General features: G+C 34.1%; 7 protein-coding genes, 1 long non-coding RNA gene and 1 other non-coding gene across 15 annotated transcripts in view; 4 read left to right on the top strand and 5 right to left on the bottom strand.

Annotated features, from left to right (window-relative positions):
* LOC105804546 (uncharacterized) overlaps window positions 1-869 on the top strand; it is a 2,305-nt gene extending 1,436 nt beyond the window's left edge. Inside the window, exon 3 of one of the 2 annotated variants that reach the window (XR_008190862.1) lies at window positions 1-869. This exon is cut by the window's left edge and continues 386 nt beyond it. This is a non-coding gene — a long non-coding RNA (uncharacterized LOC105804546). The other variant, XR_001137020.2, reaches the window with a different exon arrangement.
* Window positions 870-8,242: 7,373 nt separating this feature from the next.
* Window positions 8,243-9,288, top strand: LOC105804545 (uncharacterized). Its single transcript, XR_008190776.1, has 2 exons — window positions 8,243-8,606; window positions 8,694-9,288. It is a non-coding gene; the product is annotated as an uncharacterized LOC105804545 (transcript).
* Window positions 9,289-20,282: 10,994 nt separating this feature from the next.
* Window positions 20,283-24,724, bottom strand: LOC105804542 (apyrase 2). Of its 2 annotated transcripts, XM_012637212.1 has the most exons (10): window positions 23,954-24,724; window positions 22,953-23,081; window positions 22,807-22,863; window positions 22,628-22,720; window positions 21,878-22,083; window positions 21,574-21,665; window positions 21,100-21,314; window positions 20,825-21,014; window positions 20,614-20,736; window positions 20,283-20,512 (listed from the first exon to the last, which is right to left on the bottom strand). In XM_012637212.1, exons 1-9 carry the CDS (start codon window positions 24,269-24,271, stop codon window positions 20,627-20,629), a joined length of 1,410 nt encoding a protein of 469 aa, XP_012492666.1. In that variant the 5' UTR covers window positions 24,272-24,724; the 3' UTR covers window positions 20,283-20,512; window positions 20,614-20,626. The 2 variants fall into 2 exon arrangements, with proteins under 2 accessions (XP_012492666.1, XP_012492663.1); XM_012637209.2 differs by having other exon boundaries at window positions 20,283-20,736.
* A 1,345-nt stretch (window positions 24,725-26,069) lies between these two features.
* On the bottom strand, window positions 26,070-31,337 carry LOC105804544 (aquaporin SIP1-2). The gene is made up of 3 exons (XM_012637214.2): window positions 30,860-31,337; window positions 29,852-30,124; window positions 26,070-26,418 (listed from the first exon to the last, which is right to left on the bottom strand). The coding sequence occupies exons 1-3, from the start codon at window positions 31,154-31,156 to the stop codon at window positions 26,245-26,247; spliced, it is 744 nt and encodes a 247-aa protein (XP_012492668.1). The 5' UTR covers window positions 31,157-31,337; the 3' UTR covers window positions 26,070-26,244.
* Window positions 31,338-41,617: 10,280 nt separating this feature from the next.
* Window positions 41,618-45,066, top strand: LOC105801210 (uncharacterized). Its single transcript, XM_012632543.2, has 4 exons — window positions 41,618-41,913; window positions 42,023-43,159; window positions 44,382-44,854; window positions 45,031-45,066. The coding sequence occupies exons 1-4, from the start codon at window positions 41,706-41,708 to the stop codon at window positions 45,064-45,066; spliced, it is 1,854 nt and encodes a 617-aa protein (XP_012487997.2). The 5' UTR covers window positions 41,618-41,705.
* A 2,068-nt stretch (window positions 45,067-47,134) lies between these two features.
* LOC105804540 (violaxanthin de-epoxidase, chloroplastic) lies at window positions 47,135-50,472 on the bottom strand. 3 transcript variants are annotated; one of them, XM_052624262.1, is made up of 6 exons: window positions 50,280-50,472; window positions 49,393-49,716; window positions 49,092-49,240; window positions 48,489-48,585; window positions 47,998-48,389; window positions 47,135-47,765 (listed from the first exon to the last, which is right to left on the bottom strand). In XM_052624262.1, the coding sequence occupies exons 2-6, from the start codon at window positions 49,678-49,680 to the stop codon at window positions 47,252-47,254; spliced, it is 1,440 nt and encodes a 479-aa protein (XP_052480222.1). In that variant the 5' UTR covers window positions 49,681-49,716; window positions 50,280-50,472; the 3' UTR covers window positions 47,135-47,251. The 3 variants fall into 3 exon arrangements, with proteins under 3 accessions (XP_052480222.1, XP_012492662.1, XP_012492661.1); XM_012637208.2 differs by having other exon boundaries at window positions 49,092-49,264; window positions 49,393-49,708; XM_012637207.2 differs by having other exon boundaries at window positions 49,092-49,264; window positions 50,280-50,471.
* Window positions 50,473-52,555: 2,083 nt separating this feature from the next.
* LOC105804543 (uncharacterized) lies at window positions 52,556-55,244 on the bottom strand. Its single transcript, XM_012637213.2, has 5 exons — window positions 54,767-55,244; window positions 54,238-54,288; window positions 53,707-53,840; window positions 53,164-53,264; window positions 52,556-53,080 (listed from the first exon to the last, which is right to left on the bottom strand). The coding sequence occupies exons 1-5, from the start codon at window positions 55,133-55,135 to the stop codon at window positions 52,899-52,901; spliced, it is 837 nt and encodes a 278-aa protein (XP_012492667.1). The 5' UTR covers window positions 55,136-55,244; the 3' UTR covers window positions 52,556-52,898.
* Window positions 55,245-56,263: 1,019 nt separating this feature from the next.
* On the bottom strand, window positions 56,264-59,563 carry LOC105804551 (hypothetical protein). Of its 3 annotated transcripts, none has more exons than XM_052624365.1 (8): window positions 59,315-59,563; window positions 58,466-58,748; window positions 58,155-58,317; window positions 57,758-57,938; window positions 57,574-57,658; window positions 57,305-57,408; window positions 56,895-57,164; window positions 56,264-56,634 (listed from the first exon to the last, which is right to left on the bottom strand). In XM_052624365.1, the coding sequence occupies exons 2-8, from the start codon at window positions 58,722-58,724 to the stop codon at window positions 56,536-56,538; spliced, it is 1,161 nt and encodes a 386-aa protein (XP_052480325.1). In that variant the 5' UTR covers window positions 58,725-58,748; window positions 59,315-59,563; the 3' UTR covers window positions 56,264-56,535. The 3 variants fall into 3 exon arrangements, with proteins under 3 accessions (XP_052480325.1, XP_052480324.1, XP_052480323.1); XM_052624364.1 differs by having other exon boundaries at window positions 58,424-58,751; window positions 59,315-59,562; XM_052624363.1 differs by having other exon boundaries at window positions 58,424-58,748; window positions 59,315-59,561.
* Window positions 59,564-61,447: 1,884 nt separating this feature from the next.
* On the top strand, window positions 61,448-61,870 carry LOC105801211 (protein MAIN-LIKE 1-like). Its single transcript, XM_012632544.1, has one exon. It carries the CDS (start codon window positions 61,448-61,450, stop codon window positions 61,868-61,870), a length of 423 nt encoding a protein of 140 aa, XP_012487998.1.
* The last annotated feature ends 8,675 nt before the right edge of the window (window positions 61,871-70,545 follow it).

The raw sequence follows: 70,545 nt of genomic DNA, 5'->3' as shown, positions 1-70,545 counted from the left end.
CTTCTATCTGCATCAATCAAGTCCGATACTAATGAAATATTTCCATCTCTCTGTTGATTTTGCAATCTGTCTTCTTCACTGCCCAAAATCCAGAGGTCCTTCCAAACAGAAATACGATCCCCCTTACCAACCCTCTAGCAAAGTCCTCCTTCCAAAATACCTTTTGCCGACCAGATACTCTTCCAGGTAAGCGAAGGTAAATTCCCTAATTGAGCAGTTAGAAAACACGCATTCAGATAATATTTAGCTTTCAATACTCGAGCTAGCAAAGAATCTGGAAAATTAATAAGATACCAGCCCTGTTTAGCTAATAATGCAATATTAAATTTATCGAGTTTTCTAAAGCCAAGACCACCTGCTTTTTTCAAGACACACACATCCTTCCACGCACACCAATGAATCCCCTTTTTCCCCAATTTTTCCCCCACCATAATTTAGCTATTATACCTTCCAACTCGTTACATAAAGACTTAGGAAGTAAGAAACACGCCATAGAATAAGTTGGAATAGACTGTAGTACTGCTTTAATGAAAACCTCTTTTCCACCTTGAGAAAGATACTTGACACTCCAATTATCAATTCTTTGTTTTAATCTGTCCTTCAAACTTTGAAAAGCTGCCTTCTTGCCTCTATCCACTAAATTTGGAAGTCCTAAATACCTTTCTGGATTATTTGAACTGCGAACAAGCATCCGAGCAATTACCCTTTTTCCTTCCTCCTGCGTATTTGTACTAAAAAAGATTGTGGATTTATTGTAATTAACACATTGGCCCAAACTTAGCTCGTATTCCTTTAAAATACTCTTCAAGACAGTAGCACCTCTCTCTGTGGCTTCTCCAAACAGAATGCAATCATCCGTAAATAACAAATGTGAAATCTGCAAACCATTTCTACTAGCCTTTACTCCTCAAATTAAATTTCCTTCCGTTGCTTACCTTAGAAGACTAGAAAGTCCCTCTCCACAAAAAAAAATAAAAATGGGCTTAACGGATCTCCTTGTCTAAGGCCTCTAGACGGGAAAAATCTTTTTCCAATGACACCATTAAGAACCACTGAATATGATACTGTTGAAACACATTTCATCAACATTTCAACCCACTCGGAATCAAACCCTAATTTCTTCATTATTTTTCAATAAATCCCTATTCAACTATATCATATGCTTTACTCATGTCTAGTTTTACTGCCATAAGCCCTTTTTCCCTAATCTTTTATTCTTCAAAGTGTAAAGAATTTCATAAGCTAATAAAATATTATCATTAATTAGTCTCCCAGGAACAAAAGCACTTTTAGCTAAGTCAATACATCTATTAATCACAAGACGGAGACGATTTGCAATAACTTTAGCCAACAATTTATAAAGCACATTACATAAATTGATTGGCCTAAAATTGGTAATGTTCAAAGGATTAGGGATTTTAGGAATTAACACTATAGTCGTTTTGTTTATTGAACTGACATCCATACCTCCATTCAGTAGATTAAGACAAAACGATGTGACTTCATTGCCAATAATTGACCAGCATTTTTGATAGAATAATACCGGAAATCCATCCTCTCCTGGTGCTTTTGTTGGGCCTAATTCTGCAAGTGCCTCAGAGATTTATTCTTTTGTGTACCTTGCCTTCAGTTTCGAATTGTCCTCATCAAAAAGGCATTACTTAATTCCTGCCAAAATTCTGTCATAATTTCCCCTCCTCCCAGCCGAAAATAGCTTTTGGAAATACAACCTGGTGATATCCTCCATTTCTAAAATATCTTCTGTTTCCTTACCATCATCTGATTGCATTCTATTAATAAAATTTTTCTGGCGTTTCTGAGTTGCCTGTTTATGAAAAAATGTTGTATTTTTATCCCCTAATTTCAGCCAATTAACCCGCGCCCTTTGTTCCCAATAACGCTCATCTTTTTCAATCTCAAAATTAAGTTGAATTTTAGTGTCAATGAGCTCTATCAAGTTTTCATCATTTTTTTCATTCTCCTCTAAGCTGTCCAATTTTGAAATTAACGCCTACTTTTTTGTAGCTTATCAGCCCATTTCTTAAGTCCCATCTTCAAACTTTCCATCTTACTCATCAAATCACCTATGGCAGTCTCCCAAATACCTTTAACTTCTGAAATAAAACTCTCCTCCAAAGCCCACCATGCCTTAAATTTAAAACTTCTAATAATTCTTCTCTTCTCCTCCTGTTTGGTAGTAATGAGCAACGGACAATGATCTGAAAAAGAATGAGACATATGTCTAACTTGAAATTTCAGGAATAAAGTTATCCAATCTTCCGTAGCCACTCCCCTATCCAACCGCTCTTGGATATTCGTTTCTGGTAGATTTCCTCTTTCCCAAGTGAACCATCTTCCAGAGAAACCCAAATCCCTTAGATCACAATTCTCTAAAACTGTTCTAAATGCTTCCATTCTCCCCTCCTCTCGAAGTAAACCTCCCATTTTTTCAAAGCTATACAAAATTTCGTTAAAATCACCACACCATCCAAGGCAATTCCCCTCCATTACGCAAATGTCTCAACAAATTCCATGATTCTTCTTTATTTGAATAAGGAGAGCCATAAAAACCAGTCAATATCCAACTTTTTTCCTCATATGCATCCTCAATTTGCATATCAATATGACTTTTTGAATAGCTTTGAAGCCTAATATTGATATCTCTACGCCAAGCCAAACTTAATCCACTTCGAGATCCTGTCGCGTCCACATCAATTCCCTTAAGAAAACCACATCTTCTTCGAATTCGTTCCATTCTCCTTCTATCAATTTTTGTCTCTATAAAGAAGACTATATGTGGATTATATAACCTCAGCCAGTGCCGAAGTCTTTGAACCGTCCGTGGGCTCCCCAAACCCCGGACGTTCCAGCTTAAAATTTTTATTGTGACCGGTCGGCTTGCCTCTTGGCAGCCACCGATAAAACAATATTAACATTTCCCACTTTTCGGTTCCTTTACGCCAAATTACTATTCTCTTCCTTTGCAAGACCGTCTTCACTCACCCCCTTGCTCTCTTCTTCCCTTCCTCCACGGTTAACACCCTATCTTGTATATCATGATCCATCAAAGTATAAGAAAAATCATCCTTTTTGAAGATTGATGATTGTCCTTCCAGATTAAATCCTAATATTGGATCTATATTTCTGTTTTGTCCCAAACTCCTCCTTAAATCCCTCGTTTTAGGACCTAATACTTGAATCGCCTCTTTATTCCCGCCCCAATCTTCTTCCTCCTCTCGCAACCAAACGTTATTCATCGCTAGAGTTTTTCGAGATTGAGCTCTTAAAGATAAATCCCATCCCATCTCCGTCACTTCCACTCCTAACGACATCTTCGCTTCACAAAAAGAATCATTATGTCCTAATCGCCCACAATAAAAGCAAAAGAGAGATAATCATTCGTACCTAAATCTGACATATGAGCAATTGCCAAAAAATAATTTATGTTTCTTCCTTTTCAGAGGATATCTTACATCAACTTGAACTCTGATTCTCATAAAATTTTGATTTTCTTTCCCCAGATTTGACTCATCTTACTCTAGATAAGTACCTATAAAATTTCCCAATTGAATTGCCAGCCTTTCTGAATAAAACCCTACAGGGATATTATGAATCTGTACCCAAAAGGATGTATAGATCAAAGGAACAATTAATGGATCCTCCGTCAATTGCAACTTATGTAAAAGTAGTAGATGATTATTAAAAGTCCACGAGGACCCCTTTAACACCCTCTCCATATCCATTATATGAAAAAAAATGAAATAAATACCTTTTCCCTCCTAAATCTCGAATTTGTACCCCCCGAACCGGATGTCATAGATTTGCCATTGTACTTTTCATTACTGGAAAGTGAATAATGCTAGCAGTTAAAAAGCATCCCACTAATTTAAAATTCCCTACCTCTGTTTTTGTTTCTGTTTTTGGCTCGAATTGAAACTGTAAAATTTCTTCTTCCTCTTTATTGATCGTCAACCCAGCAAATTCTGTCTCCATAGTTGTAGACATATGCGATCCAGAAACCAAATCTCAAAACGAAAGAATTTACTGTCGCCGCTTAACCCAATAGACTCAAACAATAAAACCTAAAACCTAAAACCTACCAGAGAAGGCAGACGGAAACGTGTCAGAGAGGGCAGACTTTTTGATTGATGGAACTAGGCATCTTTTATGTTGACTTATAAAGTATAATCTTCTTTAATCCAAATATAATAATATGGACAAAACTAAACTTACAAAAAAACAAAATACAGCATATCATTACAAATGGCATCTAATATCTTTAAATTCCTTATTTTCAAAGTCGAAGAGAATTCAACCATGGATCTCCCCCCAGCCATTGTTACACTTTAAAGATCTCAATATCCTAAAGATGCTAAAATAGCTCCGAAGAACGTTGAGATTTGGAGAATGATCCTAATCAGACGCGATGGGGTGAGATCCAGAGGCTCCAGCAACCAAACCAAATAGGACAAGAAAAGAAACGGACAAAAAAGAAATAGAAATAGGGAAGGAAAAACCAATGGCTATCAAAATAGTGTTGCCTCTATGCACCACCCTAGACCGCTACAAAGTCCATTCGTTGCAGAAACTTTCAGTGCCTCTACTCAACATTGACCCTTCTCAAAAACATGTCCAACAATGAAGGGTGGAAGAGGCGAGCCACAAGGCTCAGTCAAGCTCCTTATGAGTGGGAACGTCGCATGATCTCACTAGGCGTCCAAACACTCTCACCATCGAAGTCACCTTAAGAGATCACTTCCATATTGTTCCTTAAAGAAGGAAGGTTATTATGCTGGTGAGAAAGGAAGGAAAATACTGAAGAGACAAGAAGGGTAAAAAGGAAGAGGGAGGGGTAGCCAATCACCGACAGTGAAAAGGTCGCTACCACAAGAGCCTGATTTGGAATATTTGAAGAGAAAAAAAAACAGAAAAATATTGGATTTATGTCCTCAGTGTAGTATTTTTTTCTATGTATACTTATATTTTTTGAACAAATTAGTTTAATGAAATATCCATTAATTATATTAATATCTTTTTTATATTGTCCTCAATGATTTTTGTACGCAAAGCAAAATAAAAGCAACTATTGGCTCACGATTATCTAACGTTTAATTATTACTAAGCAGTATTATGTGGTTGAATTATAATACACAGGAAGACAACTTGTATTAGTAGATAATCTAAATATTTCCTTAGTCTAATCGGAAACGAGCAAACCAATTGAAAGATTAATATGTCATCTATCGAGTCCGATTGGTGAGATATATTTTCTTGGGTATCAGAGCATATACTTTCAAAAGATAATATATAAATATGATTGACTAGACTGATAGTACATCGGATAAGACCCAAGTAAAATAAATCCTAGATTCATTTATGGATTCATTCCCTTGTGTCATTCATAATGTGACATACCTTAGTCATGAGTGGATGATGGACTATGTATGTGTTACTCGTATACTTTGATTTAAATGAACGTCTAAGTTTAATTAAATTAGGAATCAAAAGCTAGTACATTAGGTATATGACTTCTGCAGCATGTAGCATCATTCCAAAACAGTAGAATTCATAACCTAGCTAAAGCGTAAATGATATTCTCTCATTAGCATTACATGATAGATGAAAATTATATGTAATCATGGGTCATTTGCCTTTGTGATAAATGATTTGATTACTATTTGATAATAGTTGACTTTTCATGAAGGAATATGTAATTGTTACCATGAGAGAATATAGGATCATATTGGGAGAATGAATTTATCCAAAAAAGATTAAGGATATCCTATTAAGGTAAAACACTTATGACAATATCATTGGATGAGCGTTTATTAAGTACCTTTCGTAATAGTATATAATAAGAGAGAGCTCAGTCATGATACTTTAGTGGAATGACTTTGTGACTAAATAAGTTTATAATTAATAGGCAAAAAGTCAAAACTTAATTATAATTTATTTGAGCTTTAATTTATATATGTCTAGTCGATCCCTCCGCTAGCTCGAAATAACCAAAAGCGAATTGCATGTAGAGCCAATGAATGAAAATGAATAAAAATGATAAAGTAACAAAAATATATCACACAAATCAAATGGAAATAAATAAAAACAATAAAGTAACAAAAAATAGATCACACAAATCACTATCCACAGTGGACGCGTTTTCTCACTAATTACAAAAATAATTAAAGAATTAATTAAGGTTCTTCAATTATTATTTAATTAATTTTAATTAAATAATTGAAGTTCAAGATGAAATTAAATTAATTAGTCGTTATGAGATTTTTGAATAAGGAAATTAAAAATATTTTCTCATAAATTTTATTACAGTAAAGTTGTAATGACTTTAATGGAATTAGAATTTGGTTGAGAAAATTATTTAATTGAGAAATTAATTTAGTTAATTAAATTAATTGATTGCATAATATTTATTTTGCGAAATAGAAAATAAGTATTGGGTTGGATTAAATTATAAAATGTCGAGTTAAAAGCCTAGGAAGCACATATAATTGGACCCCCATAAGAGGCCTAAGTTAACCCACATGAAGTGTAACACCCCTAGCCTATATCCATCGCCGGAACAAGATTACGGAGGATTATCAGATTTTACAGATCAATAAAAAGATATTTCATATAATACCACATTCATGTCAGAAACCAATCGAAATCAAACATATTGCCCGTTATACGAGCCCTTGGGGCCCAAAATACGTGTTAGAAACAAGTCGGGACTAAATCGGGTACTTAAAGAATATTTCAAAAAATATTGAACTTTTTCAAAGCTGCAAGGGATACACGGCCGTGTGGCCAGGCTGTGTAACTCACACAGTCGAGAGACACGTCCATGTCTCAGGCTGTGTGGGCATTCGAAATAGGGACACATGGTCGTGTCTATCCCGTGTCTATACCAGTGTAACTCTCTGACTTGGGTTATACGGCCAAGTCACACGCCCGTGTGGTAGGTCGTGTGAGCATACTACTTGCATTTTTAAAAGATACAGGGGACACACGGCCATGTCACCTTGCCGTGTGTCACACACGGCTGAGACACACGCTCGTGTCTCTACCCGTGTGGACGAAAATAGACCATTTTCTACGCCACATTTCTCACCCAAATTGATACCAACCTAGACTCAACAATTTACACATCAACAAGACATTCAACACAAGCTAAAATCAAGTCTTAAACATGTATTTTTATCACATACAACCAATATACCCATAGGTACCTCTAATGACAATTTGAAAATATGTCCACTAATATCCAAACTTACCTATTTAATTTACCTAACCAGTTACCAAAGTTCTCTATATTTCAAATACATACATACATATATCACTTATATTAACACCACAATTATACCTTAATCTCATACTAATATGTAAGTTGATTATATAAACAAAATATTTTTCATAATATTTTCATAAGTAGGGGTGTTCATTCGGTTAACCGACCCAAAATTGCTAAAACCGAATTAACCGACCTTCCAAAATTTTTAACCGTTAACCGAACCGAATTTTTAAAAAAAAATTAACCGAACCGAAATTTTTTCGGTTAATAAGGCCGGTTAACCGAATTAACCAAAATTTATGTGTTTTTTATTTTTGGTTAAAAATTACCCGAATTAACCGAATTACCCGAAAATTACCCGAATTACCCGAATTGAATCACATAAAAATTACCAATTAAATTTTATATATGAAATATTATTATATGAATAATTATAATTTACTACTTAATAACAAAACTAATACAAATTTTTTTACTTTTTTAGTGGAAACACGTTAAAATTTTGAAAAGAAAAAATTTAAGTTCGTAATTATATATATATATATATATATATATATATTATAGGAAAACTATGAATAGATAAAATGCTTCGTCCCTGCTCCCTAATTAGTAGAAATGGGGCATTTGATGATAGCTTCAAGGAAAGATAATTACTAAAATACTTAATAAATCATTTACTAGTTGAACTCCACAGTTTTTAAATTGCTATTTATATTTAATAAAATTATGTATTTTGATATTTAAAGATAAAATTACTAATTTTTATTGTCTTATTTAAATTTTAAGATTAATTTCATAAAAGATAATTGTTAATGCTTTAGGTTTGATTTTTATGATTTTATGAATAAAATAATTTAGTGTTAGTATTTTTCGCCAAAATTTACTAACTAGGTCTAGGTATATTAATTAGATTGCCCTCATGACATTACATATTATTGAAAAAAAAAACCCTTTTGATATTGTGATTGAATTAGAATTTTTAACTTTAAAGTACAAGACTAAATCTCGAATTATGGATAATTACAGGGACTAAAAGCACATATAAACCTTTTTTTATTGGGTTCGAAATTGTATTAGAAACCTTTGTCTCTCTCAATGATAAAAGAAAAAAAAAAGAGAAAGGGTTCAAGCTTTTCCAGTTTAGCTTGAATTAACCAAAACTCCCAAATCTTGGAAATTGGGAAAAGATGGCAGCACCAACGCTGGAGATGGAGCCAGTTGAGCCACAATCATTGAAGAAGCTAAGCCTTAAATCCCTAAAGCGCACTCTCGATCTCTTTAGCCCTATCCATGGCCAATTTGCTGCTCCTAACCCCGAAAGGTATTTGCAAATCTTCATTTATTTACTCAAATTCCGTTAAACCCTGCTTGAAAACTAAAGTTTTTTCCTTTTTTTGGTTGAGTGTAGCAAAAAAATTCGCATGAGCCACAAGGTTAGTTCGATTTGGTTTGGTTTCCTAATCCTATCTATGGTAAGTTATAAGCTTTACAATTAATGCTCTATTAGTTTACTGAGGAAGATTAGGCAAGTTTATCAGTGAGAAGTCTTAAGATTTGACATAGCCATTCAAGAACTAGTCAACCAGAGATTCAATAAAGACCCATTCTGCCATTCAAGAAATTGGAAAAAAAACGAAAGAGAAATTAGAAGAAAGCAAAACTGGCCCTGGGTCTGGGTATTGGTGTGGTGGTCCGACTCCGGCGGAAGAGAAATGGACAGCAAAAGCCAAAAAGGTGTGAAAATGGTGGGTTTTCCAGTTTCCCGATTGGCCGATTCGACTGAGATTGAGAATATTAGGGATTTAGGGCTAGGGGTGTTAAGTGAAAATGTGAAAGTCGGCACTTTCAGCCAATAACCAATTAACCATAAACATAAATTGGGCTTGGGTATTTAGGGCTAGAGGTTATTTGCTGCTGCTGAGAATAGAGAAAAATTCGGTGCTGAGCCTGAGAATAAATTCGGCCGGTTTAATTTGACCTGGTTGAGGCCCTACCCTGCAAAATTTAGTTTACCTGAATTTTTTCGGTTAACCGATCGGTTTCGAACTGAATTAACCGTTAACCGAAAAAAGCAAAAAAAATTAACCGACCCCCGACCGAAAAAATTTGGTTCACCGACCGATTAACCGAACTCGGTCAGTTAACCAAAAAAATTCGATTTTAACCGAATTATGCACAGCCCTATTCATAAGCTAAATTTTGACCAAAATCGAACAAAAGCCTCTACATGCCATATAAACCGTATTTAATGTTTCAAAAACTATCGAAATAAGCTGGATAGTGTGACTTGAGTGCTGATCCGATCGTCCAATCTTCCAAAAATCTACAAAGACATTAAACAACACATACGGGTTAAACAAAAAGCTTAGTAAGTTCGACAGGTTAAACGAAATCTTACCGAACCTATTATAACAATTTTCTGTCATTCATAACTTCTATTAATAAATACATCTGTATTTAAATCAATATAAAAATCAATATTATGTCTTTCAAATTCATTTAATAAATCACCTTATCGAAAATTTTTCATACGAAGAATAACTTACGGATAAGATTGCATCGTCAACAGAAGCTTAGAAGAGCTAGTCCTCCCGAATACGTCAACAGAAGCTCAAAAGCTGAACAGAAGCTCGTAAGAGCTGATCCACCCAGTCACGCCAAACAGAAAGTAAAAAACGAGAGTTTGCAAAAAATGCTGAACATCGGTTTACTTGGGTAAAATACTGATATCTCCCTCCAATACCATCATACACCAAAACACGAATGTACTCAAATTTCACGTTCAATTCAGATCGAATATCCAATTCAATATTATAATTTAAACAATAAATTATTTCCAATAATAGAATATATATACACATAATACCAACCATCAATTTATACAAGAGTTAAATTTTTAACCGTACGAACTTACCAGGATTGAATTGTAGTAATTGTAGAAGTTTAGGGACTATTCCGCCATTTTTCCTTTTTCACGAGTATCTACGAGATCTTGATCTAAAATATAAAATTATTCATTTATTAGCATATATTTCATTTCCAATTCATTTTACAATTAATACCCTTTTATTTTTGAATTTACACAATTACCTAAACTTTTATAATTTTTAATTTAATCCCTTAATTAATTAATCTATCAAATTAACTAATTTTCTCATTCAATAATCTATCAAAATATTATACGCCATCATACAGCCCCTAATAAACCAAAAATTCACTATTAAATCCTAATATTTTTACATTTTCACAATTTAATCCTAAAATCAATATTTAACAAAATCACTTTATAAAATCATCATACAACACAATCAAAGCTCTAAATCCATGTTATTCATCAGAAACATCTAATATTTATCAATAGAAACTTCCAAAATTTTTAATAAAATGAAAAACAAAGGTATGGTTTAGTTGGACCTAATTGTAACAATCTCAAAAACATAAAAATTACAAGAAACGGGTAAAAATTGAACAAAAATATGAAAAACCAGCTTAAAGCTCTCTCCCTATGTCGATTTTGGCTGAAAATTGAAGAAGAGATGTCTAGAAAACTTTCAATTTCCAATTTGTTTCATTTTAATTTCAAGCAAATTACCATCTTGCCATCGAATGACTTTATTTTATTATTTTTCTCTTCATATGCCTCCTCATCTTTTAACTTAGGTTATTTATTTCTTAAATACTTTCTCATTTATTAATTAAGCCATTTAATCACTTAGTTATTATATTTAACAAGTTTTACACCTTTTAAATTTAGTCCTTTTAATTAATTAACTATCGAAATGTTAAAATTTTTCAAAGGAACTTTAATAACACCTTAATGACACTCCGTAAATATTTATAAAAATATTTACGGCTCAGTTTATAGAAACAGGGTTCACATACCTCACTTTCTAAAACTACTTGACCTAATAAATCATTATAAAACACAAATTATCGATTCAAAAACCTTTTTAAAACCACATTAGACTTGTAAATATTCAAATATAATATTTACAAATTTGCTCGCTGAATTTGGTGGCCTTGAACCATTGTTTCCGACATCACTGAAAAATCAGACTATTACATGAAGTATGAGGGGTGACAACTCTAGTAGAAAATATAAAGGTGTGCCGCCCCTACTCTAGTTGAAGTAGGATTGTATTTTCTATTAAAATAATATTATCTGTCAATGACTTATTCAACCAGAACTCTTGTACTTCCCTCTATAAATAGAGAGCATCGGTTGACCTAAAAATACACTATATATTGTTATTATGCCAAAAAGTAGTGGTAATTTATTTACTAAAAATAAATTCTATTTTCTAGGAATTACAAGTTTAATTGGTTTACAAAGAGAACTTACTTTCCTATTGAAAGTAAGGGTGCATTTGTTTGCTGTAAAATGGTTTTCGGAAAATATTTTACACCATTTCCAGTGTTTGTTTGGGGGAAAATGAAATCCTTTAGTAAAACATTTTCCAAAACACGGTAAAATCAAACCCATTCCTCCGGAAAATGTCTTACGGCTTCAAAATTGGTAAGACATTTTCCATTCTTCTCTAAGCAGACATTTTCCATTCTCTTCTAAGCAGCAGACATTTTTCATTCCTCAAAGTTTCCGCCTCTCCTCCTCATCTCTGCCTTGCCATCTCTGTCTCTCAGCTTCATCTTTCTTCTCCATCTCTCTGCTTCATAGACCTGCCGGTGAGTCACCCAAAAGCTTCAAGTTTTTATGAAATTGGTGGTTTTTTTGGATTTTCCAAAATTGGAAAAGGATGAAAACTCATCCTCTTCTTCCCTACACCACTCAACCCCACTTCTTCACTAAAGGGAAGCTTTCCTTTTAATTTTCTTGCTATTTTCACTATAAAATCTCAACATTTCTACCTTTAAAGCTTCAGTTAGTAGATGCGATTGACCCGATTCATTTATTAAGTACATGATTATAAATCTTGCTTATTTTTTTGAATTACAATGATATCGGTATTTCGCAATGTGCTTCTTTTGTTTTTTCCTTTTGATTTCGAGTTTTGATCCACCGCCTCGAGAGAGTGAATCTTTTTCCGAAGGGATGCTTTGGGTTCATTTAAAATGCATGAAAAAGGCACCATGAAATACCAAGAAATTCTTGGTGACAGCTTTATATTACTAGGATTTGGATTTTGTGTTTCTAGTGTTTGCCCTTTTTTGAGTGGAATTGTTATAGCTTTGATTCCAATTTTAGAGACCAGATAAGAAGAGAAAATGGAGAGAAAAATAAGAATATTTGGTATTTTTTCTTTCATGAGAAGTTGTGAATACACTTGATAAACAGTGCATGTTTTAGCTCTTCTCTCAATTATAATAGCTTTTACCTTCAACTGCTTCCTTATACCATCTTGCTTCGTTGTTTCCTTCTTGCCTACTAGTTTCACGACACTCTTCTTGATTTCCACTAAAGCAAAAAGATGGTCAAGCAACCAATATGTTTACATACGAGAAAAGAAAATCAGAATTTCTCCATTTCAATTACCTCCCTTCTACAAACTCGAATCACAACCGATTAGGGACCCGCCTCGACAGAGTATCCGACTCTCGGTGGTTCTGGACCGCCTGAGCTTCCTTCACCACCCATGTCTTTCACCTTCTTTCGCCTACTTTTCTTTGAGTCTTTTGTGGTTGTCTCAGTTGTTTGGCTTGCATATAGGATAGTAATCGTGTACTTAATAAGCATGTAGCAGATTAGTAGCGTCCCATGTGGAGATTTTAGCTTCACCAGTGGTGCACTAAATAATGCTTTTTTTTTTCATGGAGACAGTAGATTCTTTTATGTTAAGCATACTAGCAAATAGTGCATTCCATTGCAATTCCTCCTAGGCTCCTGCTAATGAATGATATGGATGTTTGAGTTATGCTAATTGAATTTCAAATGCAATTTATCCTGAGGTGCTTAATGTTTGAGAATGGATGTTAAGCAATATTATTTGTTTAGTTATTTTAAGGATATCATACTTTTTTGCAGGGCTATTGAGCACCCAACTTTTTCAAAGACTTACAAGACCATTGTGTGATCTCAGATTCACTTATTCCTCCTCTTCTAGTTGTAACGCATAAGAAACTCGTGGTATGTAGATGTTTTTGTAGTTTATGATATTCGAATGCAGAGAGTATTATTTATTGGAATAAATTGTTAATGCTTTTAGTCCTTTGCATTATAATTGATTCCATGGTTTAGTTTTAGCATTGAGTTAATGGATTAAAAGGAAGTATTGAGGTGATTCTCCTTTGCAGTTTAACATGGGGAATGATGTGTTGTCTTTTGGTGATTTGAATGTTTATGGAAGTTGGGTTCTTCTAGTAATGAGTTTGAGAGCTTTGATGGAGGTAATAAAGGGAAAGCTGCTGGTTTTTATGGTGTTGAAGATTGGGGTGAAACTGGTGGCATTGATCCCTTGCCTTCTGATTATGGGTTAGGCTCAAGAGTTGCAATGGGCAAGCACTAGGTTTAAAGGCAATTAGGATTTTATTGATGTGCATGTATAAGTTTTTTAGCTAATGTCTGGTTCATCATTTTTTGCTGCAGTGAAATTTATGCTAATGTATAAGAGACTTTATGCTTGAGATTTTGGACTCGTTTTCATATGCCAATTGTTTGTGAAATGAGTTGGTAACATGCTGAACATGTTTAAGAGCATGTAGGAGACCATTAGCATATCTTGAAATTCTATTTGTTTGAGTTACTCCATCAACAAATTTTGTGTCTTTCATCCAAATCCTCAAATTTGCACCTCATAATATATTGATTTTTACATGAATTCCATTCAAATTTCCCATTCAAATTCTTGATTAAATATATAATGAGGGATTAATTAATTAATTAATTAATTATACGGGAAAGATAACCTAATAATATATAACAAAATCTTGCACCAATCAAACTCATGATTCAACACATTAGTTACAATTCTTTCACAATTTCCTACAAGAAAACTCATTTTCATGCTTTCATTTTAAGTGGTACTTTCAAAAATTTATATATGTAAAACAATTTATTAATATATATTAATATATATTAATAAATATATATTAATATATGTGAAAACAACTTTTTCGAAAATATTTTCGGAAATCCAAACAAATAGAAAATATTTTACACAGATTTACCAAACACCAGAAAATATTTTCCAGTAAATCATTTTACAGAAAAGTAAAACATTTACCAGAAATTATTTTACGGAAAACATTTTACTGCCAAACAAACAGACCCTAAGTAAATCATTTCTTTCTTATGTTTTTGGTTAGTGTTACTCGAGTCCACACTCAACACAATTTTTGGTTCGAGGATAACGGAGAAGGTCGTTTGGTTGAAAGTTAGGATCGACTTGAATCCACCTTACATAAAGCACAATTATAATTTTGGTTCAAGGTTTATTACTATAAATATCACAAAAGGAATCGATTTTTATGAAAATTTTTAAACTTCCGTTTTACCAATAATAAAATATTTCTAAACTGATTTTTTCAACAATTGGTATCAAAGCCAAGTTGTGCTATATTCATAGTATAAGTCAATACTAGATTTTCTCTCTATCTTTCATGTTTAAATAAATTAGATAAGGTGTGTCATTCTTTATAATATATTCATTTTTTTGGAATATATGTATGTGATTGAATGTATGGATATTATTTTATGATAAAATAATTTTGCTGAAGGTTGTGATTCTTAGAAATTAGATTGGATGTAATTTAGGTTTTTTTTTCATTATAAATTTTGGGTTGTGATTAGATCGTGAATTATCATCTCTACGCAGATTTTATTAATTTTAGAATAATTCATGTGAGCCGAAAACGGGCTTAGGGTTTTTGTAACCTTTTTTTTGTGAAACCTAGGGAAATGAGACATATCCTAAACCGATCGAAATGACACAAACCCGACGAAATCAATTGGCAAGAGACCGACAATGGGCCAACTGACGGTGGTCAGGTGGTTAACCAAAAGTGGCTAACAGGGACAATGGTGGTGACGATTGTCGACGATAACGATGACCTGTGGTGGTGATAGTAGTTTAATGGTAGATCCTTTAAGTGACTGTTTGAGTCTTTCAAGTTTCTGGGAAACCTAAAATAGGATATTTTACTTTTACCTGGAAAACCCAAAGAATGCTTTAGGAATAATAATTGTAATTGTAATTTAATTTAAATTTATTTATTTTTCTTAGGATGAAATGATGAAAAATTTTGATTGGTCAGAGTCAATTGATTTTTTCTCATATATTCTATGATGAAATCGAAATTGACAAAAGTATGTTCATGCATATGTATGAGATATAGCTTAGGGAAAGAACGTCAAATGTATTTTTCATTGCCTTTTTATCATTCATGATTGAAACTGAAAATAAAAAGAACCTTGCATGTTTTTTAACAAAATTATGTGGGAGAAAGTCCCTAAATAATACCTACGACCTCCATCAGTGACCTTCATGTGATGGTATGATAATTTGTCGACCCTAAGGTAGGTATTATCATGTGGATTTCACTAAGGAGATTTCCTATAAAAGGACAATTAGCTGTGCATGTTACTTGATAAGATTATCCCACGACGACTCATTCGTAGTACATGTTATGATGGGTGTTGTTTGTCACCTTCGGGCTTTTATGGTCCACTCTAACCCTTTGTAAATGATACTTAAATTTCTCCTAAAGACAAAGCATGGTCAATTGTATTTCCATTCATGGTTTTGTTGTCTTCCAGTTTTGTCTTCTCTAAATTAGCAAGGGAATCAAACCTCGACCCCTTTGAATTATCTCCTTGAAAAGTGGACTTCACGTTGTTTACTTTCTAGTTACTCCTCAACCTCCTCTCCACCACCACCCAAGGCCCAAACACCTTTGTTGCCACTATGTGTTCCACCATTACACTCAGTGGCTTTGTCTTGTCCCCTACTAAAATTTTATGTTCCTCTGTTAAAGTTTTTTTTGTACACAACTATAACACTCCTAACATGTATCCATCGCCGGAATAAGGTTACGAAGCATCACCGATGTTTACAATTCAAACGAACATAATTTTCAAACATTTCAAATCATATAAATAATCATTTTAAAATCAATCCAAATCATACATATTGTTCCCTAAATGGGTTCTCGATACTCTAAAAACACGTTAAAAGCAAGTCGGGACTAAATAGGAAACTCATAAAATTTTTCAAAACAATACGAAAAATTTTCTAAACTGTAGGGATCACACGGTCATGTGGCCAGGCCATGTGGGCATTCAAAATAGGGACACAGGGTCGTGTCACAAACCGTGTCTGTGCCCGTGTAACTCACTAACTTGGGTCACATGGTCAATCCACATGCCCGTGTAACAGGCCGTGTACCCTTCATAATAACCCCACATGCCCATGTGACAGGCCGTGTAATAGCCTGACTTGCAACCCTTTTTAAAACTACAGGGGACACACGGCTGTGTCACCTGGCCATGTGACACACGCGGCTGAGACACACGCCCGTGTCTCTACCCATGTGGACGAAAATAGGTCATTTTACAAGCCATTTTGGCATGCACCTACAACCAAAATTTCAAATATATATAGGCTATAATAAGGCACCAAAATCATGCATATTTTAGCTAATCAATCATGGTATAAGAACATACAACCAATATGCCCTTAAGCACCTCAAATGACAACATGTAATATGCATAATCATGTACTAAATTTGGCCAAAATATTCACTAACTTCTAAACATATTTTCATCAATACTTATTATTAAATTTTCTTACCAAAACATACCAAATGGTGCAAACCATGCCATTCAACTACTAACATTAATATTCATAAATGTCATTCACAACCAAATACCAATTTACCATATATTCAAGCATACTAAGCACTTATCAAAATTAAGCATCATAACTACTTATAACCAAGCTAATTCACTTAGCATACTTGAAGTATTCAATCATCATCATTTGACACCAAAAGATTTATACAATTTCTTCATATATATGTTCCAAAAAGGTCTACCTAATTAAGCACACAAGTTCAACTATTTTTACTAAAAACAAGTATAGTAAATTACTTCTCATATTTACATCCATACAAAATATTCAAGTACTATAGACCCTTTCCTAATACATGCCACTTAAACCAACATTAAGAACCAAAATGACTACCGAGATGTTGATGATAGTGTGCTACATTCCAAGTCGATCCAATCAAACCAACGATTCCAAAAGTCCTACAAGAATAAATCAAACTAATAAGCATCAACAAGCTTAGTAAGTCTGATATAAATTTCCTTTAATAATTCACCAAAAACTATTCAATTAAATGCAACTTCCAATACACCGACACACAGCATGTTAGGCACAAAGCCCAAATAATCATTGGCACAAAGCCTGCTAGGCACTTAGCCCGAATAATCACCAGCACAAAACCTGTTAGGCACTTAACCCGAATAATCACCGGCACAAAGCCTGTTAGGCGCTTAGCCCAAATAATCACAGTATTTCTATTTCGGTAAGCATAACTCAATAAAATCCATAATTAAACCAATAATGAATAGTATGGAATATTCAATACAATTTATAGTATCCATGTAACGAACTTACCTGGACTGAATCACAGAAATTGCGAATGTTCAGGGGCTACTCTGCTAATTTTCTTTTTTCTCGGATATCTACGGATTCTTGATCTATAATGTAAAATCCCTTAATTATTAGCATATATTTCATTTCAAATCCATATTAAGATTAATACCCTTTTATTATTCAAAATTACACAATTACCCCAAACTTTTATAATTTTTTCTATTTAGTCCCTTAACTCAAATTCATCAAATTAACTAATTTTCTCAAATCAATAATTTATCCAAATATTCTAAGCCTTCAAAAGCCCTTAATAAACATCAAATTCACTATCAAACCCTAATATTTTGACATATTCATAATTTAATCTTAAAATTAAGATTTAACAAAATCTCTTCATAAATTCATCAAATAGTATAATAAAGATCCAAATACCTAGCATTTATAAAAAACACTTAATATTCATCAATGGAAATTTCTAAAATTTTTAACAGAATTGAAAATGAAGGTAAGGGCTAGCTGAGCCTAGTTGCAACGATCACAAAAACATAAAAATTACAAAAAAAACGAATAAAAATTGAAATCACATGAAAAAAAAAAAAAGAAACCGACTTTGAGCTCCCTCCTATGGTGGTTTCGGCCAAATTTTGAAGAAGAATGCATAGGAAGCTTTAAATTTTCAATTTGTTTTGTTTTAATTTCAAGTAATTTACAATTTTGCCATTATAATTACTTTAATTATTTTGCATTAAGATGCCGTCCAACTATATCAATTTAGGCATAATTATTACCTAAGTCCTTCCTTCAATATTAATTAAATTATTTCATCACCTATTTGCTTTAATTTGCAATTTTTGCACCTTTTTCAATTTAGCTCTTTTTCTTTAATTAACTACCTAATCATTAATATTTCTAAACTAAATTTTAATACGACTCTAATGGCTCTATAAATATTCTAAAAATAATATTTACGAGTCAACACGACAGAAATTTGTAGTCTCGAGCCACTGTTCCGTCTCCACTGAAAATCGGACTGCTAAACAACTCCTTCACATAACCTTACTTAGCACAATTGAAACAAATATTGGGCAGTGATTCATATTCCACCCTTTGTAATTTTCCTTCAATCCATATCTTCGACATTAGAGGTTGTCGCAGATCCATGTATATCACCATCCATGCAAACCTCCCCGGGGATCCACTATTAGTATTAGAATCAATTTTGACCACCTTACCCATTATTTCACTGATAGCCATAAGGCTACTCCTTTTGTACATTGCACTCGAAAGACTTGGTAGTTGGATCCATGTCATCATTGTGTTAGGATACTCCATACTAGTACTAATTGAAGAAGACTATAGTTGGACAATAAGATGCTGCTCAAAGACACCTTAAGGACCTTCAGACAAAACCTTGATGTAATCTTCTTCAAATTTTGCTGGACAATAGTCATTTTCTAAATCAATCAACTAAAAAGTCTAGCTTGGCTTCTAATTTGCGAAGGTCTTATTCAAAAGTGCATTAAAGCCAATTTTCTTACACAAGAACCAAGGTTTTTTAAAACCAAACTAATGGTTGAATTGATTAAACCACCAATTTTTAATTTGATCGATTCGACCGGTTTAATTGTCTGATTCAATTTTAATTAAATAAATTATTAAGAACTCATAAAAAATTAAAACATGTAAATTAAAAAATAGAAAAAAAATCGGTTCAAGCACTGATTCTGAACTGTTCACTCCAAAACTGATTCAACCCTTTGTCTAGACTGATTCCCAATCCAACCAGTCTAATTGACAGGTCTGATTCCAACAATCATGCCAATAACTTTAAGAATCATTGAGCCATACTTCTCTCCCTAAGACCACGGACTCTCTTCGAAAATTTAATAGGAGGAACTCCATCTTCAAAGCCTATAATCTTACCTCTCTCATGCAGTAGTACAATATCATCTTGAATCCCTGCGTCATTATTTCCCTTCCAAGCCTTAAATAATTGATTCTTGAATTACTGTCATGGCTATGAAGAGTACGGGGAAAGGACCAAGGCAGTTGGTAATTGGGAACCCTAATTTACGAAGTGAATTGGGGAAAATGGAGGTCAATGGGATGGGATATAGAGCAAGGAGGCCGAGTCATTGAGCGAAACGGAAGCTGGACCAAGAGAAGGAAGTACAGGATATAGGCCACCTACGTCTTGTAATATTAAAAAACTCCTGGGTTTGCTTCTTTTAGCTATGGGAGAAAATTAAGGCGGGAGTTTTTAAAAAAGGCTAAAATGTTGAATAAGCTTCCATAGTTTTCATTTTTATTATATACCGTAAACTACTTTTGTTTCATAACTTGCATTACATAAGTGTATCCAACTTAAACATGTCAACTTAAGCCGGCGTTATACAAAAAGGTCAACTCCCTTTGATAAAGCCTAAGTTATTAGGAACTCAAAGTTATGAAAAATCAAAGAAAATTGCCTCTTTTGTTTCTTTAAAACTAACAAAATATTAGCGACACAATCACATTGGTATCGTTATCTGTTTGTTTAGTTCCGTAGGACAAAATAAATGAACAAGTTCAATTAAATCTCACAAAACCTAGTAATAATGTAATTACAAATGACTCATCCTCTTCCATTATTCCCACCAAAATCTGATTTCAAGCTTGAACATGCTGCCTACATCTGCACGTTATTTTCATCCACTGGTTTGAATTAAGAAATGCCGATGCTTTAGACCCACTGGCCATGGAAATATCCAGGGTGTGATTAAAGCTGTGCATTACCTGGAACTTTACTTCAAGATGATACAGCCTCGATGGCACTGCCTAGTGGCCAAGCAGCTTCAACAAAGGAATTGCGAAATTTCACTTTCTTTACCAATGTAATATCTTGGTAGGGATCAAGGCCTGTCCATGAAAAGATTCCACTCTTTATAGGATCAGCATTCTGCAACTATGAAATTGTATAACTGAAAATGATCAAGTATAGGCTTACCGAATCCATCTACGAGCAGGGTGTACTGATAAACTAGATCCAAGCATAAATAAGCCTGGTTACCCACATCCACAGCTGGGTATGTTGCTTTAATATCTGCGTACTTGGTTCCACAAGCTCGTTTAGCAGCTTCTGCAAAAGAATGAGGCTGAACTGTTGCAACTGGATCGGCAGCTTTGATAAAACCAGCCTGTATTCATGAACATTTAGTTAGAATGGCAAATCAGTTTCTTCCATAGTTTGTTTCAGGCAATATGATTCTTAATGAGCAATACCTCAGCAGCCCGGTCAAAGAAGAATGAAGCAATAAACAAATTCTTCTGTCCATCTCCGCCTCCCCCATTCCATATACCACCAAATGTACACTTCATATGCATGCATGTGTCATTTATTTTAAGAGCCTTGTGAGTCACCCTCCTGCATTCTTCCATGCTCGCACCCGATGAAGGAGCTGATGCTTTATACTGATTTCCTCCATATGCATAAGTACCTTGAAAATATTTTTGCCGAACATGTTTAGTACTTCAAATGTCACAAATCGGTCAACCATAGAACAAAAAATGCTATAACTCCAAACAACTCAAAACTACTTCATCATTCAGAGCATTTCAAAATTCAGGAATAGAGAGAGAATTTACAGTTCCAAGTAGGAAGCTGGCTGCCAAGATTACATTTCCAGTGATCAAAGCATTAAAAAAATTTTAGCTACTGAATAGGTTTGCGTCGCTGTTAAACAAATCAAGACATACCATCAAAACCCTCCAAGATGCAAGGGTTGCCAGAATCATCAGATGCCTTCAAAATTTCTGCTCGAGCTGCCAATAGGCCATAGCGCAAATAACTGTATGCGAAAAATCCAAAAGTATATTTAACTAAAGCTTATAATTAAAATATAATGGTTTCATTATTCTACAGAGCTATACAAATGACTGAAAAAAACATGTCTGATAAAATTGATTGCTGTTGGAATCACAACCATAAAATCCCCTTTTTCTCCATTTCAAATCATTAATAGAATCATAAAACCAACTTATCAAAATGCAAGAGAGAAACCTATGAACATAGAGGTAATATTTTGATCCCTTCAGATACATTTCATTTACATAATTGTCCTGTCCTGCTGGTACATTTGGAGCATTTGAAGCAGCTTCCTTGGAGATGGCATAAGCCATTTGCACAGATCCACCACCAAGATCAATTATGCCAACTGTGTCTTTGTATGTCCCTCCCAACTTCCCTAATAGGTAATTTATTGTAACCTGAAATAGAAAGTGGCAGTTAAGAAACTCAGAATTAGGTCACAGTTTCAACCAGTAGGAACGCTTGCAGTGGATCCAGATCTTTGACTGGATGTTCCTCCCTATAGATACAGTAGAGTCTAGCTTCATTACAAAATGTAAATATTTTCTCATACGGAAAAAAACCACAAACTATAGCCATGTATGTGTCCATTTATATATCTATATCACCCAAGCTTTAGAGCATTCTTGTTTGTTACCACAGAGAAGACCTCAAGGATCTCCCCTTCGAATTGACTATCATCATGTAATCATCTTGAGTAAGACTGATAAATGCTGACCAGCTATAGCATGTAAAAGCGTCCTCTAGGAAAATATTTATAGGAACAATGTGAAATTTGATGACAATCTACCACAACAAAAGGGAGCCTGATCAAGCATGCAACAAAATGCATTGTACAGCACGCTTGACATATTTTCCCTACAATCAATCTTGTGAAGGAAAATTACTTTACGCTCAAAATAAAAGCAAAGTATAAAAGTAAAGAAATTCAGCAAAACGTACCCACTCATAAGAACCTTCTTGGGTGCCATCCAGAATCTTAACACCGTTTGCCTCAGATTTGAGGGCACTTCTATCTTTCAGAAGTTCTCTAACCTATATAAGTATTTAAAAAGTCATTCGCATGAGGAAATGGACAAATAACGTGAACATAGACAACATGCTTCCAAATATAGAATTACCGCTTGCAAAATTCTGTCAGCTGCATCTCCTTCTAGTGCCCTCAGACCTGCAGTTGCCTACGCAACATTTAAAGTACCAGTCTTCAGCAATTCAAAGGACTTAGAATTCAAAAATACGCATGACTTAAGCATCTATGTATACCAACCCCAACTCTAACAGGAGTTTTTGATCGCAAATCTAGTGGCACAACACTTTCTGCCTTGTTTAGAAGAGAAAGTAAAGACTTCGCTGCAGCCTGTGGATCTTTTGCATAGAAGCTCAAACCCGGTTTAAGCTGCAACAAAACAAACCACATAAAATCATTTAATGCATGGAATACAATCGCAGATATTCAAGAAAAAGCTTCGTCTAGAACATACAAATAAATGGAAATTTTAAAAATACCAACTAACTGATGCTAGAAAATTCTCCTTTAGTCCCAATAGTAAAATCCTCTTTTAAAGCATGCAAATTCAGATTTTACATTAAAATATGCCCGTAAAGTACATTTCTTCTTAAAAAAGCTAAAAAGAACACATGCAACAAAAAGTATTATTTTAAAGGTGCATTTTCACTAAAACTCCAGATTTAACAATATATTTATATCCTGGAAGTCAATCCCTAGGAATCTAATTCATTTCTAAATGACAACAAAAATTGGGGTAAAAATAACAGAATATATAAAATAAAATCCACTAACATAATTAAAGCACTTGAATTATCATTTCAAAGCTTTATTTTACTCTCAAAATTCCAAATTTTAATCTTTCGCTTCTAAATTTAAACATATAATTAGAACATAGAAAATCAAATCCTACTTAAAAATCGAACAAATTCATCTTTAAATATATAAATAATGTCACCAAAACGATTAAAGAGAAAAAAAAACCATGATAATAAAATTCCTCCTTACGTTAATCCACATTCTAAAAGAATAAGTAGTTTTCGTTTCTTCAAAACTAAAAGAATAATTAAAACGTAAAATCTGGCAAGAATATATATTTTGAAAAAGATTGGCAGTTCAAAAGGCTCTAATTCCTAGCAAATCTATCAAAAAAATACTACAATTACATTAGCACTCAAATTATCGTTTTGTAAACCTGCATTACAGGCCAATATATTTTTCAGCTTTAAAAAATATTGTAAAGTTGTAGGAAAATAATTTACCTGTTCAAAAAGCTCTAATTCAGAGCCAATTGGAACAAGATCCAAATTCTGATCAAAACAATAAACATGAACTCGACTCCCGGAACTCCCCGCATCAAAAATCACCGCATAATTCCTATTCCCTCTCGAATTCGCCCCCACTTTCCTGCTATTGATCTCGATCTCCTCCATCACGGCCGTATCCGTAGAAGATTTCCCCGGCATGACATACAAAACAAAGGTTACGAGCAAGATAGGGATGGCGATCACCAGCAAAACGCCTCGATATCTATGGATCTTGTCGGAGATGGAGTCGTGTCTCGCCAATGAACGCTTCATCTTTTCAGGATGATCCGTGGTCCCGTTTCCGGTGGGGGATATTGCGCCTCCGTTTGTAAAGGACTCGAATAACTCGGCCGAGGATGGTGTTCTGTACCGGATCTTTCCGTTCCCGGAAGAAGTCGGTAATGACTCCAGATCTTCCAGTTTTCTGGATTGGGGGTATTTTCAAATTTATAATGAAATGAAAAAAAAAAAGAATTAGCCGATCAAATAAGTTATTGATATTGAAAGGATTGGAAGAGGAAAAGAAATGTGGATCACATGGAAAAAAGAAAAAGGGGGTGGGGATGGGAATGAGAAAGAAAAGAAAAGGAAGGAGCTAATGTAGTGATAGTGACTTTGGGAGGAAGGGAGGGGAAGGAAAGGGAAGGCGAGAGATTAGGGAGGGAGCGTAAAGAGGAGGATTCATAATTTCCTAAGCTAGATCCAGGCCCAGCCGCATATCAATCACTGCATGTGTTATAAATAAATACATCTATTTTTGTTCTATATGAAATAAAAAGAATTTACAAGTTGAATTTAGACAATATTGGAAATTTTCAAAATAAAAATAAGAGAGACATATTCCAGTGTTTGAACACTATTGCTTGTTTTAGATTCCAAATTTATGTTTTTAATAGAATGTACTATTTTTATATTTACGATATTTATACTTTTGGTAAACGTATTGAAGCTCCACCATTCACCTAGTAATAAAAACTGAATTTCCATCAAAGGTAATGAAAACTGAAAAGTATCTTTTTGGGTTAAATATTTTTGTCGGTAAGGCATTATTTATTTTTCTGTATTTAGTAGTATAATATTATCAGGTGTACATAAACACGTGTATTTATTTTTCAAACTGGATTTGCTATTTCATTTTAATCTGAATTAATTAATTATACAGTTCCAATATATTATATATTATAAAAACTCAATACATAAAAATTGATTAATTTACAAATATTCGTGAGCTTAAATTTTTTTTGACAAGTTCGATTTTAATGAGTGTTTCTCCTAATAATATTATCTTCAATATTCGAACTCACCATTGTATCTAATCACTTATTGAATATTTAGTATATTTTTTAATAATTATTATTTTTGATAATTTTGAACCATATATGCATTAACGAGTCTGAGCTCTTATAGTAATTTTTTTTATAATTATAATTTTTGTTCTTACTTGTATGTAAGAAACCTATACAAATTTAACCAGATTTATTTGATTGCATAATAAATTTTAAAATAATTTTCGATTTGCTTGGTATTAATCAAATCAATCATTTAAACATCTTTAATCGTGCGTCAAAAAATCATATATTAGGAAATAAGAAACCACAAATCAGACTAATATTAACTCTGAAATTCGTATATAAGATAACCAGACTTGATGCCTGCAATATTTTATGGATGGAATCAGGCAATCATGAGAAATGCTAGGCAGTGGCGGGGCTGGAAAATACCTTTTTTTCATATCAGGATTTTTATAATTTATAAAATTTAAATTAATAATAATAAAATTATATTTTAATTCTCGAAAATGATAAAATTTTAATTTAATCTTTTAAAAATTATAAAAATATAAACTATTAAAATGATAAAATTACATTTTTATTATCGTAAAAATATACAATTTAATTCCAACCCTAAAAAAATTTTCTGACTCTGCCACAGGCACTTAAGCCAGGGTTATATTAATTCCGAAAAACAATGCATGCAATACTGGGATAAGTTGTCTATGATGAATGAGCATGCATTCAATCGGCTACGTTTAACATATGGATCCAACCAAACATAAGAAAGCAGAAAAAGATAGTACACGAGAAGAATGTTTCCTCCATATAATCCATAGAAATGTTGGAGATAAATGGATGCCATCGGAATTGAACAATTGGAAAAAGAAAAATATATATATAAAATGTTCTTTGCATAAACATTGGGCTTATCTATTGTCGTTATGGCAGCCATGCAAACTTTGTTATGCCACCTTACGCTCTCTTTGGTTTCCTTGTTTTCTTTGCCTTCTTCACTGGTGATGGTGGGGGGAAGAAAAGTCGGAACACCCATGCTGCTAATATAGCTCCGATGAATGGACAGATCCAGTAAACATAAAACTGATCCCATGTGTTGTGCCAATTGTTTACGTATGCCCAACCAAAGGCCTGCAACATGATTCACCATTACTAAGCTTTAAATGATGTCTTCACCAGTAAGAAATCATTACTTTTTCGATAAGAAAAGTAGGACGTAGTCAGTTATGAACTACAAAATCTATAAAATCATTGAAAAGTAGGAAAATGCATACTTAAGTGGTTTCACTCAACTATTCATTTTCCTTGAAATATTCAAGCCCAAATAGTATTCGAATATGAGTATGGGAGATATGACCCTCTAAAACTGAAGAAAATCAAACATAACGTTTGGATACTCACACCCAAGTCCTAGCAACATGGTAGTATACATAAATTATATTAGAGAATAACCTTATTGAATAGAAAGTGTAATTAGTACTCAAGTCAAAGATGCAATAACAAAAGGGAAAAATAAAGTCTGAAGTCAGCAAAAAGGATTTAAGATTTAAGGCAACTAAAAAAGAAAGCCACAAAAAAGAGTCTAATCTATTTGCTTTATACATAAATCTACCAGCACATGCAATTGAATAGAAAGACTGGTACACATTAACTGTCATGCTTGAAAGAGTATATGGAGAATGGCAATTGCTTATACACAAATCAAATAACAACACTAGTAGGACTTCAAATCACTATGACTAAGAAAATAGCAGACACTTGAGTCTAAATACAATATAGGACCAGATGACTGTTAAAATTGAAAGTCAATAATGACAATGAATCGCAAAGAAAGAAAAATAAAACACACAAAATTTTACGTGAAAACTCTTTCGGGAAAAAAACACGGACAGAGGAGAAGAAAAATTCACTATGTCGAATTCGAATGACATAAGAGGAGAGACGATTACGTCTATTTATAGGTTTAAAAAATATTATTCTAATCAAATTCGAATAGAAGTAATGCAGTAAGATTAAAACACTTTATTCTAATCAACATCAAATAGAAGAAGTAGACTTCTATACGGATTTCACTTGTGCAACCTGTACCGTACCTTGCCACTTATATTTTATTTTAACTGGAATTTGGGCCACACAACTTCTAACAATGACTCTAATCCTACATTAATTATCACGGAGATTGTCTATGGTGCATGAAAAACTAAAGGAGACTAGCTTTCCAAGAATGAATCACAAACACCAAGTTCAATAGAAGGCTCATACATAGATTAGTTTATTATTTTATTACAAGTATTAGGAGATTTTATTTATGAATATTTTATATGTTTAAGAGATTTTCTTTTCAATTAAAAATATTTTAAAGAGATATTAAGAGTTTTTCTTTATTTAGAGTCTTTGTTTTAGCTTCCTTAGCTTATAAGTTTTTACTCGAATAAGTAAACCTATGTAACCTCTATTTAAGAGGCCAATTGATAACAATAAAATTAGGTTAGATTAAACAAATTTTACGAGATTTAAGATTCTCTCTAACAAGTCTTAAGGTTTGGAATTCCCTTCGACAAGTTCCACTTGTTCATCATAGGTCATTCGCGAGGAAGAGGAAAAAATCCTAAAATGATAAATGATTTGCTTGTGAATCTTCCGGTGACAAGACCCATTAGTAGGGACCATAACAATTTGGTATCAGAGCTAGAAACAATAGTTGATTCCATTACCAAAGAGGAGTTTGAGTCGTTTAAAGCAAGAATCGAATCGAAGATTGATCAGTTCATGCTGCAGATGAGAGATTTGATGATTTCCAATAAAAACTTTGATAAGGGAAAGGGGTTGACAGCAGTAATAGCAGTGTTGACAAGCGTGAGAGTCGACTAGAGAAGCTGGAAAACTTATCAGAGACAACGACAAGATTTTTGTGGTTCAACGATGCACGAAGTTGGATTTCCCGACTTCTAATGGGAAGAGAACCCTCTAATTTGGTTGCACTAATGCGGAAAGTTCTTTGCGAATCAAAAGATAGTCGAAATAGACAAAGTGAGTCTAGCCGCTTTTCACTTGATAGGAAAGGCTTGAGATATTATCAAATAGGGTAGGAAAAGCCTAATCGTTTGTGGAAGGCATTCGAAGGATACTAAACTCTATGGTTTGGACCATAGATGTGCGAGAACCCTTTGGGGGAATTAGCAAAATTGAACCAAAGAGGATTGGTGGAAGACCATTTTTGCCAATTTCAAGAACTGTTAGCCGGTGTACATTCCATAAGACTGGACCAACAAATTAATTTGTTTATTATCTGAATAGATGTGGAGATGCAAAAACCTAAAAACTTGGTTCAGGCTATGAATCTAGTGTGAACTTTTGGGACAAAAGATCAACCAACTCAAGTTGCCGACCTGCGTATTGGGAATCAGCAAGAGACTCTAGTGCTAACAAGAAAGATCCTCCTTTTATTAAAAAGTTAACTCATGTAGAGATAACAAAACGAAGAGACAAGAGTCTTTGTTACAATTGTGATGAACCATAGCCCTTCAAACACCAATGATGTTAAGCAAAATGAAGAGGAATGTACAGAAACTAAAATATGTTTACATGCAATACTGGGCAAAAAAATGCACGAGCTATTCAATCTCGAGCTTGCGGACAAGCTCTTTTTCAGGAGGGGAGTAATGTTAGTCGTTAATTAATTATTAGATTAGTTTATTATTTTATTAGAAGTATTAAGAGATTTTATTTAAGAGTATTTTATGTCTTTAGGAGATTTTTTTTAATTAAAAGTATTTTAGATAGATATTAGGAGTCCTTTATTTAAAGTCTTTATTTTAGTTTCCTTAAGTTTTTTATTCAGATAAGTAAACCTATGCAACCTCTATTTAAGAGGTCAATTGGTAGCAATAAAATTAAGTCAAATTAAACAAATTTTACGAGACTTAAGATTCTCTCTAACAAGTCGTAAGGTTTGGAATTCCCTTCGACGAGTTCCACTTGTTCATCATAGGTCATTCGCGAGGAAGAGGTAAAAATCAGGGAAAAAACCCTGATAAGACGGACAGTTTGTCTGTGAATCGTCGGTGACAAGATCTATTAGTTGAGACTGTAACAGATATCTAAATGTACTTATTCAACCTAACTAGTTTAATATGGCTTAGGACATCATCATTGTACCACCCATATCTTAGATGTCCTAAGACTGCAGACCACTATCCTCTAGTCAATTATTAGTTTATTACCTACTTAATATGAAAGTAAAAAACAAATGAAGTGCTTTTCAAGTACCAACAATTTTTAAAATTGGGCATAATGCATGAAGTCCAATATAAACAATTATTACAAAACATCACAACAAAGTGAGAGAGGCAGAGTCAATTATATTCCAAGGAATCCAAACCAGCGTAGTAACAAGAAAGCCAGACATATCCCTAGTCGGGAAGTCAAACAACTACAGATGCTTGAAAAAGGAATAAGCTCAAGTAGCAATTTAAAGTAACAAAGGAAACAATATCATAACACCTTACGTAGGTTAGATACAACAAAAAGCAGAACAATATATGGAAAAGGAAATGCAACTTACATTGGCTGGATTCATGGAAGGTCCAGTGTAAGCAGTACCAGACAAAACTATTGCTACAGTCGCAATGGCGAGCAACCATGTCTTGAAAATTTCACTCTTTGGACCTTTAAGAATGATAAAAAGAACGGCTAAAGTAATTACAAAAGTCAAAACCCCCTCAGCAATGGCTCCTGTGTGTGTATCTACTTTCAAAGATGGTGCTACTATCATGTGCTTGTACTGTTCTGGCATCACCTCTGTGATTGCCAGGGCACCACCCACAGCACCAGCGGCCTGTCAGTTGGATATTTTATTGTCAATAATGCATCTAAAAAGTTTAGCTAATTGTTTAATATTGTAATTCAACAGTATAGGAAGTACTCTTAGTTCATTTTAAAAAAGGAAATAAACATGAAGATCTCAGATTTACAGCTTAATTGAGCTATAAAGTGAAAAAAAATGCCAAAACCATGTGATAAAAAAGCACACACATAAAGAAGACTGACAGACAACAAAGTTACAAAAAATGAAGAATATATGAAGGGAAAAAAAGTAACTAAAGCTTTAAAAAAAACAGAGTAAAAATAGACAACTTTCACGCCTTGAGCTAGCAAGCAATGCATATTGTTATTCAACTGAAGGATGATTTTACAAATTATAACAATTAAGATTCTATCACTTGAATAAGTAAAGTACTGTCGTGTTAGGCAAGGCAAACTTTTTTTCTTTTCAAAAGCATATGCAGAATTAAGAAATTCAAAGGAATTTAATTTTGATCCGCGTGAAGAAAAGACTACAGAATGAACCTATCGAAAAGTTAAAATATTATCAGTAAAACCACAAAAATATCATATAATTTGATCTAAAAAGATAATAAAAAAGCAGATCTAGATCAAATCAAATAGAGTTCAATTTAAAAAAAAAACATAAAGAAAAACATGAAAAGATGACCAAAAAACCAGAACCCAGATCAAATCAAATAGAATTCCATGAAAAAACTCAAAAAATAGATTACAAATACATAATTACCTGAGCTGGGAACCGGAGGCCCATGGAGATAAGGCTATCGTCACCGACCCCGGCAGCATAGAAGGAAGCAGTTCCAGTAGGATTAAAGCTAGCCCCACCAAGAAATCCACCAATAATATTAAAGATGAAAACGAAAACGAAAATAATGAAGGTGATGATAACAATAGGAGCCCAAGAAATGGCTTGGACACCAATGGCGGTGGCTATCCAAGAAGTAAATAAACCAAACATTGATGAACAGAAAACCCACATGAAAGTAATCAACATATCACCAAATGCAATCTTTATTGGACGCATCGTTTAAGGTTTTATTATGTTTGCTTTGATGGATCCTTTTTTCTACTAACAAGCAAATGGAAGAAGGGAATTTCAGAAGAGAACTTCGGTTTGTTGAATGTGTGGAGAGGGAGAAGAGAAGGTAGATTGGTATTAGTGTGAAAATTTTTTCCTTTGCCAAATCACAGACAGAAGATGTTTCCAAATATACACAGTTTTTATTTATTTACTTGCTCTGTTCTGTCTTTTTTACTTCTTGCCCTAAAAAAAGGAGGAAAAAAAAGTCAGCTTTTAGTATTCGTCTTAATCCTATTTAAATATTCATTTTTCTAGATCCTTTTATTTTTTTTTCTTTATTTGGGATAAACTATTAAAATAGTTAATTTTTTTAACACGAGTTATATTTTAGTTATTTATGTTTAAAATATTGTGTTTTAATCACTTATGTTAATGTGTTGTAACATTTTAGTCACTGAGCCGTTAATTTTCGTTAACGGTGTAACAATAAACTGACGTGACACATTAAATTATCATTCCAAATAAAAATTTTAGGTTAAATTATACAATTGATTCCCATATTTTTCGATTTTAGCAATTTATTTTTTTCTTTTATGTTCTTTTAAATTTTATTTATTTTCCATTCTCTTCTGTTTCTCCATCTGTTTTCCTCTATTCTCCATCTATTTTAAAATAGTTTTTTTATATTTTCCATATGTTAAAACTTTTTTCATCCAAAAGCCGAAATCAAAATACAACTTATTTCACATATTCTCACCTCACAGTTACAAACCATCATCATCTATCATCGCTTTAACGAATTAATTTAGATCTCTCAATAACCTAGTCCACAAGCTCGTCTCACTCGAAGACCTCACCAATCATGACTTATGGCAACCCACCATTGACAAAGTTTCCCAAACACGTTCCCTTAACCTCCTAACCAACCCCCACGACCACATTATCTATCTTACCTACAACATGTTCACCCTCTCGAAACTATGTTGTTTCATGAATTCTTCAAACGAGCTCTACACTCTCAATGACTAAAACGATCACCATACGAAACTTACCCTCAACTTTACCCAAACCAGTTTGGTTCCATGCTTCCTTTCTCTCTTCGGTTCATCCATGCTCGGCTTCTAATCAAGCTTGCTTAGGAATATCCAAGAAGGTTTAGATCAATTTTATCGTTTGCTTACTTTTATTCGTCAGAAAATAAAAGAAAAGGAAAGGAATAATCTACACGATTCTATAAAAGTTTGGAAACTGAAAAAATTTATTTTGAATATAAAGAATTCAATTTATGTTTAGATTTTATTAAGGATGTAGTTTTTTATATTGATTAGTTAGATCCAATTTTAGTTTTAAAATTAGGTTATATTCAAATCGAGATTTGATTAAGAATGATTGATATTTAGTTTTCAGTGAAAATTAATTTAGAAATCATGTGAAAGAAACAAGGACTTAGGGTGGGTTTGGATGGGCGATTGAGTGCGGTGCGTGCATTTAGCTTACTTTTTATCTTACGCTACAGTATCACTACAGTATCTAATCTCACCGCCACCGCTGTTTTTACACTAACCGCAGGTAAACGCACCGCCCATCCAAACTCACCCTTAGTTTATTTGATGGACAAAGATTATGTTTCTACAGTGAAGAATATGAGAAGAAAGAAAAATAAAGGTGAAGAAGAAAAGGAAAATAAAGAAATAAAAAAATTAAATTATTCAAAAAAAATAAAAGTATAGGGACTAGTTTTAACAAATGAAAAACATAGAAAAGCGAGTTTAGTACCAATAAAGGCCCATTTCCAAAATTATTAACGGAAATGGGTCGTTTCTAAAAATAATAACGGGTATGGATCGAAAACCCAAAAACGCACTGACGTGGATGCGTTTTTAGGGGATAACCCAGAAAAATGTTTCCACGTTAACGCTTTTTTCCTTGTGTCAGGCAAAAGCGTGTTGACGTGGACGCGCTTTTGGCCATGTAATCCTAGTGGGTTATTTGCAAATTAGGGCCTACGTTTAAGATTTTTGGGTTTGATTAAGGTTTAAGAAAATTTAAATTAAGGTATTGGGCTTTTAATTGTTTAGGGTTTTAGGGTTTAATTTTTTTAATTGCTAAGCATTGTTCTGGGAAAAATAATTTTGACAAGATGGGTTCTGAAAAAATAAATTTAACATGATGTGTTCTGAAAAAATTATTTTGACGAGATGGATTTTGTTTTTACTTTTTTAACACACTCTAAGTGGGATGCACAGTCAATAATAGTACAGAAAAAGCTTCCAACTGGACGGTTTTTTTGCACTGATGATTCTAAAAAAATAAATTTGAGAAGATGGTTTTAAAAAAATATCTTGGAATTCCCGGGAAATCTGATAGTGGGGATTGAAAATGGCTCCAAGCAGGATGCACTGTCAGCAAAAGTATTGAAAAAGCTCCTAGCTGGATGCCCTTTTCAGTAGTGTTGGTGACAGTGCATCCTACTTGGGGTATTTTTCCCTACAAATTTCAACCCCCACTATTCGGAGAATTATACAGAAATTAGCATTTCACTATCCCTTAGCCTATAAATAACCTAAATTTTATTCTCTGGTTGCATAAGTTACAACAAGAGAAATTGAAAAAGTTCAGAAGAATAAAAATTAAAGAAGTTGAGAAGGTATAAGTTGATATTTCATGTTAATATTTATACGAATCATTATATTTTTGCATAATATTTTTTTTGTTTTGAATTTATTTCGACAGATAATTTGGTTGAAAATGAGTGGACGTATTAATGTTGTTATTTACTACGACAGTGAGGTTCGTGACACTGAGAATGATGTTGTTTTTTATCGAAGAACACAACATAACTGGTTTTTAACTAGAACATAGAATTGACAGAACTTCATAAAAGAATTAGGCACAAAATCTTCAGAACGATGCCAATGAGCGTTTCGTCTATTAAGTATCAATTTTGTGCTTCGGTTGCTCCGGTGACATATGACTCATTTGATATCAAAGGTGCTCGTGGCTTGGAGACGATGGTGCAGACGCACCTTGTTAGTGGCTCATCCTATCTTGAGTTATATGTGGAATTTTCAAGGCCAAATGAAGCACTTAAGACTTCAACGTCTACTACTATTCGAGAGGAATACACGACCCCTGTCCGACACTGAGTTAGTAAGAGGCAGAACACAAAACCGTCTATTTTTAGTGGCATGACGAAATACACCACCCCTGTATGACACTCCGTTAGTGGATGAGACATGCAGTTCGATAGGTCAATGTTCAATACTGGAAATACTTACAAGGGAATGACATCAACTTTTGGTGGTTGGCAATACACATCTGATTAAGGACGTTTTGAAATGTGCATGAGAAAAGATGATGTACTCCCTACGACGTCCACCGGTAAAGGGATCTCCTACATGATAGATGTTGGTGGGTCAGATGATAAGTCTGATATGGATCCACCCCGGGAGCCCAGTGCTAATGATGCAGAAGTTATGTTATTTTTTAAACTAGAGTCTGTTCCAACTGAACCTGAAGATGGTGAAGGGGGTTCAGATGAAAAAGAAGATCCACGATTCATGGCGTACTTGCCTCCAGCCCACATGCATAATGTCGATCTATCGGCAGATAATGTGTTAGAGTTTCTAGACCTATCACACAGGAGGCGTGGCGACACAAGTTCGTCATTGGATTCGGGTAACTTGGAAATTGGTAAGGAATTTTTCAGTAAGAATGGTTTTCTCAGTGCATTGAAGCAATATAGCATCAAGAACGGGGTTAAATCTAAATCTGAGAAGTTTGAGGTCAAGTGTGTAGTGCAAGATGATACATATTCATGGAAAATCATGAATTCAATTAAGAAGAGGACAGAGTTGTGAGAGATAAAGAAGTTCACCGGTCTGTAAACGTGTGTTGCCTCTAGTACAATATCACTGGGTGTTTATGGTTTTTGAATATTACGGTTATTATTTAATATTGCATTATTTAACGTACTCATGGGGTGACAGCTGTTTCACAATATCATCCCATGCTAGATTCAGAGATGATAGCGGGCTTAATACTACCGATGGTGAAATCAGATCCCAAGATTGTTGTGTCGGTCTTAATTGCCAATATTCGTAGCCAATTCAACTATATGTCTTCTTATTGCAAGGCTTGGATAGCTAAGCAAAAGGCATTAGGGAAGATGCATAGTGGGTGAAATGCTTCATACAATTAGATGTGGTAGTGGGGTCAGGTGCTGGAGAGGTACGCCCCAGGTTGCATAACAGACCTTGAAACGGGTTCGCGTACTACAACGGGCGTTTGCTCCGTGGATGCCAAGCATTCAAGTGTTTGTTTTAGATTTTTAAGTAATGTCGGGATGCATTTTAGTACAGCAAACTATTGGTACAAATTGACAGTACCTTTATGTATGGTAGATATACATATCAACTATTGCTACTTGTGGTACAAGATGGTGATGGGAGAATCCTTCCAATTACGTTTGCAATAACACCAAATGAGTCAGGTTACGGCCGTGATTTCTTTCTTTCTAGGTTGAGGAGGCATGTCTGCCCCCAACCTAATATCTGCATTATATCAGATCAGGGCCTTGAAATACTAGCTACAATTAAATGACAGGGAAGCCTCTGGGATCGCACATACCATCGGTATTATCTAAGGTACGTTTTGTCTAAGGTACATTTTGTCTAACTACTACGAGCTATAATAGTCTAATGTTGAACGACGACAAATGACCAACATAGGTATTTAATCGCCACCAATATTATTTGGTTTGTAATATTCAATTTGTTCTGAATGGAAGAGTGGTATGTAATTATCACTATCCACTTATATTGACAGGGTACGAGATCAATAATGACCATTTTCATGATATGTTGGTGATTTTGCGGTAAATTAACAATCAAGGCTCAAACTACCTCTGTAACATACCTTTCTATCAGTGGACACAATCATATGACGACGGCTTACAATATGGTCAGATGACCTCAAACCTAGCAGAATACATCAATTATGTGGCAAAAAGAATACATCATTTACTTATAACCTCGATTGTAAAGGAGGCATACTTCTATTTGGCGGCACTGTTCCCAAAGCGAGCAATGAGTTATAAAGACTAAATGCAGGGAAGCCATATATGGTGCTGGAAGGTACTGCAAGAAATGAATAAGGCTAAGGCGCGAGCCAACTCCATGCATTTAGTATGTCACAATTGCGACAACCTATGGTTTCGGGTGACAGAGTTTGATAGATTGAACCAAGGTATTATTGGAGGTCAATATCATGTACATCTCAGAAATATGACTTGCAACTTTGGGAGGTTTGACACACTTCGTTATCCATGCGCTCATGTAATTGAAGCTTGTCAGAATCTTCGTTTGGATCCCATGTAATTGAAGCTTGTCAGAATCTTCTTTTGGATCCCATGAGCTATGTCGATGAAATGTACAAATTAGAATACATGTACAACATATGGAGACACGTATTCCCATCAATCCCAGATAAACGTAAGTGGTCGTCTGTATCGCTTACTTCATTTAAGTTATTACCGGATAGAGAATTGTGTCACAAACTAAAAGGTCGATCGTTCTCGACTAGAATACGTAATAATATGGATATTCGAGAAAGAACGAGCCAAAAAAAGTTATGCGGGTGGTGTAGGAACCTGGGTCATACAATGCCAACATGTCCACATCGAAAGAACTTCTAATTTATTAAATGAAACAATATAAAAATAATTTGTACAAAAATATTCAAAAGAACTTTTATTTTATTAAATGAAACAATATTAAAATAATTTGTACAAAAATATTCAAAAGAATTTCTATTTTATTAAATGAAACAATATTAAAATAATTTGTACAAAAATATTAACAACAACTTCTATTTTATTAAATGAAACAATCTAAAATTAATTTGTACAAAAATATTCAAAAATAAATCAATGTATGTGCCAGTCGAAATCAGTACCACATAGGAGTAGTCGACGGTTACGCGTTAGATTCCTTCTTAGTTCAGCTTCCGACTGGGGTTATGGTTGTTTTGGATCAGCTTCTGGTTGTGAGTGTTGGAAAGATGACCCACCTTGATAGAATAAAGATCACATATGTGTTTGCATCACCCATGGCAAATGAGCATAACCAGCTTGAATCCCATAAGGGGATAGAGATTGGAAATGAGTTGAGCTCCCTAATAGTGCATCGTGCGATACCTCTTATGACGATGGCCTATATATCATCGATTGACTCGGAGTCATTGAGAAATGAGATACACTGGGCCATAAATTCCAACCTGGTATAGGAGTGGAAAAAAGATACATATAAGGGTTAGGATACACATAAGAGTTAGGATACACACCTTGTATAATCTAAATGGGCAGTAGTGTTGGCATTGTCGCTTGCTCCGTTAGGGCTGGTGATTGCGTGGGCGCTTTTGATGGGCCCGCTTCGCCATCCATTGTCCTTGAATTTAAGGGGCCTCATTATACCCTTTCGACACGAATTTGCTAATGCATCTTCTCTTCCGAGAGTAAATTTGACTTACCATGGATCCTAAACCATGACATGTAATCCAGATCGTGACATGTAATTCGGATTGTACATTAACTCCAAAACTATAATTGGTTCGTGAGTAGGTATATTATCGTACCGATTTTTCCACATTTCGATATATTTCGAGTGGAAGAACAGCCAATGCGTATCCGATCACCATAAGACGATTTTGTGTTCATCATCAAGCACCTCAGATGCCACAAGAATCAGTTGTTAGAATCCGAATTGACGCAATACTCTATCTGTCTGGTGCATCTTGACGGTAGTATAGCTGACCAATGGGACCCTGTCATGCTAGATGTTCGGATTCTATAGGAATTCATCCGGAATTACTGTCTGAATTGCCAGATCCTCGTATGGTGTCCATTGAAACTATATGAATGTGATAAAAATATTAGTTATATACATAATACTAAATACTAAATATGAAATCAACTATGTTATGTATATATAGTTCAAAATGAAATAAATACTTGCATGCGCTTCTGACCGTTAGTCTAATAGAAGCTGTATATCTTCAAGAACAGTAGGTTCCCTCGTAACTCGGCAAATGGTTCCACCTATTTAAATAAAATTTTAGCATAAAATTTTATTTTAAATCTATTTAATAACTGTAAAATCTAATATAGATTTTACCTTGTTACAAGTGAGAATGTATACGGGTGGTCTACTCGAGGACGTAAAAATAAAAAACGAAACTGAGCCCATGATTGTAGCAGTGAGAGGCAACCTCCGATTTTGATTTTATTCGGTTGCGTCGCTCGACACATCTCCCGGTACAATGTCACCAACACGACAGACCCCCAACTAAGTTCGTCAACTACTCTTAAATAGATGAATTTTAGTAGCCACCTTAGATGTACGAGGTTCCGTGAATTTTCCGGCATCAGATAACCTCCGATGATCTGAAGGATGTACGCTCGAGCGTATCGTACTCTTTGTACTTCAGTCAAATCATCCTCCAACACTGGGAATGTCTCTCGTAACCAGCTCATCGATCCGACCTCCATAAATAATATCTGGAATCACACCCAAAAGATTGTAATATATGGCTCCCCTATCATCAGATTGAGCGGACCCGGTGAGTACAGACGCATCCACTGGTAACCCCAACTGTAACTACACGTCCTCCAAAGTGATGGTACACTCCCCACATGGAAGATGGAATGTGTGCGTCTCGGGTGTCCACCTCTCTACAAACGCGCTAATGAGTTTCGGATCCAACTTACACCCCCGGCCTATATTGGCCACATGTTAAAAACCCGCTCCCTCAAGTAATTTTCAATCAACGGTAATGGAGGACTAGGTAGATTACGAATAAAACATTGTAACACTCAATCTACCGACTATTATAAAAAATTATAAAAAAATATTAATTAATTAAAAAAATGAAATCATATTAAAAAAATAAAATTAACTCTTACCATTTTCATTTGGTTGATGGAAATATGTTTATCATTGAGACGAATTAATTGCAGAGTCATTGCTAATACGATCAAATTTTTTAGAAATTATAAAAAAATAATACTAATTCAGACAAAAATAAAAAAATGTAGAGAGCTTTGAGAGCTTTTTTGAGAAATTTAGAGAGAAATTTGGAAGAATAATAAAATTTGGAGTGAAAAAATGGGTTGGGGGTGTTTTATACTTTTTTTTTCCTAATCGTTTGAGGCCCAACGGTCAAATTTTTAAACGGCCGTTAGGGGAAAACATGGCCAAAAGTGCGTCCTCATCAACACTTTTTACTAAAGTGCGTCCACGTCAGCGTGTTTTTACCTGACACAAGGAAAAAAACATTGACATGGAAGCGTTTTTTTGGGTTATCCCCTGAAAATGTGTCCACGTCAACATGTTTTTGGGTTTTTAGAAACGACCCATTTCTACAAATAATTTTGGAAGTGAGTCTTTTTTAGTACTAGACCCTAAAAAAACTATGTTAAAAAGACGAAGAAGGGAGGAAAATAGAGGGAGAAACAAAAGATAATGAAAAAAAAGAAAAAAAAGTTAAAAGAACATAAAAGAAAAAAATTTAAATTGCTCAAAACGAAAAAATATGAGGACCAATTGTATAATTTAACTTAAAATTTTTGTTTGAAATGATGATTTAACATGACACATCAACTTACCGTTACACCGTTAACGACAATTAATGGCTTGGTAACTAAAATGTTACAACACGTTAATGTAAGTGGCTAAAACGTAACTTTTCAAACATAAGTATCTAAAATGTAACCTGAGGTAAACAAAAATGACTATTTTGGTAGTTTACCCCAGGGATTTAAATAGCGGACCGTTTTCGGAATAGCGGCCATTATATAGCGGTAGCGCCGCCGACCGAAACCGCTATTGCTAAAAATAACGGAGTGAAGCGGAGTCACACTGATAACGGTGGATAGCGGCCACAATTTAATGGATAACGGCCAATTACGGCAATAATGGGCCGCTATTCCCGTTATTTTCCGTTACCGTAAATTAAAAAAAATCAAGAGATGTAGTGGTGAAATACTGAATAGTGATGTTCTTTACAATAAAACAAAATGGAATATATTCACTACCTGCAAAATCAGAGGGCTTTCAATCAAAACAAAGTAAAAAGTATATACAAAAACTCCAAATAAACAGAAAAGGAACTCCAAACAAAGTTCAAAAATCAAAACTCACAAGTCACAACTCACAAGCAAACGAAAAGATGAAATTCTATTTCTCATTCTCCATATTTCGACAAACAACAGAGCCACAGACAGCAGCAAGCAATAGAAATTCTATCCTAATTTCAAGTAAGTAGACTACTAACCAGTAAGTAAAGTAGTAGAGTAAGAAATTTTTTCTTGGATTTCTTGCTTGCATGTCTTGAATCTGTAGCATGGAGTGCTTTTTCGAGATTTTTATCCTTAGATCTGTGTTCTACACAAAAAAAGGGGGTTTAAAATGTTTTCGGCAATTTCCAACCACCATGCACGGCGGCACCGTCGCCGGTGACCGGCGGCTGCCACGGTGGCCGATGGCCGGATTCTGGCAATGGCATGAGAGAAAACGGAGAATGGAGAGAAAAAGGAAAAGAAATTCTTTAAATAAGGGCTAAAATGAAGTTTCTGAAAAAATTTTGATTTAAATAGGCCTTCAAAACGACACCGTTTTGGGCAGGCCACTCTGGCACCAAAACGACGTCGTTTTGGCCTAACCCGCGCACTTACCCGACCCGTTTCCTAGGATCCGCGTATTTTTGAACGGAAGGGTTAATTGCGCTTTTAGCCCTTCCTATTTTTTATTATTTACAATCAAGCTTGTTTTTTTTTTAATTTTGTCCTATAATTTATTTCGTATTTCAATTTGGTCCACCTTGAAGCTGTGCGTTTTGAAGGATGGGGATTATTTCCCATTTGATCCCTTTTTGTTATTCGCGCATTCAATTTGGTCCTTTTTCTTTTTATTTATTTCGGATTTGCCGCAAATTTATGTTTTAAGTTCAATTTGGTCCCTTTTTTTGTTATTTTTGCTATTTTATTATTAAATTAATTAATTTAATATTACTATTACTATTATTATTTTTCCTTTTTTTATTTTATTATTTATTTACTTGTTATTATTACCATATTATTAAAATTTAATTAGTTTTGCATTATTATTTCAATTATATTTCTTTTCATATTTATTTACCTAAATATTTTAAATACATTTATTTTATTATATCATTTTATTTATCTATATACTATAACCTTTTATATAATTTTTAATTTTAAGATTTTATTATTGTTATTGTTATTATTAATACCATCATCATCATTATTATTATTATTATTATTACCATTATTATTATTATTATTATTATTATTATTATTATTAAATTGTTTTACACAATATTTATTTATTTATTTATTTCTATAATATTAGGTCTTTACTTTAGCTTTAAAATTTGTTTACTTTTTTTGGTATTATATTGTTGATAATATAAGTAATGAGTTGCTTATATTTCTAAATATAATTTTATGTTTCTTATATATAAATAAAAATAAAGCATGCCACCACGTGAAGAGTTCCCGACTAAAGGATTGGAGGGTGCACCAAGTAATGATATAGGTTGGCACTTTGGAACTCCAGTGCCAAATGCGAGAGGAAATATCGTATGTAAACTTTGTGGTAAAGTTGTGAAAGGAGGAATAACACGATTTAAAGAGCACATTGCTCATAAAACCGGCAATGTTGCACCATGCCCTAATGTTACTGGTATGTGATACTTTATTATTATTTTTAAATGTTATTGTAAATTTATCAATAAAGATTATATATAATTGATAATAATATAAAGTGTAAATTATTTTTATTTTATTAACAGGTGTCATTAGAGAAAGTATGATGAATGTACTAAAAGAAAGCAACACAAAGAAAATAGACAAAAAGAGGAGAAAAGATGAATTCTTATCTCAATTAATAGAAGAGGAGGATGAGCACGAGGGATTCATTGATGAGGTTTCTGCAATAAGGCAAGCAACTCGAGAAAGTATCCAAACACAACACGAGTGGCATAGAAGGGAAGAATTCAGACGAAGTACTGGTGGTTGGGATAACATTTATGAAGAAAGACGATCTTCTCATGGATCAGCTAGAGAACATAATAGAGAAAGAACAAGTAAATCCATCCCAGGTGAGTCTGAGTTTACCTTAAGGGGAGTTATATCTGAATTGGTTAGAAGCAAAAGTTCAAAGCAACCAAAGGTCACTGACTCTTTTTTAAAGAGTTTTCGAAGGAAGATAGGTGAAACGGTATCTAAATTTATAATATATGAAAAACTTCCTTTTCAATTAGCAAGCTCTCCATGGTTGTATAACTTAATTCAAGTGTCAGTAGAAGTTGGACAAGGTGTAAAGCTCCCAACACCTTATGAGGTTTCAAATATGTATTTGGAGTCAGAGTATCAACGAGTTCATGATTGGGTAAATGGACTAAAGACTCATTGGAAAGAATTGGGTGCAACTCTAATGTGTGATGGTTGGACCAACAGTTTGAATCAAATGCACATAATTAATTTCCATGTTTATTGCAGTAAAGGAACCATTTTTTGGAAATTGGTAGATGTCTCAAGTGTCCGTAGTAGAGATGTTGAATTCTACTACTGTTTGTTAGATTCAGTTGTAGAAGAAATTGGAGAAAATTACATTGTCCAAATAGTGACTGATAATGAGGCAGCAATGAAAGCTGCAGGAAAAAAATTAATGTTGAAAAGACAACATCTATATTGGACCTCATGTGCAGCTCACTGTTTAGATTTATGCCTTGAAGATATTGGGAAAAAGCCCAGTGTAGCAAAAGTGTTAGATGAGGCAAAGAAAATGACTTGCTTTATATACAATCACATTTGGACTGTTGATTTGATGAAGAAGTATACACAAAGGAAACAAATACTTCGACCCGCTCTTACTCGATTTGCAACTCATTTCATTCAACTTGAAGAGATAACAAGACAAAAGCAAGGTCTGAGAGAAATGTTTAATTCAAAGTTCAATATTTTATAATTAGTTAATATAATTACTTAAATATAGTAACCTTTAGTGATTTTATTAGTTCCAAATAATTTAAATTATATTATTTTAAAATTTTTCTTATGAATATATAGGAATTTGAAGAATCAAAATGGGGATAGCAAAAGTCAGGGCCTGCTTATGAAGCCAAAAAAATTGTTTTGGGAAAAGATTTTTGGAAAAAAGCCAATGACCTCATAAAAGTTTACGAGCCCTTAGTAAGAGTATTGAGACTTGTGGATAGCGATGAAAAACCAACGATGCGCTTTATTTATGAGGCTGTTGATAGAGCTAAACGAGCAATTCAACAAAATTGTCGATATTTCACAGAGTATGAAAAGATTATTGACAATAGATGGAATTTTATGCATTCCGACTTGCATTCAGCTGGTAAGATAAAATGTTTCATATAATTAAGAACTATTTTTATATTTTATTATTTTAAGCTTTAAATTATTATTATTTGATGATATTCTTATAAATTATACTTAGGTTATTTTCTCAATTCTCAATTTCAATTTGGGGTGGAGCATTCTGAGAATGTACTAATAGAAACATTAGAAGGTACACGATCAGTAATTGAAAGATTAGAACCTTCTATGGATACTCAAGTCAGAATGGTTAATCAGGTTAGATTCAAGTACTATTATTTGTAACTTAGTTACATAATTTGAAATAGAATTTTTATTTTTATTTTTATTTTTACTCTATCTTTTATTTATGCAGTTGTTACTATTTAGAGATAAACATGAGACATTCAGTACTCCACAGGCACAAAGAGCTTGGAAGCAAATGAATCCGGGTAAACAGTTAATTAAATTATTTAATTTAATTAATATTATTTAATTATATTGTACATTTTGAAGTTATTTTGAAATTTAAATAATATTATGCAGCTGAGTGGTGGATAATATACGGCACATGTGTTCCCGAATTACAAAAATTAGCAATTAAAGTGCTTAGTCAAACAACTTCAGCATCAAATTGCGAACGAAATTGGAGCACATTTAGCTATATTCACACCAAGGCAAGAAATAGGTTAAAGTATAAAAAACTTGAAAAACTAGTGTTTACCTATTATAATATGAGGCTTAAGAGGAGGCATAAAAAAAGAATGAGCACTGATGATATAAATGCTAGTTTTAATCCTATCAGCCTTGATCATATCTTTGAAGATGTTGATCCACTATCAGAATGGCTTCATGAGAAAGAGAATCCATTGTTAGATGGTGAAAATGCCGGTGTGTTGCCTGTGGATACCTCTGATGATGAAATGGATGTTGATCAATCTCAACAACAAATTTTGTCTCATTCAAGTTCTAGTTCAACTCCAAGTCAAAGTGGCGATGGACCCGATGGTTGTGGCTTAAGTCCAATTGATGAGGATGATGGATATAGTGGTAATAGAGGTGAAATTAGGTCTTTTAGTCAGTATGGAGGAGAATATGGGGTTGGTACCACTAGTGGACATTTTCGTGACAGATCAGAGTTTGATGGAAATATGTTTCCTGAACCTAGGAGAGATAGAAGTGAACCTAGAGCTCCATCAAAGGGAAAAGGCAAGAAGCATACTTCTATAGGCTCTTCATCTGGTAGGAGATCGAGTTCTAGTAACCTTGGATATAGTGATTCATCTACTAGCACTAAGGTTTTTATCCACCAGAACAACCTTCATATTTTCAACCTTCACATGGTTATCCACAAACATATGGTTATTATCCACCATTTCCTAATTATGGTGTGCTCCTCAAATATATCCTCCATATCAATTAAATGAAAACCAAGGTGAAAATGTTACTTTTTTGGATATATTTTTGGACAAAGGCCAAGAGAATCAAGTCAAGAACGCTCCCAAAGTGAAGGTGAAGGATTTGATCTTCCTCGTCATTCGACTAATTGGTGAAAACTAAATCGTACCACTATCATTATTTGTAAGGTATGTTTTTTTAAAAGAAAACTTTTGTTATTGTTCTTAATTTTGATTATATTAAAACATTTAAAATAATATATATCTTTAGATAAATGAATGGAGTATATTTTATGAAAAGATAATTAAGAATCGAAGCATGTTAAATTATATATGAAAGTAGAATGAGTGTGAGAATAAATGGTAGGAAATAGGAATAATTAATGAAAATCTATACATTTATCTATTCTTTTTTCCTTTTGCAAGATACAATGTTTATATCTTCACCATCTTCAATCTGTCAAGAAATATTGAAGACATCTCTCGTGTATGAATTTTCAATTGTTTTATCTATAAAACTTTCAAACTTATTAAATATGATAAATGTTTAATATTTCCTCTTTTTTTTACTTTGTTATTAGTTAACATAACATTCTTAGAAAATTCGTAAATAAATGTAAGAATAATTAATGATTATAAAAGTTGTGTTCTCATATCATATTAATAAAGGTTCATAAGTGTTAGAAAACACTCTAAAAATCATTAAAAGTGACTTTTTTATAATTATAATTATAATTATAATTACTATGTTTTACAATAAGTTCTGCGAATTTTAAAAAAATTCACGACCGCGATACCCGCAGTGACATCAATAGCGTCCATTATGTCCGCAACCGCGATAAACACGACGCAACCGAAAACGCGACCGCGACCGCAATTTAAATACCTGGTTTACCCTTCTTTTTGCTAATAATTTGGGCAATTAATGGTTTATCGATTGAGCTTTCCTAAGGTCGAATGAGCCTCAAAATTGTTTATTTAGCGTGTAATGATTGCATTTAATGGAATGTTTGAATGTTTAATTGATTTAAATTACAATATTATGATAGTAATTACTCCGGCAACAGATGTAGCACCCCGCAGCTCGGATTGACGATCGGGTCGAATGAGGGGTGTTATAGAAGTAACTTCAGAATATGACAGGGTTCTGAGGTTATCTTCACTTTGGAGACATTTCGGAGAACTTAACTTAGTGAAACAAAAATGTAGGTAGTTCATAAGTTTCCTCTTAACCTTTTCTTGTAACATGAAGCACATTTCCCTTCTTCTTTCATAAACGTAGTGGACTTTTACTCACTCTTCACTATCACCATTATGATAGAAAGAGTATTAATGCCTTTGTAACTGAAAACTCCCTCTTTATTCTTATTTAATGTCAGCTTTGTAACTCCCTTCTTGAGGCATAATATATATGAGCCTTTCACGACTGGTGAAAAGATTTTTTTGGCATTTTGACATTTTGAGTCCCAAAGTCTCTCTTTAAAACTCTCTTCTTATTCCCTTACCCAGTTTTATTCTCAGCCACTCACAGCCTTCCTTCACTTTACAAACCATCACTTATTGTTGGGTTTAGTGTTACAAGATCTTCTCCAATATTTCTTTTTGCCTTCTTCCAATACATTTCGTTTACTTTATTTCAACACTTTATAAGAAACCTCTACAATATTTTACAAATAATTAAAATTAATAAATGCATTAATATGTAAAAATTGTTGAACTTGAATGCTTAGTTCGGATTGGATCTTGATTGAGATGATTAGAGGAGTGATTATAAAAATTGGATATTTTGTTGAAGACTGTCAATCCTTTTACTAATACTGGAAAGTCTTTACAAGGACCCGACTCGCATCTGTGTACTATCGTTAGAGGCAGATCATTTAAGCTACTTGTGATCTTTATGAAATCTTGAATAATTCACTCGGATCAGACTTCTCACCTTTGATTTGCAATAATCGAATCCCAAGGTTTGGGGTTGCTATGTGTTTTGATCTATAGATATCTAGTTGTTGCGTTTAGATCGACTCTTTTCGATCTTGGTTGATGTTTTGCATATTACATGTATACATATTTATGATGTTGTATTTTTATTCCGTTGAGCTGTTTGATAATTGATTCTTGATGATCTTTACTTAGATCTTATTTAATATCATGAATATGCATATGTTTAGAAAAACAAGTAGCTGAATGAATATTTTTTGAACCGATTTGAGCCTCCATGTGAATAACGGAGATATAAGCTATACAGTTTCTAAAACAAAACGATGTAATTTAACTGTGGTGAATTACTTGTGAAACAATCTATCTTAGTTTCCTGATCGGAAGTGCTTCCCCGAAGAGTTTCTCGACTTCACTGGCTTCCATTTTCAAGTCGTTCAAAAGTTCCATCTCTTCTTTGCTTAGCCCTCTCAAGAAGTTTTCTTCATCTTGTTGCAGCTCTTTAAAACCTTCAGCCAACCTCTGAAACAATGTCTGTTCGGTCTTCTCAACCTTCTCGACCTCCTTCTCCACCTCCCCTTCTATCTGTTCAACTTCTCTAATCAGTGTCCGCTCACCTTCCTCTACTTTCTTTTCAAGTCTTTCTACAAGGGGAGGCTCTGGACCACAAGAATTATCTGTTCTGATAAATTTGTTGAAGTTTCGGCCTACATTTTGAGCTGCTCTTTCGAGTTCAGGTACAATGGTTTTGGGCAAAACTGCACTTCTTGTGTAGACAACGGCACCACCATATCCATCCCATGCATCATTTCTACCCCGGTAATATACAAATACATAATCATCTGGTTTGTTTTCTATTTTGGATGATATAATATACCTGCATGTTATATTAACCAATGAGTACAAAAGCAAGAATCTTATGAAAAAGGCACAATCATCACCAGGGGTTTCGAAACTCAAAACACTTTGCCTTACGATAGCACCAGATTATAAATTTTAAGCACATACAAGTGAAATGCTTCCCTCAAATATGATTGAATGTTTAATATTCAGGATATACTTAACCAGCGAATGCTAACTTAAAAGATATATACAGGAACGGATGTTACCAGTCATCTTGATAGTGAAGGTACTCATTGTCATGATTGTAAAGAATCCCAGGGTGGTTTGGATCTTGCACGAATCTTTGCGTAGCTGATCGAGTGAAAAAGCCACCATCCGGTGTTCTTATTCTCCAAGACAGATTCCCGACAAGTTTGCCACCTTCTGTATGGAATTCATGTAGTTGGCAGTCAAAAGTGTCAAAGGTAGGATTTAGACCACTACTTATGAACCATTTCCCAGTAAAATCTGCAATGTTGAAGTTTTCAACTAAAACAGCAGGATATGGGACAGGGAATTCCCCTATATCAGATTTCTGAGGCACACACTTCTTGCGCGAGACGGCACACTCATTAAATTCATCTACAACATTGTTCTCAAACAGGTCCCCGCATTTAATCTGCAAAAGTGCTGATAAAAAGCATAATGTGCACCCCCTCAGGCATAAGCTGCCCCATCATTCAACATAAATCATTTGCAAGAAACATACAGAACTAACCTGGCATTCGGTTTCATCTGGCCTATCATTGCAGGTCTGGAGGCAAGCAACGTTTGCAGCACATGACGGGTTGGCAATGCACTTAGCAAGTTCTATCCTGACAAGAATAACATTGCACATCGAGTTAGATGATGGTAGAACCTTTATCTTTATATACTTAAGAATGCAATCTAAAGTAATCAGGGATGTAGGAGGTTCGTTTATGAAGCTGAAACAAAAAACATACAAAAGATTGGATTCTGTTCCAGAGTTGTATAAGATATCTGATGATTGAAAATTGATAGTTATACTCATTGGTGATGGTTTCAGGATTGATCTCTTTACGTATTAATGTTTCACACAATCTATAGATTACGAATGGATATATAGATTACAAAATGTGGGGAACTGTAGGCCTTCCATGAGCCACTTATGCAGTAAAGGCAGCTTCTCAGTTACCCTTGCAAACAGCTTTTGACAGGGTAGAAATAAGTAAACAGGAACTACTATTAGTAGGATGTGGTGCGATAGTACAGCTTGTTGTCATGTTTTAATGAGCTAAAGTTAAAACCGTAAGACAAGTACTAAATTTAAAGACCATTTTCACTTAATTTGATCGAATACCTGCACTCCTTCAACAAGCAAGTGCATGTTTTTAGAGCATCAACAGCAGCAGCTGATGGAATCACCAAGTATGCACATGCAAGTAGTCCAACCAATTTCACAGTCTGTGACTGGCTCCATTGTTCTAAGAGATTTGATATGATGGGCATCTGAAATGAAAATACCTCTTCTGCCTTAAAGAAGACCCCAAAGAGAAAAAGGAAAAGAAGAAGATACGTAAATACAAAAATATGAACATTAACATACGAAGGAATGTGGTTAATTAGTAAGAAACTCAGCAGCATATAGACGCCAATACTACCTTAGGTGTTCTTTCATTGCTGCTACTTGATGAAAATTTTCTCTCTTTTCTTCTTGAAAGCTGATGTGAACATCTTAACTTCGATGCAGAATAATTCATATTCGGCTTAATTAACTGAGAATACCTTGAGTTTCTGCAACTAGATTGAAGTTTCAGTAGCATCATGCCATGAAAATGAGCTACTAGTCTCCGGTGAAACCTCTCTTTACGAGTAAATCCGGATGTTCTACATGGAACATTAACACTTTTACCATGGGAAAAACATATTAGACGAGCAGCTTCTGCCATTTTCCAGTATCTCAACTTCACATACAACCTGATTATCTACAATAAATCAGTATAAATGTTGTTACTGGAGAAATTCGAAGGAATAGAGTCCAATTCTTTCAGTAGAAATGTCAGAATCTAACTTTCCATATATGCATATGATCTAAATATATAATTTTTGCATCATTCACTAAACCGAACTTTCAGCACATATAAAAAAGCAATCATCTACTAGCATTTGTAAAAGGAAATGAAAAAAAGGAGCAAAACAATCAAAAGAAGAGCATTTAGTTGCCTGGTTTACCATTTCTGGAACAAATTATCAACTAAGGAATAAAACCCATTTTCCTAACAAACAAATTCCATAGAAAAATTAAGCAAAAGATGCTCAATTTCGAGATAAAAATAAAAAGGAAGAGCAAAACTGTATTATAAATTTTATCATTTAATGAATCATATCCATTTCCCACCAAGAAATGCCAGAATGAAACTTAGCAACAAATTCCCAAACTTTACTAGTTTACAAACCAAGATTTTTTTTTCTTTTTTCTGTCAATTAACAGCTATAAATACAAGAAAAAGGTTATTTATTTTAAAGAGAAAGGGAGAAAAGAACAGACCTTAATTGAATGGAGCAGGAAAATAAAATGGTGGTGGGTTCTTCTTCTTCTTAATGTTTTTTAAATGTTAGGCATGGTTATAAAAGAGAGATTGCAGACAGACAGGCAATCGATTGTTAACACTTGGGGAGAAAAAAAAGGCGGCAAGAAGCCAACAACAACGTGTGATTAACAGCAAGTTGGTCGATAAGTGAAATTAGGATAAGACAATGTGTGGAAACCAGACCTTTTACGTATCCCTTTATATTTGGGAATGTCGGGCCCTGTCTTTAACCAAGTACAATTTGAAACTAGCTTCATTTTATCAAAATTTCACTTCTACGACAACAACAAAAAAAGAATTTGTGATTTGACCCGAAAATATTGTAAATGATACATATAGCCCACAGTTAAAATTTTTATGGGTGCTAAAATTTATCCATTAAAAAAGTAGAAAAAAATGATTTACTTAATTTTCTCATCCATGCTGAAAAAACTAGAGTACCATATTTATTTATTTATTTTCATGTTGAAATCCCAAAGTGAGTGTGATGTTATGTGAAATGTACAAGATGACAGCTCGATCCATACTCGACAAGTCTGAAAAAGATGTATCATTTTAAGAACAATTTATTGTATACGTAATTAATGTAGCATCGAAAAGCTTTGGGAACCATACACGTAATTAGTGTTGAAACGACAAGACAGGATTTAGCTCAATTTTGCTTCGTCTTTTAACACCAAATTAATCAAGCCGTAAAACCTTGAAAATTCATGATAACCATTTCCTTGTTTCAAAGCTTTTATGGTTGTTGAATAATAAAAAATGACTTCTTGAAATGTTATATCAATGATAATCACTAAGAAAAACACGGTCTATAATTATATTTCTGGTTGGCGTTTTTTCCCGTGAAATTAACTTCCATTTCTCCATTATACAATCACATTTTGCAGACATTGATATTTTCTGCTCATCCAATAATAACTGGAAAAGAGCATGGAAGTTACTCCGGGTTAAAACCTTACATTTCTTAAGTTACAAGTAAAAGAAATTACAGTAGTAGAACCCACATATGTTCTTGAATCAACCTTGCTTAGAATTATGTTTTGTCTAGCCTAAAAGACTTAGTTAAGGTTCTTATAGTGGTAATAGTACTAGTGCTCATCCTTGACCTGGTAAAGTATGTGACCATGAGGATGAAGAGGAACAAGCTCAAGAAACAACTTCATAAACATGTTAAATCAAAACATAATTATAATTGGTGCTCCAGTCTCCAAAGTTACTCCAAGGGTGAGATTGAGAATGCTATAAACTTTAGCAGAAAACGGAAGAGTCTAGGCAAGGGAATTACCAGTGAAGTTTATCAAGGCATTCTTCCTAGTGGACAGCTTGTGGCCATCAAGCAGATAAACAGAAGCAACTCTCCTCATTCTTTCAAAAGCAAATTTGCAGGTCTTCCCTGGATTCAACATCTGAAGCTTGTTTCAGTGTTTGGTTGCTGAATCGAAGACGATGAGCAATATCTGGTATTTGAATATTGTCCTAAGTAATTCTTGCTTGAAATCGTTTTTTGTTGTGCAGTTTTAGTTAGACTCATTGAAGTCAAGCTTGCCTTAGGCTAGTGGAAAGTGATGTATCTAAATCTCATATGGCAAGGATTGCGCATCCCTGACTCACAGTGAGGCTTGCCATGCTAGAGAAAAGGTTGTACGGTGCAACCTTTTAGGATGTTCGACTGCAGACATACATATAGCTCTCCTTTAATCTTATTCTCTCATCACCTTTAGAAAACTTCTTGGTTTTTATCATTGTTCTGGATAAGACAGTGTTCTTGACATGGGGAAAACGAGTTAAGATCCTAAGAGACTGCTTGCGTTGAGGTATCTCCACCATTATATGGATGGACGCATTGTTCATAGAGATATTAAGGTACAATGGCTCCTGGACCATTCACGAAACTATGTGAAATTTCTTACCGTAAAAGCAATTGAAATTCTGTAGTTTTAGTTCCATTCTTGTTTAATCTTCTATGTTGCAGGTTACTAACATTCTTTTAACTGAGAATCTTGAGCTGAAACTCGCTGTTTTGGGATGGAATCGGAAGAGAGCCAAGTATTACACTTTCTTGTAATTCTAATCACTCTGAGGTATAATACAACCTATATTTATCGCCATTATGTATAGGGAGCAGAGAATGGAACAAAAATTCATCAGAAACACCCTCTTTTAGTATCGTTTTAAGTGATCTCAGCTTTCAGGATAAAGATGGATCTGGAAAGGAAAAAAATGAAAGTAGTTTGGTGGGAAAAAAAACATATACAATAAGACTTTAAAAATATTTAACATATACCAATTGGATAGGTACTCGAATGATATTCTTAGACCTTAGTCCAAATAACATAGAAAAAAAAAAAGTAAGCTGTCAAAAAAGTCATCAAATTTGGCTGGTTAGCCATCTTCAAAATAAATGAATCTAGCAAGTGCAGCCAGAGCCCAGAAGTTCATGATTCAAGATGTAGCAGAATGTACAAAATAAGTGAGAAAGCTGGGGTTTATGGCGCGGGAGTGTGTGTTTCCATTGTATACTAGTAAAGCCTAACACTAGCCATCCATGGGGGCATCGGGAAGCAATGAACTCCTTATATTTCCAGCCTATCAGTGCCACTATCATCGTTGTTCTCTGAGCTCATTTCTCCTTGATTTATGATATTCATGATAGTCTTTGTGGCCTGGCCAACAGCATGAGAAGTTTTTCTAGCAGCCCCGGAAACAACTGGTTGTAAAGAGATGACTGGCAAACTAGCCCTTTCTTGAATCATTGCTGGATAGAGATGCCACACAGGGTGAAGTTCTAATAAGTAAATCGGATAAAAGAAGAAATTGGTTTATAGCCTTGGAACTTACACAGTGTCTGCTGGCGAGCAAGTGAACCAATCTGCCAGATCCCAGCTTTAGCGGCCTGCACAGCTTTAACTGATTTGTTGACACCACCGGCAATCTCTTGGCTAAAGTATCAAGTAGCAATTCAAAGCATTATGCACAAAATCATGAAAGCTATTGAAACAATAATAAATAGATGAGTTGTAAAAGTTAAGTCTCAGTTTCTAGATGGCATGATTTCGATATGCTATGAAACTCGGTACAAGAAAATATACAGTATCTTTTCCAGCAATACACAAAAATAACCCAGAGAAACAAAATTTCTTGGTTTTAGAACTGAAATATTGATCCCGGTAGTCTGTCTAAATGTCCCATGATATAACAAATTCTAGAGAAAAAAACCTTCTATGACAAAATCAAGTTTTTCCTGCAAGAGTGCATCAGTCTTCATTTCAAAACATGTTCTTCTCTTCTATTTACATGACGGATATGACTAACTGCTTTTGATACTGGAGAAACAATCATACGCATGCAACAAAAAGACGAAAATAGGAGTTCAGTTGTCACCTTAAATCACTTAGTTCCAGTGTAAGATCACTGATCTCCATGCCTGAAAGCCTAATTGCAGCCATAGTACCGGGAAGCTCCTCTCGTGCCGTATCTGCTAGCTTGGAAAGAGAAACCGCAGCTCTTCCCATCGCCTGCAAAACAGGGGGAAAATAAATAAACATAAAAATATAATATACAAATTAGATCTATGATTATATATATGAGAAACTTATTTTCAATAGTATCACCCACAAAAGCATTCCTTTCTTTGATTGAGGCTGATATAGATTTACTTATGATCACATAATGCTACAGAACAAGTTTAAAACAGCATATATTATGAATACATCACAATCTGGGCGAGCAAGCTTGAAAATATGCAATATTAACATTATTGTTCACTATACATTACAGCCATTGCCAAATTTCATGACATTCATAATACAAGACAACTAAAAATTATTGTAAATGAAATGATTAAAAGAATCCAGAATATCGAAACAATCTTTAAGTCGGTCAAAGTTTCAGATACAATGTGTGAAAACTTACAGAGAGAGTTGGAACAGTTGCAATGACCATACTTGTAAACGCCACAGATGTCTGCATGTATACATTTCATTGCAATTAATCAATCAGAAAATATAAAACCTAAATATCAAACATATTTGTTTGTACCAAAGCTTGAAGACAATGTCAAAATGGAAAATTTCAGCACCAAACACTTAAAATTTTCCTAATATGCATCAAAAGAATCTATTTAAATTTTCAACCATTAGCAATAGGAAAATGCACCTAATGACAAGTACCTAACAACTACGGAAACCCACCAAAACTACACTAAGCAAGCTATAAACACCACTGTAAAGAAGATGCAATCATTTCAAACTTAAGGTAATATAAGATGATATTTCTTCAAATTCAACTTCTAACTAACTCATACTAAACCCATGGCCATAATCAGTAGAAAATCCATACAGAAAACTACACTATCATATATAGCAGAAAATCCATCCAAGAAAAAGCTCTAAAAAGAACTATCCAAAGCACCCAATAAGCTCAACAACGTTAAAAACCATACCGTGAAAGCAATAAAGGCCATCAGATAGAAGGCCTGATCACTCAAGCTCATCTTTTGAGTTGAAATGAAAGTTGGGAGAACTGGGTTCCCAACTCCCACGTTGTAATTTTGATTAGATTCTTCTCCAAGACTGAACTTTGAAGTTTGGGGGAATCCATTGGCCTCCAAACTTGATAACTTCAAATTCGAAATGGTAAAACGATTGGAAGAGCAGAATGGGATGAAAGAAGGAGAGGGTTTTGTAGAGAAGGAAACAGAAGTGGGCGATTTTAACAAGAAAAATTGGATTTTTGACTTTGAAGGGAAAGACAGGAATGGGGTTGAAGTATTTGCTGTGGGGTTTGCGTTTAAAGAGAGATTGAGTTTCATTTGAGGGAAATCTGGGAGAAGAGAAATGAAAGAGAGTGAAAGGTTTGAAAGTGAAAAAGTCGAGGTTACTAATGGTGTCTCTGTATCTGTGCACCAACGGTCTATACGGTGGTCGTTGCAGTTGTTGTTTTACTTCACATTTGGGCCAATGGTGTTGAAAGGGCTGAGCTGAGCTGGTTCGAGTTGGATTCTAGTTTGGGCTCAGGTTTCACGATTAGTCCAGATCCAATGGCTGAGTTGGTTTAGGATTTTATGTCCGGATTTTAAATTGGTTTTTAAGTAAAAAATTATTATTTGTTATAAAACAAGAGCTAACAATTTCTTTTGGGGTCACTTACAAGCTTCACTTTGTAACATTATAACATCTCATAAGTTCCATACAATGTGATATCTCTGCCATAATATTCAACAATAAAATTCATAATATTATTTTTAAAAATTTCAACAAGTAAAGATAAATACAAATAAATGACTAGAAATTATTTAATGACATCATATCATTTATGGTCCCTTTTCAATTATTTAATGACATTTTAACATTTCTTTCCTTGTCATTCGTACATAATTTTGATAATTTTTTACCCTGAACCCCGAATCCCAAATTAGGATTCAAAGTTCAAGATTTGAGTTCCGGGTTCAAAGTTTATGTTCAGATTTGGGGTTTGAGTTTGAAATTTCGGATTTGAGATTTTGGGTAAAAAAATTGTCAAAATTATGTACTAATGGCATGAAAAAAATTATTGAAATGTTATTAAATAATTAGATGAATTCATAAAATCATTTCTTACACGATATATTTAGGGTTCAAATATACAACAAAACTCTTACCTAAGGTTGAAATCAAACTAATAAAAAAATTCTTTCAACTCATTGAATTTGTAGAACATAACATGTTGCAAAACTGAAGAAAATTGGAGCAAGAACAACAGCGAACACAGTTTTCCTTTTGTTTTAACCTTTTACATGCATTTATTTATTTACGGTTTTTTACTTCCATCCACGTTAATTAAGGGTTTTATAACGTGATTTAGACTTTATTAGTTAAATGATCCAACCCAACCCAACTTAGGTTACAATTCGACCCGTATGAGCTACAATCCAAAGAGGGAAAACGAAGTGAACAATATATAAGAAAACAAAACCAGAGAATTGCCATTTTCCTTAAAGCTTTATAATTGCCTGCATGCACCCCCACCCACCCACACATACATATATACATACATACATACATAGATTTCACATTGTGGCATATCACATTACTTGATGCTTGGCCAAGATCAACTAGAACTACCGTTTTTCACCAAAATCCCAAAACACACACAACTAAGATAAAGTGAGCATTGAAGTGAAGACAGGAAGATCATCATCATCATGATGTGGAATGAAAGGGGGCTTTGTTTTTATGTTAGAAAAGGCTCGCAGCGCAAGAAGTGTCGCCATATCAAACTTAAGTTGTCTTTCAGCATGTCGGAGATTGCATGTGTTGCAACATCCTGCTCCTGAAAATTAAAAGAAAAAGTATGTTACATGATCGTATACAATTCCAAAGCTATATTTGCTCATGAAACTCTGCACAGACCAAAGGCTTTTGCATGATGTGGAAGTTAAACAATATCCTGCAAGTATGGAGCATTTTGATTCCAAAACTTCAAAAGTACAGCTAAAACCCATTAAACTCTTTGCACAATACGTATGTAAGCTGCATAAAACAATACCGGGTCCTTTAATAAACTTGGGAAGACGGAAAGAAAGTACTTACCAGCAGTCCTGAAACAATGCCTTTCAACTTCAAGACAACATCCTTGGAATCTTCCCCATATGTTGATATGAAATCAAATCGGTCAGCATATCGAACCTTGAGTCTTATGGATGAGTTTTTATAAGCAGTAGACATTGTGTGCCAAATGCCAACGACACTGTATCTATCCCCACTCGTTGCTTTTCCAAAGGGCCATCTCAACCCACCTTTCACATCTGGGTCTAGGACCGCTGAATCAATCAGATTTTTAATGCTTTGCATCTCATCTTCCTGAGAAGTGTGAACGAAACAAGTTTTGATGATTAGATGTTTAGTTGCGAACCTTATTATTAAGTAAGCAGGCTTGAGCAAGTCATCTCAATGGCTAAAACTAATGTCCTTAGAGACCAAAAGGATTCAAATTAACTTACAGTCATAGAAGTTAAGATTCTCTTGTGGGACAGTGCCAGCCTCAAATCGAGACCCATATCCAGGCATGATATGTCTATAAACATGTCACGCACTGGGCTTAGTTCTACCTACACGAGAAAATATTATGTTTCGTGGTATGCCTCCACAAAATTAACAGATAAGGGGAAAAAAGCAGGGGCAGATATGGAAACAGGTAGTTCGAAATTTTCAACTGTTAGTGACAGCATGAGAGATTAAAAATTAGACAGAGAGAGCAGTAGAAGAAGACTTGCCTTGTATAGCCGAAGTTTTTTATCATCTTTTACGCTACATTTACATGAAATGGTTGAATCTGGTTGCGTGCTATCAGACAACTACATAAAATGTTAACAGATTAAAAACATTCAATAGCTAACATAATCAATCAGATGAGAATCATGACCTAAAAAGTAGAGTTTAGTGGGCAAATATACCTTCACTTGGAATACATCTTTCACCTCTGCAAAATCAACTCCAATCTTCGAGACAACTTCAGCCATAATGTTTCCCGTGTATGCAGCAGGAAGACTCGTGTAAAAGGTTCTTCTCAATTTACTCAGTATTGTCTCTGTAACACAACTTTTACTAACACTTCCCAGGTTCATGGAAGGGCTCCTGCACCAAGTATATTAACATAAACTTTTTGGAATTCGGACAATATACTTAATCTATAAATGTATTTTGGTCATCAATTAGATATTGCAGTAGCCACCAATATCCGGGATCGCTTTGATATCCTTCAAGGAAAAATGGTTACTTAAAAGACTCAATAATGTACAGTTTTTTAAGAGCAACAATTGATGAAGCAATAGCAAAGTAATCAACGCTTACCCTTGAAAAAGTATTTTGCCAAACCGAGCAACCATTACTGGCTTTACATCTTTCAAATCTTTGCACTCAGTTTCAGCCCTCACTTTTTCAAAGGAAGATAATAGGTCTGGCAGAATATTTTCTGCAATAGAAGACCACGGGCTCCCTTTTACTTCATTATTCTCTACGACAATTGGAAAAAAAGAGAGTTAAGAACAACTTTCTACAATGTAAGCAATGGAAGGGAGGCAAAAAAGGGACATTATTTAAGGAAATGATGTATCACTAACCTTTATTTAAATTACTTTTCACCAAGATTGCAGGTTTCTCACCTGTTTTCCTCTCAACAGATTCAACTGAAACTGGCTTAAGATGAACGGAAGATGTGTCCCCGTTTCCATCATCCAAACCAACAGCAAACCATCTAGAGATGGCATAGTTTGAATATATGATTCTTCCGCTCCTATCAGCTTTGGTGTTTGAAGCTCTTAACTGTACATTTCTTTCAAATTTGGGAATCAGGGACTCTGGAGTTGGTGTTGGACTCTCCGCATCCTTCGAATGTCGCTTGTGTGGAGGGATGTAAGCCATATATGAGATATTCAATTCAAACACCTACTAGAAACAACCCCATAATCACATGAGTTTCTAGGCAAGGTTACTAATTAATAACACAAGTCTTAACTAATTGATAGAATACTTTTGAGATCACTTATTCAAATACTTGATGTGCGCTAATTTTTTGTAGCTTTTCTATTCACAAAACTTAAGCGAATTTAAACCCAAAAAATCGTCTAAAATCCTACAGATTGCGAGACTAAAATTCTAACGTGATCAACCAAAAAAAAAAAAAAGCATCACCATCAAAACTCATCCTTCTTTAGAAACTAAATGTAAAATAGCAGTGTTTGGTAGCAGAAAAAAAAATCAAAGAAATACCTTAAACCTTCACTTTTATTAATTTAGTCCCTGAACTACAGTTTACAAACAGCCTAAGGTAACTAACTCTAAGAAAACCATGAAGAAAAACTATCTTCATTCTTTCTTTAACACACCAACCCATCAAAGAAAAACACAAAAATGAAAGAGTATAAAAGAGACGCATATAAAAAAGAAGCATAATTTCATAGTTCTGGAAACTGACAAAGAAAATGGGTTTGAAAGAATATATGAGCCGTTACCAGAGAATTCAATGGCCTGATTGTGTTGGGAAGATTGGGTTAACGTCGATTTAGTGAAAGAAAAAGAAAGGATCTTGATTCTTAAAGATCAAAGAGAGAGGGAATGTTTGATTGATGGCTTAAGAATGGGGTTTGTAAATAATTGTAAAGGAACATTGTCCTTTTATTCTTAAACCTGCTTTCAAGTACTTCAGTTGGAAGTTCCTTAACGAACCAAAAAAGAAAAAAAAAAAAAAGTAGAAGCAAAGTGCTTACATCAGAAGTTAGTCTGAGAAACTCATTAGATATCGCGGATGTTATTTAAGTTTTTTTATAATTTATGAAATTTTAAATTAATAATAATAAAATTATATTTTAATTTTTTAAAAGTTATAAAGATATAACTTGGGATTTTTACCTAAATATTACACAAAAATAAAAAATAACCAAAATATTATATTTTTTATTTATGAGAATAATACAAAAAAATAAAAATAAAAAAATAAAAAAAGGTGCAGGTGATGGGACAGGCATTTGATAGGCGGCACCAAAGGTGCCATTCCCATGGGCGGCACTACCAATATAATGGTCCCCATTCAGCTGGTGGGTGGGGGAAGAGAATGAGAGGGAAAGAAGAAAGAAAGAAAGAAAAAGAAGGAAAGAAAAGGAAAGGAGAAGAGGAAAAAAAAGAAGAAGAAGAGGGGAGGAAGGAAAAAGAAAGAAAAAATGTAATTTTTTATTATAAATTTTAATTTTTTGTAATATTTGTGTGTAAAAAAATTATGTTATGTACATTATACGTGTTTTATTATGTTATTTAGCATATAAATTTTATGAAATTTATTTAGCATGAAAAAATTCATGTTATGTACATTGTATGTTGATTAGAATTTTTTATGAAATTTATTTAGAATGTTGTAATTAATTTTTTAGAAAAATAGCATTAAAAATAAAATGATAAAAAATATGTTTAAGAAAACATAAAATACGAAAAGAAAAAAACAGAAATTGTATATTCACGGAAAGTAATAAAATCCAAAAAATGGTATATTTAATAAATTTCAAATATAATGCACTGAAATAAAGTAAAAATATAAAATTAGAAATTATGAAATTTTTAAAGTAATAAAATACGGAGAAAAAATACGAAGAAATGGCCGAGGTAAGAGTGTTTTACAAAATTTTTAAAATTCAGAAATAATTAATACAAATATTTCAAACAAAATGTACGAAATAATATAAAATAATAAAATACAAAAATAATTTTTTATTGAAAGTAATAAAATTCGGGAAAATAATACGAGCAAATGGCGAGAATAAGCATTTTTTACACTAAATTAATTTAAAAACACACTAAATTAATAAATTAATAAAATTAGAAATTATGATATTTTTAAAGTAATAAAACGCAGAGAAAAAATAAGAAGAAATGGTCAAGTAAGAGTGTTTTACTAACTTTTTAAAATTCGAAATAATTAATACAAATATTTCAAACAAAATGTACTGAAATAATATAAAATAATAAAATAAAAAATAATTTTTTATTGAAAGTAATAAAATTCGGGAAAATAATACGAGCAAACGGCAGGAATAAGCGTTTTTTTACACTAAATTAATTTAAAAAAACACACTAAATTAATAAATTTATAAAATTAGAAATTATGATATTTTTTTAAGTAATAAAATGCGGAGAAAAGAATACGAAGAAATGACTGAAGTAAGAGTGTTTTACTAACTATTTTTTCAACATGCACGCATCGCAATAGCTCCATTGATTCGACCCGATAGACACATATCTGATGCGGCTAATCAGGCGGTATGATTTATTATTTGTTAATCACGGGTTTTATTTATTTACAAAGGATATACGTAATATATAGAAATAAATCATGTTATCGTAATATTTTTTCTGTAATTTAACACTATCAGGACTCCTACCGAGTAATAAGGGGCCGTGTGAATGGTTTAAAGAAAGCTCCGAATGCCCGATTGATGCCGTACTTGGAGCAAGCCGGATTTGGGTCACTAGCATTGATCCGGACCTCCAACTTGCGCTATGATTTATTATCTGCGCTAGTGGAGCGGTGACGCCCAGAGACCCACACTTTTCATTTTTCGTGTAGGGAGTGCACGGTGACTTTGGAGGATGTTGCAATGCAGCTTGGGCTCCCAATTGACGGGAGTCCCATAACGGGAGTATCTTCATTTACCGATCCAGCTGCACTTTGTTATCAGCTCCTAGGAGAGTCGTCAGAGGACGAAAAGTCAAATTTTTCGGGCTTAAAATTTACATGGCTGAAAGCCAAATTTGGACAATTATCAGCGAATGCCACTGAAGGTGAGTTGATGTGCGCTGCTCAAGCGTACATCATGCATATCCTAGGGGGAGTACTCATGCCCGATGCAAACAACAACAAGGTGCATTTGATGTACTTGCCCCTGTTAGCTGATTTGTCCAGTGTTAGCTCGTATAGCTGGGGCTTCGCCGTTCTAGCAGTGTTGTACCGGGAGCTTTGTCAGGTGACAAACTCAGATGTTGTAGACATGGGTGGATGCCTCACATTGCTGCAGTCCTAGGCACTCTATCGGATGCCATTTTTGGCATCGGTTAGTCACCAACCGTATGTTTATCCACTGGTGAACAGGTGATAAAATATAAATTGTCATTATTTATAGTCATAATATATTGACTAATGTTACCAACCCTAAATCCTATATTTGTTTTTTGTAGGTGAAGTGTTCGTCTAGGTATCGAGAGGTCACACACTGTCCCGATATACCGACTCATGATCGAACAGTATACCTGGGAAGAGGTAAGCTGCTATTATGATATTCATGACATATTACTTTCTATATATTAATCACACGTTATGGCTAATTATAACAATGTTATTAATCATGTAGTTTATATGGATACCATACCGTAGGCCGGAAATTACAGATATGGTACCCTCGTCTGCATACGTTCATTCCCACATATGGGGCACTAACGCACCAATTATCAATTTCAACATGGTCGAGTGGTATCACAGAGATCTGGTGCTACGACAGTTTGGCTGCATCCAACCTATCCCGGATTTGCCGTGCGAGGTGGGGGAAGTTCACGGCATGAATAAGAGAGGAAAATTGATGTTGGATTGGGGAATTAAGCACCGAAAATTTATGGCACTGTGGAACGATCGATTGTGTCGAAGACCTCAGATGGTTATGGCTACCGAATCGCAACCATCATTAGAGTATATACAATGGTACTATAGTTGCGGGAAGTCATATATACTTGGAGGCCAGTCGACTGTAGTCCCCCCGTACGTACAGCAACCTAGGGGATCGGACGCAGCGGCCCCGATGGATCTGGATCCTGTGGCATATTATTCTCCGAAACCACCAGAGCCCGAGTAGGAGCCCCAGCCAGATCCCGAACCATCACAGTCACATGTGGATTCACATAGTTGTCGTTTAGATTTGGCGGGCAGTGACTATTTTCCGAGCTTCTTAGGAGGCAAAAACGCCTACGAGTTTGAACTCTTTAGATCTTATCCGCCGCAGTACGGCATGCCCGGCCCGTTCGACCCGTATCCGTAGCATCATAGGACTCCTTCTGTTTCAAGTTCGTCAATGCCGAACGAGCCACAGGATTTTTCCTCTATGTTTGCCACACCCCCACCTGCGCCGAATGATGATGTTGGTCGTCGCCCAGAACGTGATCGTCGACCTCCGAATAGGTATACCCCTAGGACCACACCATCGAACCATAAATTTTAAGGGTTTAATGCACTTTTTGTACATTACGAAGTTTGTATTCTTTTTGTATAAATTTACTATTTCTAATTTAATCTTTTCTTACTTCTGAACTTTTTTGTATAAATTTAATTATTCTATTTTTGCATTATATTAAAGCTGAATCCAATTATAAATGCCTCCATTTTTGATATAATTTTAATAATTCCAAATGCGCACATGGTATTTTATAACTTAATTTGGATGCAATTTGGATACAATTTAAGCATAAGCATAAGCTGAATAATAAAAATTATTTCAAATGAATTATACTTTTTATAACACTATACATAAAAATTTTACATCATTAGGTCAATTCCGACCCAATCTGGACGACTGTCCAACATGAAAGTTTCGATGATGGCATTTATTCCGACTATGACCACTTAACCTACATAATCCACAACGCTTACCGTCGGATTTCTCACTGATGTCCATTTCATTACGGATTCTGCTTGATTGCAGACGACCTCTTGGATTCCTCCATAACCCTTTGTCTGGGAGAAGCTCAAAAGTCGTCGGAGGCACTTCCCACGTAGATATGTCAGGCAAGACGGGGAACTTATTTTCCTAAACACGCAATGTGCGCTTGAGTGTGTACACATCATCGACATATTGTTCAACATTAAGGTTGACTTTAGCACACGCTGCCACGACATGCGCACATGGATAATAAAGTGTGTCGAACCTCCTGCACTCGCACCGTATGTTCTGGAGATCAACTCCGTAGGACTTAGTTGGAATACCAGGTCGACGACTAATGATCTCAGTAACTCGAAACGTTTCTAGTCGTCGTGAATATATTTCTACATTCACTGACCTCTCCAACCAACGGTTTGCAACAATTGCATCCCTGATATGTTCGACAAACACGTGTCCCGCCTCAATCTGGTCGACTTGTTGCTAACTCATTCTTGGTATCAAGGTAGCCAGCTTGTAGAAAGTAGCAGAAAAGACAGATGCAATCGGAAGATGATGTGCTTTCAACAAGACAGCGTTGATCCCCTCGACTAAGTTTGTGGTCATTTGGCCATAACGAAAGCCCTCGTCAAAACTTTGAGCCCATTGCCACGGCTCCATTGTGCCCAACCTGGTCGAAAAGATGTGTTTGTCTGCCCCTCCATGTCACTCTCAAGTCGGATCATTCTTTGCCGAAAAATATGTGGCTCTAACTCGTACGCTGCATACGTATTAAGAAAAAATAAGTTCTAGAAACTCGATAACATAAAACATTACAACTTATATTGAAAATATAAGGTTATCATTTACCCATTGCCACGACTTGTCTCTTCCAGTCTGCATTCTTATAATCTTTGTGGAAGTTAGCCGCAATGTGACGGATGCAGTAAACGGATCTCCACGACACACCAGAATGCCTAATTGCTGTAATTAAACCTTTCCCTCTATCAGAGATGATGCAAATGTTATTGTTGCTAATAACATACCTCCGCAGGTTTGTGAGGAAGAATTCCCAAGACTCCATGTTCTCTTTATCTACGATAGCAAATGTTATCGGGGGCACGTTTCTGCTGCCGTCTTGAGCAACCGCAAGAAGTAGGATCTGTGTATATTTTTCATATAGCCAGGTCCCATTCACCTGCACGAATGGCTTGCAGTGGGGAAATGCCCGCACACATAGATCAAACGTCCAGAACATCCGATGGAAAGTCCTTTTTTTCGGCTGTAACTGGTCGTCCGGGCCGTAATATGGCCTTGTCTACAACTCAATCACAGTCCTCGGTATGTACTCCTGCATAGCAGCTATCCAACCTTGAAGCTCGTTATACGGCGAATCGTAATCCCCATACAGTTACTCCATTGCCATCTGTTTAGCTATCCATACCTTCCGATATGAGACTCGATACTGGAATCGTGCTTGTATTTCGGCAATCAGTACCGAAACTTTAATGGTCGGCATATCCTTCATCATTGGAATGATACACGTAGAGATAGTTTTCGAATCAAGTTTTTCATGATCTTCTGTCATACGTGTTGATGTGCATGTATGAGGGCCAACAAATTTTCGTATCTCCCACATCTGAGAACTTTTAATGAATGCAGCTCGTACCCGCCAATTGCAGCCTCCCGCTGCCTTCCAACACTCCCCAACATATATTATCGGAGTAGACACTACGACTTTATAATTCACCGATATGTTCATGCTGTACAGTTTAATGGCATATACGCACTCTTCTTTACAACTGAATCTCTGGCCTATGAATAACTCCTCATCATCAGATGTTACGGCCAGCTCGTGAGGATGAATTATTTCAGGGTACTTCGGGAACTCAGCTACATACGCTGCGTCGGGGTCTATGAGCGACATGTGTGGCCCAGGATTATTGTGTATCAAAATACGCTGCATCTGCTCCCCGACCGAAGAAGCATTAATGTCTTCATCGTTGTTGACATCTTCATCGTCAATATCATCAGGTACGTCGTCCACATCGGGATCACCGTCACTATCGATCTCTTCATCCCAATGATCGCCACCACCTTCTTCTTCACCACCAACCATATCAACATCGGGTGTAATATTCAGGTCGATACCGATCCCACCCATAGTCGATTCACTATCAACGTATGATATTGGAGCCACCATCCACGGTTCTTGAGCTCCGTCTTCTTCATCAGATGCATTGACATCTTTATTTTGCTCCATACCGGCTAACTCAGCAAATAAGTGAATCGGTACATTCTTGTCACTCCCATTCCCACAGTAGAGATCGACCATTGTCTCCACGTCTTCATCGTCTACAAGTTCCATTTCGACGAATTTGACCGGATTTGTCGAAACTGGAAACTTGTAAAAAAATTTTGATGTCCTTTTCCCACAACGTCTAAGAATTTTTGCATTAATCATTGCCTTCATTTCATTGAACGAGACATTTCTATTAAATCTCATTGCTATTTGTTGCCGACATTCAAATACACATCCAACACTTGTTGTCAAGATCACTCCATCGAAATAAACGCGTACAAAAAACTTAGCACCCATCTTCAATATTTAATCTGTCAAAAAATAAACAAAATCTCAAATAAAATCTCGAACAGTAAATAAATTACTTAAATAAAAAATTTAATGTTTCAATATGCAATTTTGTACATGAAAACCATAATAATATTAATAATATTAATAATAATTTTATACTCAAAATAATACTAACTAAAATAATAACTAACCATAATAATAATACTAGTTTTTACTAACTAGTTTATTTTGGTAAAAAAATAATAACTAACCATAATAACAATACTAGTTTTTTACTAACAATAATACTAAGTAACATCTAAACCCTAAAACTAATAATAATAATAATACTAACTAAAACTATCAATTTGAGTTTTATTAATCTTAATCTTAAAAACTAAACTAAAACAAAAATAATAAAAATTATACAAAAAAAATAACAACAAGATAATCAATTATTTTTAAAAAAATACCATTTTTTTCTCTTCTCTTTCTCTCTTTTTCTCTCTTTTTCCGCAGCAACTCTTCTTTCTCTTCTTATTTTTCTCCTTCAGCTGGACAGAGCTGGTGTTTATAACAAGACTAGTGCCGCCCATGGGAAGGGCACCATCGGTGCCGCCCATGGGAATGGTACCATCGGTGCCGCCCATTAGTTAGGCACCTTTGGTGCTGCCAATCAGATACCCTCCTCTAGGGTATTGTCAAATCGGTTGCAGCTGTTTTTTCTATTTTTTTTTGTTTTTTTTGCTTTTTTGGTATATTTTGATAAATAAAAAAAATATAATATTTTGTTTATTTTTAATTTTTTTATAATATTTTAGTAAAAAACCCGATATAACTTATTAAAGTGTTGAAATTACATTTTACTATAATAAAATATATAATTTAATCACCTTAAAAATTTCTAATTCCTTCACAGAATAAGTGACCCAACTTTTTATCACATGTCTATTTTGGTCACCTTTTATTGGTATATTAATAACTTCAACTTTTATTATTATTTATATATTTTTATTAATTTAGTCATAATTTTTAAAAATTTAATTTTAATGTCAATACATTTTATCAAATAAATCATGATTCAAAATTTTAAAAAATTATAATTACAAAAATGCAAAAGTATAAAAATATTATAAAAATATATAAGATATTAAATTTTAAATTTTAAATTTTAAATATATATGTAAAAAATTAAAGCCAAATCAAAATCTCAAGGTATGTTTGATTTATAAAGAAGAGATGTAATAGTTGTTCTCTCGAATGGAATAAAGATGCAATAGTTACTAGTGATGTTGGGTCTAGCCGGAAATGACAAAAATCCCAATCAGCCCAAAACATTTTTAGGTTTCAGCCCCAAAATTAAAAAACAAAGGTAAATTTTTTATAGAAAAAAAGCAACTGTTGACCCCTAAAAACTCTCAAACCCTCTTCCCTTCCTCAGCCGTTTAACCCGCTGTTCTGCTTCACCCCTAAAAAGTAATTCAAGGTCTTATTATATATATATATATATATATATATTTTTTTAATTAAGTTTATAATGTATAATTGATGTTTGTGACATTAAATGAGTTTAAATTTTATTAAATGGTTTTTTTACATAATAAATTGGTTAAATTAATAGTTAAATCGACTGAACCAAAAATTAATAATCTAGCTATCGATCCAGTTCAAAAAATCTTGTGTATTACAATGCTCAATAGACATGAATGTAATAAATAAAGAATAATGAATTATTACTTGGTTGATATAAATAGTGATAAAAGAATAATTTAGTAATAAATGTAAAAAAATTATCCACAAATAATAATTTATGTAATTTTTAAAAATTAGTAAATTATATTTAAAAATATTATTTTTAAGTTTATCGAGTTTTAGCTCGGTTGATATTAGTATTGTTATCAGTACAAGGGGACGTGAGTTCGAACGTGTTCAAGTATTTTTATTCTCTTATTTAAGGGTTGGGGTGAGATTATGGATAGTTTTAAACATTGTATTTAAAAAATATTATTTTTAAAAGAACAATAATATTATGAATTATTTTTAAATTAATTTAATAAAAATATATTTACAAAATTTTAAGATATATAAATTGTATATATTTAATTATAAAGTATTTAATTTGTATAAATTAATATTAATATTTAAATGGTTATAAAAAAATATTAATATTTAAATTTAAAATAATAAATTTTAATTATTTTTTGGTGACAATAAGATAATATCTAACTAATTACATAACAACATTATGAAAAGAAGAATCATATTTAGACTTATCCATTTCAATAAAAGTGTGAACCATTGTGGGGGGAATTCAAACACTTGCAAGTCATCTTTTCTAGTTAAGGCTTGTTTAGTTAAGCAATTCGCAGCTTGATTCCGTTCTCTTGGGATGTACCGCAATAGCCACTGGTTTTCCTCAAATACACTTTGAATTCGTCTAATCAAGGCTGAGTTTGATACAGAGGAAGTGCTTCCAAGGATGGCTTTACAACTTCCAAATTGTCAGTTTGAATGATAACTTGATTGCGGCCTCTACGTTGAATAAGCTTACGGCCCTAAAAAATGCCCCAAAGTTCAGCATCAAAGATCCATTTCAATAAATTTCAATTATTTTATTTCATGGGTGTAAGCATCCAATTTATATTTAATCATTTTATTTTAGTTTAAATATGTCAAAGTTGTACTCTTCTAAAATTTAAAATTTAAAATTTAATCCATATACTTTAATTTTAAGACATTGAGTCATTATCTTGTTTTTTATTTAAAATTGATTCTTTCGCCACTTTTTCTCATTAGAGTTAGTGATGTGGCTATTATAAAAAGGTAAAATAACTATTTTTGAAGATAAATTTTGAAGGATATCAAAATTTATGAAGAAATATTAAATGTAACACCCTATACTCAACCCAATTGTCGGTCTAGATATCAAGTGTCTCAATTAACTCGATTTACTTACAAACTTGTACCATACCAATTTATACATCCATTTCTACTATTCAAACTTAATTCCATGGGTGACAACATAATTTCAAACTTTAACTCCTATTATATTCTTTAACATACAAGTACTGAGTCCTTACTGACATTCTACCATATTAAGCATGAATAATTATTTACAATTTGTGACTTGAGACTTTTACTACATATACACTTAATTAATCCTCGAGGTGTAGCCTCTAAGGGTGCCCCTCGATATGCATGAAACAACTATAGCACCCTTCGCAATATTTTGGCGGTGTTTGACTCGGTCCCTTTCCATAACGACTTAAACAATATTTAATCCTACATACAAGACAGTATAATCATAAGTTCAGATGAACTTAGTGAGATTCTGTATAGTAGTAATTAAAAAGGCTTTATATTTTCGGGAATAAAATAAGACACAAAATTTAAAACTCCCTGAGTATCTTAGAAAGTTTCATTGATTTTTTGGTGTAGCCGTTGCCTTGCATTCATCGAGCCAACTGTTGCCGGACATATCGGTTGACTTAATCGTAGGTGTGTCCCTTCATCAACCCTTTTCTAAGACTTAACCTTGTTTAGCTCCATCTCGGGCTTCTATTTTACCTTTCTGGCTCAACCTATCATAGATAACCATACATGCAGATATGCGAATTATTGACTACTAATACTGGTAGACTCGTGATTGACTTCGCCATAACAACGGATCCTTACCTTGATCCATTCATTCCACACTGAACTTAAAATATATATATATTTACCATATTACCCCGATGATTATCTTCTTTTGACTTAGCCCTTACATAGACCCTTCCTTAAGGAAGACCTAATCTAACATCCTCATTTGCATTATTGAATATAAGATTTGGCTGATTGATAAACACCCATCTTTCTTTACGGACTCGTACTTTCAAGATAGTCTTACAGGATTTTTCCCACTTCAAACTATACTACTAAGACACCCCTAATAGCAATTAGTTCTCCACGGACTATTTCTTTCTCAGATTTCCCTTGGCGGGCTTCCACATCTGATAGTCCCAAGTGGACTTCCCCATACTAAATAGTCTTGATAGACATCTTTTTCTTTAGTTAATCCCGGCGGACTTTCTACCCAAGATAGTCCTTGGTGGACTTCCTTCTTGAGAGTCTTCGACGAACTTCCCTCTTATGATGAAAACCTTTTTACCTATAAATACTTAGGACTATTATTTGCATAATCATCTCGCTTTATTATAGCCGTAGTTGGTTTACTCATCCAACTTTAGCGGACTCTTATGGCAGATACTTAATTACTAATACCTTGAAGGAAATACCCCTTTCCTTTCACATATACCCGTATTTAAGACGCTTCCACCAATTCTTCTTACCTTTGTAATTTGGTGGATCCTCTTTTTAACACGCTTGCCTACGTTCTTAACGCGCCATGATCATCATATTAAACTGCTCGCGGCGCAAGTCATGTTGTGTCTCCCTTTTTATGCCCTGACACGCTACTCTAATTACTGTCCTAGCAGACTCTATTTTTGCCATAACGTGTACCTGT

The sequence above is a fragment of the Gossypium raimondii genome, chromosome 11 (genome assembly GCF_025698545.1).
Source record: "Gossypium raimondii isolate GPD5lz chromosome 11, ASM2569854v1, whole genome shotgun sequence".
Taxonomy (NCBI): domain Eukaryota; kingdom Viridiplantae; phylum Streptophyta; class Magnoliopsida; order Malvales; family Malvaceae; genus Gossypium; species Gossypium raimondii.
The sequence above is the reverse complement of the archived record's forward strand: the minus strand, read 5'-3'. Positions and strand labels throughout refer to the sequence as shown.

What these genes read in the sequence shown, in the direction of transcription:
- LOC105801211 (XM_012632544.1), top strand. Translation starts at nt 61,448, where the DNA reads ATGCAGCTTGGGCTCCCAATTGACGGGAGTCCCATAACGGGAGTATCT.
- LOC105804544 (XM_012637214.2), bottom strand. Translation starts at nt 31,156, where the DNA reads ATGCGTCCAATAAAGATTGCATTTGGTGATATGTTGATTACTTTCATG. An exon ending in GCCTCCGGTTCCCAGCTCAG is followed by an intron (nt 30,125 to 30,859) that starts GTAATTATGTAT and finishes TCCAACTGACAG; the next exon opens with GCCGCTGGTGCTGTGGGTGG. An exon ending in CTTCCATGAATCCAGCCAAT is followed by an intron (nt 26,419 to 29,851) that starts GTAAGTTGCATT and finishes ATCATGTTGCAG; the next exon opens with GCCTTTGGTTGGGCATACGT.
- LOC105804551 (XM_052624364.1), bottom strand. Translation starts at nt 58,724, where the DNA reads ATGGCTTACATCCCTCCACACAAGCGACATTCGAAGGATGCGGAGAGT. An exon ending in GAAAAGTAATTTAAATAAAG is followed by an intron (nt 58,318 to 58,423) that starts GTTAGTGATACA and finishes CAATTGTCGTAG; the next exon opens with AGAATAATGAAGTAAAAGGG. An exon ending in ACTTCGGCTATACAAGGCAA is followed by an intron (nt 57,409 to 57,573) that starts GTCTTCTTCTAC and finishes TCGTGTAGGTAG; the next exon opens with AACTAAGCCCAGTGCGTGAC.
- LOC105804542 (XM_012637209.2), bottom strand. Translation starts at nt 24,271, where the DNA reads ATGAAGCGTTCATTGGCGAGACACGACTCCATCTCCGACAAGATCCAT. An exon ending in AATTAGAGCTTTTTGAACAG is followed by an intron (nt 23,082 to 23,953) that starts GTAAATTATTTT and finishes GTTTTGTTGCAG; the next exon opens with CTTAAACCGGGTTTGAGCTT. An exon ending in CCTGCTCGTAGATGGATTCG is followed by an intron (nt 20,737 to 20,824) that starts GTAAGCCTATAC and finishes TTTCATGGACAG; the next exon opens with GCCTTGATCCCTACCAAGAT.
- LOC105801210 (XM_012632543.2), top strand. Translation starts at nt 41,706, where the DNA reads ATGCCACCACGTGAAGAGTTCCCGACTAAAGGATTGGAGGGTGCACCA. An exon ending in ACCATGCCCTAATGTTACTG is followed by an intron (nt 41,914 to 42,022) that starts GTATGTGATACT and finishes TTTTATTAACAG; the next exon opens with GTGTCATTAGAGAAAGTATG. An exon ending in ATTCATCTACTAGCACTAAG is followed by an intron (nt 44,855 to 45,030) that starts GTTTTTATCCAC and finishes TTTTGGACAAAG; the next exon opens with GCCAAGAGAATCAAGTCAAG.
- LOC105804543 (XM_012637213.2), bottom strand. Translation starts at nt 55,135, where the DNA reads ATGAAACTCAATCTCTCTTTAAACGCAAACCCCACAGCAAATACTTCA. An exon ending in TGGCCTTTATTGCTTTCACG is followed by an intron (nt 54,289 to 54,766) that starts GTATGGTTTTTA and finishes GTATACATGCAG; the next exon opens with ACATCTGTGGCGTTTACAAG. An exon ending in CTGGAACTAAGTGATTTAAG is followed by an intron (nt 53,265 to 53,706) that starts GTGACAACTGAA and finishes TTGATACTTTAG; the next exon opens with CCAAGAGATTGCCGGTGGTG.
- LOC105804540 (XM_012637208.2), bottom strand. Translation starts at nt 49,680, where the DNA reads ATGGCAGAAGCTGCTCGTCTAATATGTTTTTCCCATGGTAAAAGTGTT. An exon ending in TGCTTGTTGAAGGAGTGCAG is followed by an intron (nt 48,586 to 49,091) that starts GTATTCGATCAA and finishes TATTCTTGTCAG; the next exon opens with GATAGAACTTGCTAAGTGCA. An exon ending in CAGATGAAACCGAATGCCAG is followed by an intron (nt 48,390 to 48,488) that starts GTTAGTTCTGTA and finishes GCACTTTTGCAG; the next exon opens with ATTAAATGCGGGGACCTGTT.